Source organism: Lactuca saligna, chromosome 9 (assembly GCF_052625555.1).
Source record: "Lactuca saligna cultivar CGN05327 chromosome 9, ASM5262555v1, whole genome shotgun sequence".
In the NCBI taxonomy this organism is placed as follows: Eukaryota; Viridiplantae; Streptophyta; class Magnoliopsida; order Asterales; family Asteraceae; genus Lactuca; species Lactuca saligna.
The window spans coordinates 26,699-98,787 of NC_136425.1; the positions used below are offsets into that span (position 1 = coordinate 26,699).

At 35.2% G+C, this 72,089-nt stretch overlaps 3 protein-coding genes and 1 long non-coding RNA gene across 6 annotated transcripts; 2 read left to right on the forward strand and 2 right to left on the reverse strand.

The window, feature by feature from the left end:
* Nucleotides 1-1,972: 1,972 nt before the first annotated feature.
* LOC145018138 (Polyketide cyclase / dehydrase and lipid transport protein) lies at nt 1,973-3,545 on the forward strand. Its single transcript, XM_078976051.1, has 3 exons — nt 1,973-2,547; nt 2,889-3,056; nt 3,143-3,545. Exons 1-3 carry the CDS (start codon nt 2,062-2,064, stop codon nt 3,326-3,328), a joined length of 840 nt encoding a protein of 279 aa, XP_078832177.1. The 5' UTR covers nt 1,973-2,061; the 3' UTR covers nt 3,329-3,545.
* Nucleotides 3,546-11,955: 8,410 nt separating this feature from the next.
* LOC145017967 (uncharacterized) lies at nt 11,956-15,019 on the reverse strand. The gene is made up of 3 exons (XR_013666753.1): nt 14,717-15,019; nt 14,016-14,095; nt 11,956-12,895 (listed from the first exon to the last, which is right to left on the reverse strand). It is a non-coding gene; the product is annotated as an uncharacterized LOC145017967 (long non-coding RNA).
* A 13,915-nt stretch (nt 15,020-28,934) lies between these two features.
* Nucleotides 28,935-33,444, forward strand: LOC145014733 (zinc finger BED domain-containing protein RICESLEEPER 2-like). The gene is made up of 6 exons (XM_078973161.1): nt 28,935-28,966; nt 29,078-29,153; nt 30,089-30,337; nt 31,306-32,042; nt 32,088-33,343; nt 33,425-33,444. The coding sequence occupies exons 1-6, from the start codon at nt 28,935-28,937 to the stop codon at nt 33,442-33,444; spliced, it is 2,370 nt and encodes a 789-aa protein (XP_078829287.1).
* A 5,487-nt stretch (nt 33,445-38,931) lies between these two features.
* Nucleotides 38,932-45,978, reverse strand: LOC145017547 (metal ion-binding protein). 3 transcript variants are annotated; one of them, XM_078975560.1, is made up of 17 exons: nt 45,748-45,978; nt 45,334-45,617; nt 45,012-45,143; nt 44,792-44,863; nt 44,589-44,659; nt 44,410-44,509; nt 44,231-44,329; nt 44,019-44,145; nt 43,819-43,952; nt 43,431-43,732; nt 42,913-43,348; nt 41,949-42,833; nt 41,695-41,868; nt 40,456-40,943; nt 40,101-40,352; nt 39,901-40,023; nt 38,932-39,415 (listed from the first exon to the last, which is right to left on the reverse strand). In XM_078975560.1, exons 2-17 carry the CDS (start codon nt 45,481-45,483, stop codon nt 39,280-39,282), a joined length of 3,681 nt encoding a protein of 1,226 aa, XP_078831686.1. In that variant the 5' UTR covers nt 45,484-45,617; nt 45,748-45,978; the 3' UTR covers nt 38,932-39,279. The 3 variants fall into 3 exon arrangements, with proteins under 3 accessions (XP_078831686.1, XP_078831685.1, XP_078831687.1); XM_078975559.1 differs by lacking the exon at nt 45,748-45,978 and having other exon boundaries at nt 45,334-45,741; XM_078975561.1 differs by lacking the exon at nt 45,748-45,978 and having other exon boundaries at nt 45,012-45,258; nt 45,334-45,470.
* Between the last annotated feature and the right edge of the window lie 26,111 nt (nt 45,979-72,089).

The window sequence follows — 72,089 nt, forward strand, 5'->3', positions numbered from 1 at the left end:
ACATTCCTATATTAAAACATAAGCTAAACTAAAGATAGGATAGGTACAGCTCACTTACATCGAGTTTTTCTCGAAAACCGGGCATCACTGGAGCAGCGTTCCTGAGCCGAAAGGCTCTTTTCTCGGAACTCCGGGAGCCTCGGGGCTTCCTTCGGGTGCTAGGGGGTTTACCTAGGCTTTTAGGGGGGTTAGGGGGCTTAGAGAGAGAGTTTAGAGAGAGAAAGAAGAGGGTTGAGGTGTGAAGAGAAGTGAATGTCCGACACCTCTATTTATAGGAGGCCTGACTGGTGGAATCGCCGAGTTGGTCCATGTGGTGGCCTTCTGGTGGTGCCACGTGTCCAATTCTGGTGGTGCCACGTCACCCCCTATCGTGTATCAGCCTTCAAACTTAGAAAAATCATAACATTCGCATACGAGCTCCGTTTTCGACGTTCTTTATATCCAAGCGTAGGTAAAATCAAGATCTACAACTTTCGTTTAGACACCGTCAGCTAATTCTCGACCGATCTCAAATTTAACAGTAGGAGGCGTTTAGACTGTTAAATGACTGCGAAAAATTCATAACTCCTTCATACAGACTCCATTTTCATCTGTCTTTTTACCGTTGAGTTCCTATTAATGAGATCTTCAACTCTCATTTAGGTCGCATAAGCCAAAAACCGCTCGAACTAAAATTCGAGTTTCAAGTCGTGCACTGCTAAGCCGAATCTTAGAAAAATCATAACTTCTTCATACGAAGTCAGATTTGGGCGTTCTTTTTATCGATGTTCTTAGTTTAACATATTCTATAACTTTTGTTTAGATTGCTAAGGCTAAAAAGTCTTCTATCGTAAATTCATTATTTACGTCTCCCGATGCCGTACCGTTTTGCCGTAAAACTTCGGTGGGTCATAACTTCTTTGTTATAGCTCGGATTTCGGCATTCTTTATATGTACGGAAACTTTGAGACATATTCTACAACTTTATGTAGAGATATCGGGATTATCTCACACTTTAATTTTGACGTTCATTTTTATTCTTTATTAATTATATACATTTATACTTAAATAATAAACACATAATCACGTATAAATCACATAATACTCAACTATTTCATCTTTATTACTTCAAAAAGAGTTAAAAGAGTTGACCTAGACTATTACATTGACAAAAATGTTTAGCCCTGAAACCCGGGCGTTACATGGTCGTACCCGATTAAGTGGTCGCAACTCGATGTGGTCGTAATCTAAAAACTTTTCAAAGGGATACCGAGGATGTTTCACGTGTTTCTAATTAATTTGGACACTTGTGAAGTCATAATAAAAGTCTCAATTTAGTTAACCTAATCCAAAATGGTTAACGGAACAATTTAATAAAGCTAGTTTTATTAGCGGAAAAGGATTTACTATGACGGGATAAATTTTAGGTTGTCACACCATGACGATGACGATGACTACGACAAAATCGACAACAACATATGGTAGTTTTTTTTTTTTTTTTTTTTTTTTTTTTTTTTTTTTTTTAATGTTAAACTTTAACTAAAGAGTTTCTAGTCCAACGGTATCTGGTCGTGTCCTCCAACTTTGAGGTTGAGAGTTTAAGCATCGTCGTGGACATAATTGGAATTAAAAAGTAGTTTAAGAGTAGATTAAATTTGCCGTTTTTAAAAGAAAAATGTTAAACTCTAAATTTTTATTTTGAATATTTTTTATTTTTAATTAGACTATTTATTTTTTTTAAAGATTATATTTACTTTAAGTATGTAATTAATTTATTTTTGTTTTGTATAGTTTTAACAATGTAATATTATATTAACAGTAGTAATAATAATAATAATAATAATAATAATAATAATAATAATAATAATAATAATAATAATAATAATAATAAATAATAATAATAATAATAATAATAATAATAATAATAATAATAATAATAATGTGGGGTTGAAGTAAATATTCTGTGAGGAACGATGTAGTGGACTGTACGCATTCCGTTAGTTTATGAGGTTGATTTACATCCAGTCATCCATATGACAATGGAGAAGAGAAAATCGATCCATATGGTTACTATCTGGGGGGATGCAGATACGCGGGTTACCCATTACTTTGGACTGCTGCCATCCAGTGAACGTGGTGGAGGCTGCCGTTACCATTTCCGATGTTGTCTATAGCCCCATTTATGCTGCTGCTTTTTCATCCACCAAAATCAAATACCCTCCAATTTACAGTTACAAACCAATACCCCTTGGAGCGACTTCACGAATTTCAGTACCTTTCGCTGCATCCTGTTCCAAGGGAGATTCCGGCGAGTCATTGAACGATTGCAGCGATACTGATTTGCAACAAGTGTCCGAACCACCTCCCACTGGAGCTGATGATATTGAGGTTGAGATAGAAAAATTAAGCAAAAACCGAAGGAGAATCCGGTCCAAGGTAGCCGTCGAGGCCAGTCTCGAAACCATTTGGGGCATCCTGACCGATTATGATAGGCTGGCCGACTTCATCCCTGGTCTCGCTGTAAGCCAGGTGCTTGATAAAAAAATTAATTTTGCCCGTCTTCTTCAGGTAACTCCAATTTTGGTTTGATCCTGGTATATATTCTTACTCTAATCAAGGCCTTTACGTTGGATTTGATCAAACCATATGTAAACACTAAACCCCAAAATAGGATCATTAGTAGAAAATCTGTTAACAAGGAATATCTTATTACTAAATTAGTCAGCAGGACACACGATGTTGTTGATACTAATAGTCCTAGCCTAGGTAACACATTACGTTTTTTCTTGAGTTGAAGGACTGGTGAGTAACTTTTTAGAATGGTTTTATTTATTATGGCAAATGACAGAATATAGCAACCTACTTTACTCTTTTTACCAATATAAGCAACATACTTTATATCTTCATAGATTGGGGAGCAAAAACTGGCATTTGGTTTGGTTTTCAATGCTAAAGGCATTGTTGATTGTTATGAAAAAGATTTTGAAAGGCTTCCATGTGGTCAAAGGCGTGATATAGAGTTTAAAATGATTGAGGGTGATTTTTCACTCTTTGAAGGGAAGTGGTCTATTGAGCAGGTCAGGCCTTTCCATATATCTTGTTAGTTCCTTTCCTTATGATGGTTTTGATTTTGAAATGAAATGTGTATTTATTAATGGTGCAGTTGACTGATGAAAAGAGGTTTGACCAACAGTATCATACAACTCTTTCATATGCAGTTGATGTGGAGCCCAAAATGTGGTTGCCTGTTCAACTTGTTGAAGGCCGGCTTTGTAGAGAGATAAAAATGAACCTTTTCTCCATCAGAGAAGTAGCACAAAAAGCATCTGATAATATTTCTTCTTTTTAGTGTCTGAAAAATTCTTTTGTCTTGGCTTGTTTTAGCTTTCAATGTAGTTTTGTAAACTTGTTCTATTGTTAGTGAAAGAAATTTTGTTTATGGTGCTTAAATAAAGCAACCGTGTACAAAATTCTACTAATGCCTGCTGTGTAATGATAAATAGATGATTTTAGGCATGTGACTTGACAAATCATCAATTTTATAAGTAGTTACATACTTCACAACCTGTATTCATATTCAAGTATTTAGTGATCAATTCCCTCAAAATGGCTTATCTACATTTGACTTGGGTAGCAATGATGTATTTGTTGCCAGAACTTTTTATTGCTTGTAATGGTAGTTAGCTATGGATGATCTGATCTGCATGTATTACATTGTAACAAGGGAGGTGCTTATGTTACTAGCCTAAATAAAGGACATAGGTTTGAGGTTTGTGCGGGTGAAATGAGTTTTTTGTTAATTATTTTTCCTATATGCCAATTTTAAAGCAACATGATTTACATGTATAGACTCAAAACAAAAGCTTAAAAAACCGTTGACAGTTGTCATCTATAAGCATAGCCAAATTGACAAAAAAAAAAAAAAGTACAAGCTGTTACGGGCCTCTTATAGAAAAAATCTCTAAACTAAAATCGTGATTGGTAAAAAACATACATTAGATTTTACCCTTTTAATTTTATCAAACTCCAGTTGAATCCAGTTGTAAATAAAAGACATACATTAGATTTTACCCTTTTAATTTTATCGAACTCAAGTTGAGTCCAGTTGTAAATCCTATGCTGGTTAAATTCTATTATGTGGATGAAATGGTTACTAATTTATCTATATCAATCATATCATATTATATTATATATGAAGTATTTTTTTCTTTCACCAAGTTCATTTAAAACTCTCATGCATTTTTTCTTTCATCATATTCATTTGAAACTCCCATGACTTTTCATTTTCTTTCTAATAATAATTATAAGTTGGTTAATAAGGTTAAATAAATATCAAATCTAAAGTGTAATCATATATAAACTAAATTTTAATATTAAAATAATATCTTTAATTCTACTTATAAAGTTATGTTTTTTTAACTTTTAATATATTATAGTTAATTTATTAGTTTTAATATATTGTTGGACGTAAACCATTATCATTTTAAAGATATAACTTTGGAACAATTTGTATAAAATACTTCAATTATTAATTTAAGTACCACATTACACGGTCAACTTAAATAAACATTTTAGTTTAACTTAAACAACCCAAAAAATATTTTGTAAATAGTTAAAAGTGATAAATTGTTGTGTTTTTCTAATAATTATTATAAGTTGGTTAATAAGGCTAAATAAATATCAAACCTAAAGTCTAATCATAAATAAACTAAATTTCAATTTTAAAATAATATCTTTACTTCTACTTATAAAGTTATGTCTTTAACTTTTAAAATATTATACTTAATTTATTAGATTTAAAATGTTGTTGTATGTAAATCATTATCAGTTTAAAGTTACAACTTTTAAATAATTTGGACAAAATACTTAAATTGTTAATTTAAAAATAACATTGAAATGTCAACTTAAATATAAATTTTAGCTCCACTTAAAAAACCAAATAATATTTTATAAATAGTTAAATGTGATAAATGCAAAAACTAAATTGTAATCTCAATTTAACTAAAATATTTCCGAAAGATATTTTTATAAGGGATAATGACTTGAAATGGTAACGAACTTTTTATTTTTTTTTCACATTTAGTCACTAAATTTTTTTTCGTTATCTATTTGCCATTGAACTATTGAAACTGTTTACATTTTACCCTTATGACCGGCTGTTACCGGTCATAAATGTGAACAAACTTCCTATTGTATTATGTTTTAGCAAATTATTTATTTTTGTTTAATTGTAGCAACGTTTTTTGATGAAGAAATCTATGAAATAAAAAAACAAAATGTAACATCCGGATTTCCAGGTATCATAATTTAAGTATTTTTCTTTTGAGTTAAGAAGAGAGACTCGACGAGTTGACGCCTCAACTCGTCGAGTAAGGTCGCAACTGATGACTCAGATTAATGAATGGAATCGACAAGTCGGTGAAGCGACTCGACGAATCCGCACTGTTGGCAGAAACCATAAATCTTTGGGCCCGAGCCATACTTAAAGGCACTTATGGCCTTCAACTGTGACTACCTTTCCCATAAGTGAGAACCTTAGCGAGCTTGAGTGTGTAGAGTGAGAGGAAGAGCTATCTTGAGCTTTTTGGTGTGATTTTGCAAGAAAGGAGAAGAGTTCCAGCAAGAGGGACCAAGGAAGGTTATTGTTCTGAGTTATTCAAGCAAGGAGCTTCATTCTGAGGTACAAAAATGAACCCCTTTCCTTCCCTATTGTGTAGATTCCATTTTGGGGTTAGGGCTTGAATCACTTCATCTTTGGGGTTTTGAATGCCTCAAATCCATCTTGCAAGTTTGTGTTATAGATCTGGACCCTTCTAGGTCCAGAGAGCCGAGAATATGAAGCTTTAGTAGAGTAAACCTTGGGGTTTGAAGTTAGGAATCTGGACCCTTCATGGTCCAGAAAGCCGAGAATGTGAAGTTTTAGTAGAGTAAACCTTGAGGTTTGAAGTTACGAAGCATTTATGGGGTTTTTATGGTATATATAGTTACTTTCATCTTACACATAGATATAAAGTATTTTATATAAATTACGTGATATGTGTGCATATTATTTGAATACTTGTTGTCTATGCTGGATGGACGATTTTATACATGTTTTAAAAGATTTAAACGTATATTTATTTTATATCTACAAATATGTTGAGGATGAAACATGGGTAGATGAAATAGTTGGTGTATGATGAAATAAAATGATGAGAGATAGGTGATGATAGAAAGGTGATGATAATTAGGTAAATAGATGATGATGAATAGGTAATGTAGGATGAAAGGAGATACCATAACCTTAACCAACAATGTGGCGATGTAGTCATCTACCAGAGTATAGATGGCGACCACTGACTATTCTAGACAACCCAATGGAAACACCAGCAGACCCATAACCTGTAGGTGATGAATTACGAGTTCAGGCGATGTTGTAACTACGTATTCATGCGATGATACTCTAACCCCTTACTATGAATTACGCGTTCAGACAATGTTGTAACTACGTGTTCATGGGATGTCACAAATTGCGTATGTCAAACCGATGGTCATAATTCACATCAGTGAGAATGGTTCATTTTTTTTTTGTAAAACCAAAATCAGATTGGAAATTTTGATTTTTTATTTTGGAAAATGTCAAACCACTGGTTTTTTATTTCGGTTTCGGTTTCTTGTTTTTTTTAAATATATTTTCAGGGTTTTGTTTTTTTTATTTCATAGATTTCTTCATCAACAAATGTTGCTATAATTTAACAAAAATAAATAATTTGCTAAAACATAATACAAGAGGAAGTTTGTTCACATTTAGTCATTGAACTTTTTAGAGGGAAACGAACTTTCGATTTTGTTCATATTTAGTCACTAAACTTTTTTTCGTTATCTATTTGCCACTAAACTATTGAAATTGTTCACATTTTACCCTTATGATCGGTAACAGCCGGTCATAAGGGTAAAATATAAACAGTTTCAATAGTTCAATGGCAAATAGATAACGAAAAAAAGTTTAGTGACTAAATGTGAAAAAAAATCAAAAGTTCGTTACCCTTTCAAGTCATTATCCCTTTTTATAATCGTTAAAAGTCTTCAAATAAGTAGCTTAAAATAATTTACAATAAGAATAGTTAAAATGACTCTATATAAATGATTATATTGTTACCTTTAAAATCAAAAAACAATGTTTAATGTTTTAAATAATTATAATGATAGAAATTAAAACATTAAGCAAATAAATTTTGAAAAATTAGCTAACAATAACGAAAACTATAAATAACTTTAAACCATATATTATATTTAATTTAATCATGTGTAACTCGCGGGTAGAAGTCATTCAAACGATTAAGATTATGAAGTTATATTATATGTATATATTATCAAATAATTCAAAATAACCAATATATTATATCAATTTAGTATACGAATTATTATATCAAATTTAACAACAACGTTATTGTTATATTTAAAAAAACATATATTTGTAAAGACTTCAACTATATAGGTGTTTATGCGCAATGCGTGAGCATTCGCCTAGTACTATGTTATAAACGAAACATTTTTTCTTTCACCACATCAATTTGAAACTCCCAACTCTTCATATTTCCATCTAACTTACTTAATTTATTAACTTAAATATGTTGTTACTTATAAACATTATCATAAATGAAAGTCATCTTGAATTATCAATATGATATACTAATTTTGTTGACTTCAATATAGTGTTAAATACATAACCTAAATTAATAAATTAAGTAAACTTAAAAATATAGTGTAAAAATTAAAACCTAAACTAAAATATCAAATAAAGTTTTAAAAGTTCAACATATATTTTTCTTAAAATAGTTAAAAGGAAAATATTAGATACGATAAATATACAAATCTTAAATCTAAAAGTCGAATTAACTAAAAGATGTCCAAAAACTAATTTTTATAATTACTAAAATTCAATGAAGTTGTTTTAAAATTAATTTATAATAATAATTAAAAATAACATCATACTATGCTATAAAGGAAATATTTTTCTTTTCACCACATTAATTTGAAACTCTCAACTCTTCATATTTCCATATAATTTACTTAATTTATTAACTTAAATATGTTGCTGCTTATAAACATTATCATAAATGAAAGACATCTTGAATTGTCAACATGATATACTAAGTTTGTTGACTTTAATATAGTTTTAAATACATAACCTAAATTAATATATTAAATAAACTTAAAAATATAGTGTAAAAATTAAAACCTAAACTAAAATATCAAATAAAGTTTTAAAAATTCAATGTATATTTTTTAAAATAATTAAAAGGAAAATATTAGATACTACATTGCAAACAGTGGTTGATAATTTAAATAATCCATGAGGTATTTTGTCATTTACCATATCATTTTGAAACTCCTAACTCTTCCTATTTCTAAATAATATATTTAATTTATTAACTTAAATATGTTGTTAATTATAAATATTATCATAAGTTGAAGATTTCTTGAATTATCAATATGATATACTAAATTCGTTGACTTCAATGCATAACCTAAACTAATATTTCAAACAAACTTAAAAATAAAGTGTAAAGTTTAAAAACTAAAGTAATAAAAATCCAACATATACTTTTAAAATAGTTGAAAGGAAATTACTAAATATGATAAATAGAAAAACTAAAATTGAATTAAGTTGCTTTTAAATTAATTTATAATAATAATAATAGTTAAAGATAACATTAAATTATAAAATTAATTATGTTACATTACAAACAGTGGTTGATAATTTAAATAATATTAATGATGAAATTAAAACATCATCAAAAAAATTTTAAATTTAATAAATTATAACAATAGTTAATTAAAATAGTGAGTACTATACTTTTTTTTTTTCTGGAAAGAGAATTTTCTTAACGAGGGTTCCATGCACGAATAATCCTTCGATGCAAATATAAAGTTATGCATCATGCCCTAGAGTAGTGCAACAATTTAAATATGGGTCAATAATTTATTCTATATATATTTCATATGTCTTACTAAGTCACCACAACTAATTTTATAAATACGTATGACTTACTGTTGAAAAGCTTCAAAATGCAATAAGAATTCCACGCATATGTCTTACTAAGTCACCACAACTAATTTTATAAATATGGCCTTGGGCGTTCTCAATATCTGCCACCCAGCGACGGATGACAATAGGGTCCCTGACCCCGAAGAATTTCAGCGCTCCGCACGCCCTGAACTCCCGGAAGGAGGGAGTTCGGGTCCCAATCTGTCCTGCTGCCAACTCTATCCTAAAAGATCTAAGTCTCTCCTCCATAATCTCCATAATACCCTCCTTGACCGTCCTAAAAATGACTGGGGTCAAGGATGCCCCTGGTAACCTCGGCTGCAATGAGTTCTCGTAGCCTCTCGTCAATGACATCAATAGTGTCTCCCGATCCCGATCCTGACCCTCATGCTCCAAATTGCATCACCACCATGTTAACAAAAATTTCATAAACAACAAAGATCAAGATTTCCATATAAGGGATATTTCCACATAGGTCCTCATCGGGGTTGTCGGATCCATCAGTGCTTTGGGTACAGATCATCTGCTTCCAGTAGTACGGGCCCAATACTACCTTCCATGCCTACTTGTACCTTTCTCTACTGCTCAATCCGATAACTCCAATTCGTCCCATATCTAAACCATACCCCGCATTTACCGCACATCACCATCTCAGACCATCCTAAAAGTTCTTGTACCCATAGCAATCACGTCATCATAACAGGTTGCTCTTATGCATGCAAATTATACACAGAGAAGGGATCAAATAGACTTTCGAATAAAAGATTCTACCTTAAGACCACAACCAAACAAGGAACAGGAAATAATGCCAAATCAATCATTCTGAGACTATAAGCTCCTAACCGTATACAATTTTAAAAACATACACATAGAAAATTCCACATAAGCAACATGGTTCAAAATTAGTATAACATGGCAAGCATATATGGGAACTACTTACTTAGCTCGGATGATCACGCGCGTTGCACTCTCATCTTTTCATTTATAGATTATTATTTTGAAAACATTTCTACCATTCCTTAGTTTGAGTCCCGACACACTCGAGAGTGTGCCTGAATCCCTCAAACCAAGGCTCTGATACCAACTTGTAACAACCGAAATTTTACACAAAAAAATTTTCATTTAATTTAAATGACACATTGACGTAAAACCATGAACCTCACATTTAGTTTAAAACATCATTCATTACATTATATAATTTATCAGAGTGTGCCCCCGAACATATTAGTAAAAAGAGAGATAGATTGAGTGCACGTCGAGCCATCACGCCTTGCCCTTGCCTTTCGACTCCGATGTACCTGAAACAATTCAACAACCTGTAAGCGAAATCCTTAGTGAGTTCCCCAGAGCATACCACACACCACACATACACGTATCCTAGTAGCAAATCAAGCTACAAACATATCACATAGGCCATGCATACATAGAACCAGCAAGAATGCCATGGGCTACCCCACATGGACTTTACCTAGGATTGTCATGGGCTACCCAACATGGTCTTACATCCAATTCCATGGGCTACCCTACATGGTCTTTACCTAGGACTATCATGGGCTACCCCGCATGGTCTTACATCCAATGCCACGAGCTCCCCCCGGGGTCTTCATGCAAACCATACAATTACATTACATATCAAAACATAAAGTGATTGCACATATTCCATAAACACATAATGGGCCAGCCTTGGTGACGTAGACCCATGGGTATGGTGAGAAGACTCACCTCCGTCCGAAGAATACGAATACTTCACTCTTAATGACCCGCAACCTCCCGAACAGAATAATAACAATAATAATATCATCAATGATTGGTCCAAAAATTATCCCAATGGAGGGCCCAACCTTTAAACCCTACCCCAAAGGCCCAATCACCCTTTCATTACAAATGGGCCCAAGATCTAAGTCCAATATCCTTAATGGCCCCCCTTGGCCCAAAAAGGCCCAACCAATAAGTCCAAGGTCCAAATCGATAAAAAGGCCTCTAACTCACAGAATCCAATCAGGCCCAACAACCTAAAAGAGGCCCAAAAGTTCGACAGCCCAATACAAGAACGACCCAAACTGCCCCGCGTACGCGTAGCATACTTGTTTTTTAAGGGTTACATGTAGTGTACTCAGAGTACGCCCGACGTAAGTCTCAGTTAAGCACTTTCCCTATTAAGTGCTTATTATTCCATTCTTTTACATCCAGACTCTAGATCTGAGTCCATTAGCGCCTACTAAGGCATAAAGTTGCTAACTTTATGCCTTTGCATGTCCATTAAAACTCCAAAGTTATCATTAAGACCTTTTCAAAGTCTTTAACTCATGCACAAGGTCAAGACCTCCACCAATCTCCTATTTGTATGCTCCTAAATGGCTTAAGGACCTTAAATATGACCTTATTATCGGATGGGGACGATCTAGCCAACAAATGGGGCCCAAAATCCATCAAAAGGACCAACTACAAAAACCCTAGCTAGATCTAAAGAGCAAAAAGGAAATATGCAAGCTTTTTACCTCTAAGAGCTCTATAAGATAATTATGATGCAAGATCTTGAAGCACCCTCTTGATCCAACCTTGCTTGACCAATTCTTCTCCTTGAAATGAACACTAAAGATCACAAATGCACACTTTTAAAGCTCAAAAATGATTTCTCAAGGCTTTCAGTAATGAAATGACGTTCAAGTGTAATGGAGGCTCTCTAGGGTTTAGTCCCAAGGGCTTAAAGTCGTTTATATAGGCCTCAAGTCCAAAATTAGGGTTTTTGATCCCTAGCGCGTACGCCCCGCGCAATCCATGGTACGCCCAGCATACCTCCAAACATCCACGACCAATAAAGGTCCTATTACGCTAAGTGTACACCTAAGTACGCCTAGCGTACTATGGGACTAATAATGCAATAACTCTAATTTAAAGGGGTTCAAGTCATACCATTTATTTCTAGATGTTATAGTATTAGCATCTGTTGAAAGAATTCCTCATCTAATCCTGCAGAAAGGATAGCCACACTAGCTCACATTTCAATTCGCAAAGATGAAACAAAAAAATTTGTATCAAAAATCAAAATCAACCTAATTATCCCTGAAAAAAACACGAATCACATTAAGGTGTTTAAAATGATCCTAAAAACTATCTGGTTTCCAAGAATAAATGAAGAGACATTGGATATCCGGTGATGACAAAGGCGGTGAGTGAAGAGAGCAGTCCTTTGAGGATGGAGACTTTAAGAACGGGAGGAATAGGTGGTAGAACAGAGAGTCAACCATGTGGTTGATATCAGAAGCAGTTACACTTCTGCAGAACATGTGTGGTGTTGATGGTTTTTCATCAAAACCTCCATCATCGGCTTCTTTAACCTCTGTTTCACCATATCTCTTATCCAGCTGCTAGATTATATAGGTAAATCGAAATGAAATCTCACCTGAACATAAGGAATCATTGAAACTTCCACATACACATCGTCGATTCCTATCTCAACCTGCTTCAACTCTAATCGGTTAATTTTCCAGCAGCATATGAGAGTTAGTGCATGAGAAGGAAGAACAGTAATGGAAACTTTATACCTTGTCTTTAATGGAAGATGGAAGGTTCGGATAGCATACCTAACCCCGAAATTGAAACCAGGGTGGAGACGATCGATTACTGTCACACCCCCGGCCAAGGCGGAACACGCCGGGAGTGGGACTAAGTTCATGGATCACAGATAAACCGAATATATAGCACAAGTACAACGATAAACAAAACTGCATTCGTATTCCATCATTGAGTTTGAATACAAGGTTCTTACAGATAATAATAATACAGCAGTTGCCTTAAACATGTAAGCAAATATCAAAAACAAGCTAGCTAGGTCGTCTGTAATCCACAGCTAATCTTCTATCCGAACGCCTGGCTAATGATCCCCTAAGAATACATGTAATTTTGAAAGTCAACACAAAGGTTGGTGAGTGTCACAGGTTTTTTGCTAACCGCAGTAATACTTTAAAAAGTCCAAAAAGTATTTTCTTTGTATGTATAACAACAGTTAAAACAATGTTTGAAATGAGTCTTTAAAAGCCAAAATGTATAGTTTGTATAACTAAAACCATACGTGAAATTGTGTTTGTAATGAATCTTTGAAAGCCAAAACGTTATGTTCCATAAGTAATTCCATACTTAAAAACCGTTTTGAAAACAACCAAGTCCATGGTTGTACGGGTAACAAATAAAGTTTTCTACCAAGGTTGTAATTAACAACCGCAGATACGGATAAACAGAAATACGGATATACGGATAAAATTATCTGCCAAGGTTGATCTTAACAACTGCAGATACGGATAAATAGATAAACAACAAGTATATTTAGTAAGTGTACACGTAAAGTGTACGATACTTGTTTAAACAGTTGATAAAACTTTGAGTAGAAGCACATAACAAGCCTAAGATACGAGCTCTATAACTCGTATAAATATATAAACTTATATATTTTCATGTATGTATGAGGCATAATTAAACTACCAAGTTGATAACCGGTTATACAGTCATAGCACAAATTTTGTTGGAATGTATATGTTATTTTTATTAGTTGTATTATCTTAACAACATAACATATGAAGCTAATGAGGTTTAAAACGATTTTGTTTACTTAATATGTAAGCGTTTAAACAAATATTTCTAAAACTGGTAAAGTATTTACACAATACAATGATTTTTTTGTTTGTGTGTTTTGTATTATAAATATTACTTAGTACACGTATTACCATACACAGACGAGGACCAGACATGAAACACCGAGGGCATGATCATTTTGGTAATTAAGTTGTTCTGAAATCCAACAACCTGTGCGGCCCTTCAAACCAGATTCCCCGTACCGTAAGTAGTAAATTAATAAATACTATTTTTGTTTGATTTATGTTGCATAAAAAACGATGGTGTTATTTGTTTAAACAAAGTATTTAGAAAATAGAAATATACTAGATATACAAGTACTACATGTATCCTCCCCCCCTACGAAAATATGTAAAAGCGGGGCAGTAACACTCACCTTAATGAGCGGTTATCGAGTCGTTTGAAAATCGGGATGTGTTGTCTTGATATCGTAATCTCCGGGTTTAATCCGATTTCCTACAATTTCGTTATATATTAATATTTGGATGTGATTTGGTATTATAATGCTTCATTGAATAATTTGCTTAGTTTTGCCGATTCAAAATTTATTTAAATAATTAAATAAATTTTATCTGAATAAAGAATATTTATTTTTAATAGTTTGCAAAATTTGTAAATAATTCCAAAATTAATTAATTTTAAAAATATAAAAACTTTAATAATTCGATATTAAAATAGATAACTAAATAAATAGAATATATAAAAACTATAAATAATTTGTTTTTATTAAAATTTGGGTCAATTTGTAAAGGATTTTCCAAATGGAGGTTATTTTTGCACATTTTAATACAAGTTTCATTTACTTAGGGTTAGTTTTGAAAGGGTATTTGGTTTGGGGGTTAAAATAATTAATTCCAAAGGAAGAAATGGCCAAAGTTGTACAAGTTCGAAAGTTGAGGGACTAAAAGTATTTAATTTTTTTTAAAGTTTGGTTTCATTGTGTTTCATAACAGGCACATTGCCTCCTGTTCGTCGTCCCTCGCATGGAAACAGAAAAAAAAATGCAGCGATTGTATTGTGGTTATTTCATGATTGACGAAGGATTACCAATGATTAAAGGGGGTGTTTGGAGATTACCTACAACCGTATGGATGGCTGGAGGTGGCGGAAGTCGGTGGCGCAAGGTAGCAGTGACGATGATGCTGTGAAGATTCATGAGAAAGTTCGGCAGCCTCCTGCTGCTGATTTTTCTTCCCTTTTCCGGCAAGTTCGAAGGTAGAGGGGGCTGAGGAACTTCACAAGCAGTAGTTTGGTAGCAATGGGGTGTTTGATGGTTTTTGGGTGGTGGTAAGTGGTATACCGGGAGAGGGATAGAGAGTGTTTTAGAGATAGACAATGGAGATCTGAGACATGGAGAAGAAAGCTGGAGTTTGAGGTGTGATTCTTTTTATAGCCAAAAATGCCCACACACAACACAAGTAAGCCATACTCTCTTGGCGAAACTTGCACACAATACAAGGGAGGGAAATATCAGATTTTTGGGCTCCTTAAGTCATATGTGGGCCCCACACGGTTTATTCCCTCTTTTAATTGCCCAAAACACTAAAAACCGGGTGCCTCGGGATCCGTGCATTGAGAAAAATTTTCAAGAGTACCGTTAGATAGAGTTTAATTCAAGGATTTTGGAACATCAAACGGATTAATTTTTGGAGTTACGGATCTTCGGGAAATTGCGTTTGAAGTTTTACGTCTAAACGGCTCGCGGTGTCCGTTTTCGCGACTTTTATAAAAATTATTTCGAGTGTGAAATTAAATAATAGACTATAACCTGAGTCCAAAACGCTCTCAGAAATCCCGTCGGCATAGCGTAAGTGCCTCAACGGAGCGATTCGGTTTTACACGATTAAATAAAAACAGTGTTTTACTGTCTATTTTCTTATAATTATCGTATCTTTTGCATGCGAACTCCGTTTTGGACACTCTTTATATTTTCGGAAACAGGGAAACATGTACTTTAATATTTTAATGTTTGTTTTGCTCAAAATTGCTTAATGTAAATTTTCAGTTTTTCTAATGCATTAAGTAGCGTTGTCGTTTAAGCGGTTTAATTCGGTTGACAGTTTACACATTTGGAAGTAAGGTATCATCTGAAATCATGTCATAATTGAAATAAAATTATTTATTTTACTTCAGATTCAATAAAACTCAGTAATTCAGATACACAAGAGATTCACGGATAGATTGTTGGTTATAATAATAGCCCTAACTTTCAGGTTGTCACAATTACATTCATGTTTCTATACGGTGGTGGCGAGCAACGACGTATGGGGCGGTGGTGGTGAGAGAGTTTTGGGTCACAACTATAAAGCACAAACACTGTGATATTAGTATGGTAATTTGGAAGAGAGACGGTGATTTTCATAGTAATTTGGAAGAGAGGCGATGATTTTCATAGGGAGTCGATGGTGGTGGGCGACACTCAGAAAGACTGGATGCGACCCATGCCTTTATCCAAATAGGTGCATATCGGGCTGGAGTCGGTGGTGGTGTGGTGGAGTAATTTAATTCGGGAATAAATACGGTGGAGGACACCATTGTCAAAAAAAAGACAACGCATGTCAAGAAAAAGACAACACATCAGATTCGGAGCAACCGACTCAAAACAAACGAAAATAATGTGGCAAAGTGTAACAAAAAAAAGTAGGGTGCCAAAAATATGAAAAGGACAAACTTTTGTGGCCAATTTTAAAAATGAAAAAGCTTATTGTAGGCAAGGGCCCCCCAAATTAAAGATATATATAATAATGTTTTTTATTTTAATATTTTATTTATTTAAGCTATCCCTACTATTATATATATATATATATATATATATATATATATATATATATATATATATATATATATATATATATATATATAGGTTCATTTGCGACCACCTATATTTTGTGAGACATGAGGATCAAATTTAAGCTTTTAATCAAAACTGATCTTGTGGCTCATAAGAAAACGTGATTAACACTAATTAATCTAAAAGATTAGTTAATTAGGGGTAGATTAGTCACTAGGTTAAATTTTAGATCATCAGATTTGTTATCTTCACGTTATCACAAAACCCAAGTGTTTCAATTCTTTCTACCAATTCATATTAATCGGTCAACATTTCTTAATCTCCGATTCATGCTAATCAATCTTATATTTGCTTCGATTTGAGTGATTGAGGTTTATGTTCATCTATCGACGTCAACAATTCATTACAAGATTGTTATTGATTTTAGCTCTGTGATCATTGATTTCATCCAAGGTAGAAGTTTAAGTGCTCAGTCGATTTCTACTAATCTTCATCTTCAACAATTGCTAACGATCTTTCAAGTTGTAGGCTTTTTACTCTACATCATGATTTCATCAATTGATCAAGGTTTGATTTTGCTTCCCCTGAGTTTTTGATCAACGAATTTTAGCCATTCATCAACTGATATCGATATCTATCGTATTGATGCTTCAATTTTACTCTCAAATAAGGTGTTTTATCAATTTAAATTCATCTTAAATCTATTATCAATTCAAGTATTTGATTTCAACCATCGATTATCAATATCAAGCTTTTGGTTTTTTTCTGTGCATTTGAGCACATATTAAATGAAGATAAGCAAGCAAAAACAATGTATCTTCTTGTTATTTTGTGTTCATTGTATAAAATCAATGAGGTATGTACATAACTATTATTGTTCTTAAGCCAATTCTCTTACATTATACATGCACTCTACCTGTTTAATGAAAGTCCTGAATGAATAAAGAGTCTGATGTAGACTATGATATATCACTCCTTCCTTCCCACCCTTAAACTTTGTTACTATTTAATGATATTAACCCCAAATTCCAAGCTGATTATTCTTAACTTAGTGATGACTGGTGTACTTCTTCTTTTTGTCAGTGACTAAAGGACATACAACTGTCATCGATGCAAATGTTCAGTGCATATGTTGGAAGAAGCATATCATCCATATCTTGCCACCATTAATTAACGATGAGAACTCTAAGAAGCATATTGACATGTTGGTTTCAATGGTGCTTGATCCATAAAGAGTTAAAGTGGTTAAGAAGTTTACGGATGATGAGGACTTGGTTCATCTTTAGAATCGAAATATGTAAAGAGGATGTTTGTTTTAATTTGCTCCCTGCACTCTCTTTATTTCTTTCTTGATGAAATTGTTCCCTACTGTAACGCCCTAAAAATTACCGGTTAAAAATTTCATTTTTAATTTAGGTGAAAACGTAAAACGTCATTACAAACATTCATGATAAAAATCCACGTCTGAAAAACCGGTGACATCATAATCAGAATTCAGAGTACATCCGAGAAAATCTATAATGCGGAAAACAAAAGCGTATGTGTGATATGCTGCTACCGCGCCGGCTCCTTTCCCCTAGCTGAAGAGGTACCTGAAAACAAAACTTCAAACCGTAAGCACAAAGCTTAGTGAGTTCCCCCATAATACCCCATACCATGCAAGCATATAACAAAAAAACATTCAACTATGAGATACGGGCCCTGCCAACACTCGTGAAGATACAGGCCCTGCCCACACTTCGCTTTCTGGGAGATACGGGCCATGCCCACACTTGTGAAGATACGAGCCCTACCCACACTTCGCTATCTGGGACATACAGACCTAGCCCACACTCCACTCTCGGAGAGATACGGGCCTTGCCCACACTCAGCCGCCAACTCATATCATACAAGTATCACACAAACAACAAGTATAGACAACTCTATCATACTAGCATATATCGTAATCAACTCAATTAAGAGATACGGGCTCGGCCCACACTCTAATACTAACGTCTCGTCTATACAGGTCGGCCTTGGTGCCTTAGACCCGTTACTACTGAAAGGAAACTCACCTCGAAATAACTGCTGGTCTATGTGGGAACCGACTGTCTGCTGTTGTTGCTACTCCGGAAATCCTTCGGCTGTAATTCCCACAACATACTCAATCAATCACTATTTACTGTCCTTTGGGTGAAATGACCCTTTTACCCCCGACCATGCCCTAAGTCAAAGTCAGAGTCAACTTCCAGTTGACCCGACTCGCCGAGTTGGCTATCCAACTCGTCGAGTCCATGTCCAAACGACTATCCCGGATTCTGTTTCTACTCGTCGAGTTAGGCGTTGACTCGACGAGTTCTCCATCCAAACCGATGTTCAAGTCCTTCATCCTACTCGCCGAGTGGTATGAACAATTCGGCGAGTTCATCTTCATCTGATGAACACCTATGCTGCGACTCGCCGAGTTGTATGAATAACTCGCCGAGTCTGATCTTGATCTAAGGAGATTGTTTTGAACTCGCCGAGTCAGGGCATCGACTCGCCGAGTTCCATTATGGGTGAGTTTTGGCTTCCAACTCACCGAGTCCCTCCTGGACTCACCTCACGACTCGACATAACAAAAAGGGGGCAAACCCGGAGACTCGGTACATCTCAATATCATAACATCAACCAGTCCGGGCACATCTCAATATCATCACATCATATAAATAAACAAGAAGGAAAATAATCATACCCGTCACCACATCGGGTGCTGCGCGTGCCTCCTCGGTGGTCAGCTGGAATGCTCGGCTCCTCACCACTGGAGCCTCTGCCTTGCCCTGTCGGCCATCTGTGATCCGCAGGGTCATTGGGGCTGGCGCCTTTACCGACGCTGAACCTGTCAACTGGGGGCAATTGGCCTTCTTGTGGCCCCTCTGGTTGCAGTGGAAACACAGTAACTCAGATGTTCGTATCGCCGCAATGGGAGTAGTACAATCCCTGCTAAAGTGCCCTGTCTTGCCGCACTTATAGCAGCCTTCTGATCCCCGCCGACATGCTCCCTCATGTGTCCTGCCGCATTTCCCGCAGCGGCCCGGTCCCCCTTGGCCTTTCGGCCTCCCATCTGATCCCCGGGACTTCTTTCCTGAAGTCCCAATCACCTGACCCACCTCTGCTTTCCTCTTCCGAATGTGCTCTAAATCAATCTCCCTCTCCCTCGCCCTGGCGATCATGGACTCCAGGGTAGGTCAAGCTGAAAAGCTAACATGCTCCCGGATGTCGGCCCGAAGCATATCATGATAACGGGTCCTCCTCATATACTCGTCACCTGCATACTGGGGCACCAACAAGGCCCTCTCCCGGAACTTGGCGGTGATCTCCGCCACAGTCTCAGTCGTCTGCCTCATATCCAAAAACTCCCTGGCCAGCTACTGAAGCTCGACAGCCGGTGCAAACTCTGCCCTGAACCTGGTCACAAAGTCCGACCAGGTCATAGCCTCGATAGCTGAGGCTCCCAACGAGTCACCCACTGACTCCCACCAGTCTCGAGCTCGATCCAGCAAACATGCTGTTGCATACCTCACATTCGACCCCTTGGGGCAGAAGCTAGTCAGCTGTGCAGACTCGATGTCTGCAATCCATCGTCTGGCGGCAATGGGGTCTTTCACCCCGTGGAAATCCGGCGCACCGCTGCCCCTGAAGTCCTTAAAGGATAGTGTGCGAGATCCCGACTAGCCAGATGCCATGTCGCTCCTGAACGCCCTAAGGCGATCCTCCATCAACTCGATGATCCCTTCCTTGATCGACCCGAAGATAATGGGGGTCGATCGAACCCAACCCCTCTCCTGAACTGCCAACCGCTGGCCTCGGGCGTAGTACCACCATTCTGAAATACAAGAAATGACAATTATTAGCGATACTAATACCCCTGGAGGGATCCTACTCACTACAAGTCCCCTGGTCTTATCTTGGCCTTCCTTGGTTCGGGTACGGATCCTCTGCTTTCAGTAGTACGGGCCCATACTACCTTCCACATCTATCTATACCTTCTTCAAGGACTGCCTTAACTCCACCAGGTCCCTTCCACTATCACTAATCACTGCTACTCTTTATCCTGGGCTTGCCCTAGGAAACCCCTGACTTCACCCAACCCAGTCCTCAGCTGTTGAAGGCCTCTTAGTGATGCCAATTAACTATCACCTGAATACAATCACATACGATGAGGCTCGGATAATCCTTCGAGTAAGGGACTCATCCCTACAACGGTTAAGACTCAAACAAGAGCTACGCAATAGGGTCAAATCCAACACTCTGAGTTTATACAACCCTGATCACATGTGACTTTAGCGTATTCACCTAACAGTTAACTCCCATCACTTCAAAGCCCACATAGCACAAAGCAAACAGCATTTGGACATAAGGAAAACAATCTCAAGCAACTCTATCCTCGCAGAGAGCACTAAACTAGCATACAATGCTAAACTCGTACTATTAGGAATAACCTAAACAGGCTACCCTACTGTTGTCTACTCAAACCTAGCATGCAATTCTTTCATATACTTAAGCACATAAAGCAGGCACATAAGGCATCACTCCTAGATCCTTAGTCCTATTCTAGCATGTTGTTCTACAAAAGCTGATAAACATAACATAAACTTGTATGGGTATTTTGGGGAATACTTACTTGAGCTCGGTCGGTTGCGCACATCACACACATTATTATTCCTTAAAACCCTTTTTGAAAACATTTTCTCTTTTCAAAATCTTTTAATCCCTCGATTTGAGTTCAAACCCACCCGAAGGTGTGTCCGAATCCCTCAAACCAGGGCTCTGATACCAACTTGTAACGCCCCAAAAATTACCGGTTAAAAATTTCATTTTTAATTTAGGTGAAAACGTAAAACGTCATTACAAACATTCATGATAAAAATCCACATCTGAAAAACCGGTGACATCATAATCAGAATTCAGAGTACATCCGAGAAAATCTATAATGCGGAAAACAAAAGCGTATGTGTGATATGCTGCTACCGCGCCGGCTCCTTTCCCCTAGCTGAAGAGGTACCTGAAAACAAAACTTCAAACCGTAAGCACAAAGCTTAGTGAGTTCCCCCATAATACCCCATACCATGCAAGCATATAACAAAAAACATTCAACTATGAGATACGGGCCCTGCCAACACTCGTGAAGATACGGGCCCTGCCCACACTTCGCTTTCTGGGAGATACGAGCCATGCCCACACTTGTGAAGATACGAGCCCTGCCCACACTTCGCTATCTGGGACATACGGACCTAGCCCACACTCCACTCTCGGAGAGATACGGGCCTTGCCCACACTCAACCGCCAACTCATATCATAATGGTATCACACAGACAACAAGTATAGACAACTCTATCATACTAGCATATATCGTAATCAACTCAATTAAGAGATACGGGATCGGCCCACACTCTAATACTAACGTCTCGTCTATACGGGCCGGCCTTGGTGCCTTAGACCCGTTACTACTGAAAGGAAACTCACCTCGAAATAGTTGCTGGTCTGTGTGGGAACCGACTGTCTGCTGCTGCTGCTGCTACTCCGGAAATCCTCCGGCTGTAATTCCCACAACATACTCAATTAATCACTATTTACTATCCTTTGGGTGAAATGACCCTTTTACCCCCGACCATGCCCTAAGTCAAAGTCAGAGTCAACTTCCAGTTGACCCGACTCGCCGAGTTGGCTATCCAACTCGTCGAGTCCATGTCCAAACGACTATCCCAGATTCTGTTTCTACTCGTCGAGTTAGGCGTTGACTCGATGAGTTCTCCATCCAAACTGATGTTCAAGTCCTTCATCCTACTCGCCGAGTGGTATGAACAACTCGGCGAGTTCATCTTCATCCGATGAACACCTATGCTGCGACTCGCCGAGTTGTATGAACAACTCGTTGAGTCTGATCTTGATCTAAGGAGATTGCCTTGAACTCGCCGAGTCAGGGCATCGACTCGCTGAGTTCCATTATGGGTGAGTTTTGGCTTCCAACTCACCGAGTCCCTCCTGGACTCACCTCACGACTTGACATAACAAAAAGGGGGCGAACCCGGAGACTCGCGACTGGACTCGCCGAGTCAGATGAGCGACTCGCCGAGTCCGTTCCATGCAAGAGCTAAAAATGCGATTTTGCTCGAATCCAATCCATGTCATTTGTAGATCTGGGCTCCTAGAGCATGAATAACACGTAAAGTTTCCAACTTTACGTGTAAATATCCATCTATGGGGTTTTTAGGGTTTAAAATGCACCAAAAGAGTAGATCTAAGGTTTATATGCAATATGGGCTCATAAAGGTAGTGGATCTGAGCTCCTGGAGCTCAACTATGCTTGGATCAAGAGACCAATCGGCTTATTTCGGAATATTATGCACATACAAGCTTGGGGAATGACTCAAGAATGTCTTAAATGAAGCAATAAGCATAGAAACAGGGGAAAACGGGATATACCTCAATGGAACTGCTGAGAGAACACAATGGTGCTTGGATGGCTTCCCTTCTTCTGGATCTACTTCCCTTTTTCTTCAAAACCTTCAAAAACACACAACAATTGCTTCAACTCTTCAAAGAACAAGCTTAAACGAGGGTTGGGAGCTCTGTGGGGGGGGGGGGGGGAATGGGGGCTGGCTTGGGGCGGATATGTTGCTTAAATAGGGTGCAAACCCCTGAAACTTAGGGTTTCATCTAACAGCGGTGACTCGCCGAGTCCAGGATATAGACTCGCCGAGTCGCCAACTTAAACGTGTCCCGGGTCTCGTCCCTACTTGGCGAGTCGGACCTATGACTCGCTGAGTCCAAGGCTTAAAAGGAAAAAAATACTCAATTAAGATTTACATACCAGGAACTAGGCGTTACACCTACATTTGTGCAACTTTAAACATTCTTATTGCAGCAGATATATATCCTAATACCCATCAAACCCCTTTCAAAGTGTAAAGTGGTACATACAATTATGAAATTAGTTAAAACTTTCATGTTTTTTTTATCATTACAACTTTTTAGGTAAGTCGTGAATGGAACTGTAGAGAATGTGGCTCGATAATAGTTTTCTGAAGTGTCTCATTCAATGTAGTGGGATGTTATAAATTTGCTTATATTTTGTTTGTTTGGTTTCAAGTGATGTATTTGAGGTAATTGAATAAAACGATAACACTATATTCTAAGTTTTTACTTTTACATTGGTATTTACAAATAAGTTGTGCATTATTTTAATTTTCTTACATATATATTGTTATATTCTAGTTCGATATTTGATGTTCATATAACCATTTAGTGTTACATTCTATTTAGAATGTTATACACATACAAGCATCCTATAATATTATTCTATAAGAATATTAAGTTGTAACTTGAATGAAGACAACCTAATTAAATTATTCTGTTAGAATGGTATTTATATTAAGAATATTAAATATAACATTAGAATATTATGTAATATAAGTTCATTTTATATGTTATAACACAATTTAAAATATTACACTTTAATATTAGAATATTTTATACAGTTTCATAATATTACGTATCAAATAACAACATATTATTAAATACTGTAACCTTGTGATATATTTTTTATAATATAAACTTGAAATTTGGTTTTTAGTCTATGAGGTTTTAGAATAGGTTTTAACTTTCAGAGAAAAGTTTGATATTTATCCTAAAAGTATTCACTTCGTTTTATAAATTTATATGTTTCTCACTCGTTTAAAAAGTTTATTAGTCTAGGTTCCTACATATTTTTTTTTCCTACACACTTGAAGGGAATGCTGGTCTGAATTAGAATATTTCATCTTATAATAGAATATTACATCATATTACAATCTTTCAGATTATTACACATTAACATTATAAACTTTTCTTTTCTATAAATCTTTTTTTTCTAGACTATTCTATATATTCCTATAACGCTATAAATTGTAAATTTAGACTATTACATATAATATTAGAATCTTACATAATGTAAGTTAATTAAGAAATATTCTACATATAACTTATAAGAGTATAAAAAGCCTAGTTTTAACTAAAAAATATTCTATTAGAATACTCTACATATAACTTAAAATATCCGATAACTTAAAATATCCGAGAACCTTATTCTATTATAATATTCTACATATAACTTTTGAATAGCGATCATATACAATATTATTATATTAGAATATTTTATATATACACATTATTTACATGTAGTAAATAAATTTATTCAATTAAAAAATATAGAACATTATTATATTAGAATATGTTATGTGCTACATATAACTTAGAATATTCTAGAAATTCTACAGAAGTATAAAAGAACCTAATTTTAATTAAGAAATATTCAATTAAAATACTCTACATATAACTTCAAATATCCGAGAACATTATTCTATCGTAATATTCTACATATAACTTTTGGAAAGAGATCATATACAATATTATTATATTAGAATTCTATATATAAACATTATTTTCATATAATAAATCACCTTATTCAATTGAAAACGTAGAACATTATTCTATTAGAATATTCTACATATAACTTCGAATATTCTAGAAATTCAATAAAAGTATAAAAAAAACTAATTTTAATCAATGAATATTCTATTAGAATATTCTATATATAACTTAAAATATCCGAGAACATTATTCTATCATAATATTCTGCATATAACTTTTGAAAATATGTCATATACAATATTATTATATTAAAGTATTTTATATGTTACATGTAGTAAATCAACTTATTCAATAGAAAACGTAGAACATTATTTTATTAGGATATTGTATATATAACTTAGAATATCCTAGAACATTATTCTATAATCGTATCTAAAAGCCTAATTTTAATAGAATGTTATACATATATAAACTCATGTAATATGAGAAAGATGTTACTTGACATTACATGACATAAACTAAAACATTACAAGTATTATTCTTGTAAATACATAATTGAATATCAACATTATACATCATATATTCTAAAATTACAACTATAATGTCATATGTAATTGTTCATATTCTGTTGACGCGTTTTGATCGGATGACGAGCTATCAGATGAAGTATTATGAAGTATGTTTTTTTTTGTCTTTATCTATTTCCAATGATAGAAATTGTTCAACATTCTTTCCTTTAGGATCAAAAGATCATTTTCCCTTGATTTAGTAGTTTCTTCATTTCAACTGTATCAAAACATAAACCATACTATTATTAAAACAATAAAGCTATGATATAAACAATCAATTTATTATACGAGAATATTCTAACATTCTGCAAATAATTAACAATATTAAAATTGTTTCATAAATAATTTACAATTAGAGAATTTTATTTTATTTTCACATTAAATTTTACACAAATCTAATATAATCAAGGTATTATTCAGAATACACAAAACATAATTTGAGATAAGATAACAAAAAAACATAATTGTCCACATGTTACTAACTCCAAATAAAGTTTATGTTCATTTAATTTCGATTAGTAATATGTAGTATAGTTCAAACAAGAGATTTAATATTATATAAAAACCAAAAGATCAGATAACCTAGTCACCTAATTAGACCTTTATGTTAAAAGAGGTAGTTTTAAATTATATGTTATACAATACTATATTACATTACGTCGTCATTTTTTGAGATAACTATACAGTGAAATATCTTGATTATAATATATCTTCGAAGATACAAAGTGATTTTTGACTAAAATTATACTATTATCAAAACACATAGATTTATAGAATATCTCAGAGATGAATATATTAACTCAAAATCACATATAAAGATAAATAAATGATTTTAATACATTGACTCAAAATCACACACAAATATATAACAATCAAGAAATTATAGTATTATACGTTACATGGAATAACTTTGGATGCTAACTCTAAATCTGATTGTGTAGAATAAACCATTTGTTGGAATAAAAAGCTTCAGTTTCTTTTATTTAGGAATATTTGACGATCCATAACTTGATCTAGTTTCATAATCAAAATCACAATATTGAAAATCCAAATGAGAAGGAATAAGAAATTGTGTTAAATCAGAATGCGTAGAATATTTATGTATTAACCTTATATAAATGAATGTGTAACGCATTATCTATTTTTTTTAATTAATCAACAAAATATCATTAGAACTCAAATTTTACTAATCATAATACTTAGAATATTACATATTTTACATCAGAATATGACACATAATTCCATAATATATCATATTCCTTCATTGTTAATCAAGTATTATCACAATACTTTACAAAAAGGTTCAAAGCAGAGTTGTTTCCAACAAAAGAAGAATGTGTAAAATAAGATATTACACATTATTCAACAAAAAAATTCAAAACAAGTTGTTTCCAAAAAAATCATAATGTTTAAAATCGTAATATGACACATAATTTCATAATATTTCACATTAACTCATCATAAAAGGTTTAAAGAAATTAGTTTCTAACAAAATAACATCTATATAAAAAAAATCAAGATCTAACTTATAAACTAAGAATATGTATAATATCAAGTTATTAGGCACACATTTACTTAACTTCGATTAGTAATATCTAATATAATTAAGACAAAAGATTTAATATTATATAAAATACAAAAGAATAGACCTAATCAGACCTTAGGTTACCAACCACTACCAACCTGAACAAACAATTTCAACTTTAAATGGGTATTAAAAACTAATCATTGCTACAGTAAACAATTTCAAAAAATATTTAACCGAAACTACAATAAACAAGTTCATTCCCAACTCAAGCTATAGTGAATCTGAATCAAATACAAACTATAGCTACAATAAACATTTTAAGAAAAATAATTCACAATTTAGAATAAACAAAATAAAAACTTCCTGAAGGCTATTGCAAGAGACAATTTATAATCTATATTATCTAGAATATGAATCTAAATGTGATATTGTCGGACTAGAAATACAGAAAGATGAATTCCATTATGTCAAAATAGAATAACAAATCCTTAGATTCTCAAAACGTATTATAGTCAGAAGCATAAAACCAATATACTCCATTACAGAGTATCTTAAACTAAAAACCATAATTTCATCAAAACATAATACTAATCTATCAAACCCTAGTTAGCTAATGCAATGTTAGATTATGTGATTAATCAACAAATTAACACAAAAAGTTAAAGAAACTATTAATCGAAGAGTCATTTCATATACTATTAATATATTCAGAGAATATAAGATCTAATTTATCAAAATCTAAAATCACAAAACCGATAATAGAGGTCATTTTCCCATTTGAAGAGGTTTTTGTGTTTGAAACAACCACGATCGATGTTTGATCTGAATAAATCGATGTATTGAAGAAATAAATCTCGTCAATTAGGGATGCGACTATGGATTTTCATTGAATTGATACAGAACCAAAACATAGGTTTTTTGTTGCTAGTTCTCATTGATGGGGCAGATTTCTAGGGTTTTGTGGAATAAGATTGAGAAGATTTAGGTTGATTTCATATTCTAAGGAATTATGCTTGAGAAAAATCCAGATAAAGAAAAGTTTATGGGAGAAAGAAGAAGCAAATCACGACTGTGAAGAAAAGAATCAGCTCTCATATGATTTGAGTGCAAAATGACAGAGGTATCCCTCCTGGTCCATAGTTAATCACAACTAGGGATGAGCAATAGGACCGGGTAACCGACCGGAACCGGTCCCGGAACCGGCACCCGATGGAACCGGTCGGGCCGGGACCTATACTACAAATTTGTGATTATTTGGAACCGGGACCCGGAAAGAACCGGCTATTGGAACCGGCCCAAAACCGGGAACCGGCCCGGATAGAAAACCATGTCACATTGTCACGTAGGGATGACTTGATGAGCACGATCGAATCAGCTGCTGCTTGCGATACACACAAACAAAAAAGACTTCTTCCTCCCATATACTCTCAAATCGCAATCGGTCATTCTCATAACAAAAAAAAAAAAAAAAAAAAAAAAAAAAAAAAAAAAAACGCAATCGTTCTTGGCTTCTTGTGGGATTCCCACCTCCTGCCGGCTGCCACGATCCCAAGTCCCAACTCCAAGTTCACGAATCACGATCGAACCCTACTCTCTTCAACAATCCGCAATCAGCATCACTTCATCATCATTCAATTGATCAATTCTTCATCTCCAAGTTTCCATCGATTACAAGTTTCAATCGATTTTCAATTCTTTATCATCATTCATTGATTTTCATCTTCAATTGCTTCAATGATTCAAACTATGGATGTTCATGAAGATCAAGTAAGAGCATATATTTATATTTCATGTTTTAAGATTATATACTTCAATATTAGCTTCAAATCTTCAATGCTTCAATGATTCACCAAATAATGGCATGCATGCAAGTTTTTTTCTTTGGTTTTGTTGTCTCCATTCCAAATATATGCATTGTTATCCCTACTTAATTAAAAGATCTTGATTCTTGATCATAGTCTCATAGTGGAGTACTTCATATACGGATGAAAGGTTGTACATATAATAGATGTTTCATGTTTTAAGCTCCATTTAACAATGTACTTTGTAGACATACATGCAAATTTTTTGTTAGATTAGTTTATTGTTTATAATATGAATGTAATTATGTAAGATTGTCAAAACTACGAATTTGTATAGTACTTTTGTTATATAATTAATGTGTAAAATTGACATTGTAGGATTTGGATGGGCTACCAAATGTACCATCATCAAGATAACGAAACTCGGATGCTCATGATGCCAATATTGAAGACGGTAATCCGGCTAATTGGATTGGAAAAGACTTTGATGACCAAGTAAGATTAGTATTTAGCTCATTAGCAATATTTATTTCTTTAGCACTCTGTCCAAATATTAAATTGTGCATAACTAGTTCAATTTAACTTCTTTTAACCTGAATCTTTTTCCTACATGTAGATTAGGATTTGTAGTTGAGTTTACACTATAAAAACGCTTGATTTGGTTAAAAATTGAATGAGTTACAAGCCCTGCAAGGAAGGGTGTCAAATCTGAATTTTTTTTTGTAACAGCAATAAAACGTGATGTGATTTTGTTGTTCAAATGTGCATAACTCATTCAATTTAACTTGTTTTGACCTGAATCTTTTTCCTACATGTAGATTAGGATTTTTAGTTGAATTTAGACTATAAAAACGCTTGATTTGGTTAAAAATTGAATGAGTTACAAGCCCCGCAAGGAAGAGTGTCAAATCTGAATTTTTTTTTTGTAACAGCAATAAAACGTGATGTGATTTTGTTGTTCAAATGTGCATAACTCATTCAATTTAACTTGTTTTGATCTGAAGCTTTTTCCTACATGTATATTAGGATTTTTAGTTGAATTTAGACTATAAAAACGCTTGATTTGGTTAAAAACTGAATGAGTTACAAGCCCCGCAAGGAAGGGTATTGAATCTGAATTTTTTTTCTAACAGCAATAAAACGTGATGTGATTTTGTTGTTCAAATATGCATAACTCATTCAATTTAACTTGTTTTGACCTGAATCTTTTTCCTACATGTAGATTAGGATTTTTAGTTGAGTTTACACTATAAAAACTCTTGATTTGGTTAACAATTGAATGAGTTACAAGCCCAGCAAGGAAGGGTGTCAAATCTGATTTTTTTTATATTTATTTTTCAGCATTTAAACATAATATGACTTATTATATGTTTTATTTTGTGAATATAGGATTATGGAGACGATTCAGAAGAAGATTATATAGAAGAAACACCGGCATTGAATGTTATACCAAGTGATGAATCAAACCAAGAAGAGGAGCCACAAGAACAACTAGCCCTGTCAAAAATACCCGTTACCCGAATTACCCTTGTTCTCACTTCGCAGTCCACTCGTCATCGTTCGTCACCGGTCAATCAGCTTCAGGCGAGTCGCCGGTCATCAGTCGGTCGCTGCCTCGCCGGGTCATTGGGTATTCAGGTGCACTTCCGATACAGTACTTGGCTTTAGCTAGTCGTCCTTCTGTCTATACATTTTGCTAATTTTCCCCTGTTTTGTCTATACATTTTTCTATGTATACAATACATGTTTTGCAAATTTTCATATATTATCGTTGGATAATTGCTACTGTTTTTCTCAATTTGGATGATAATTGCTACTGTTTTTCATATATTATCGTTGGATAATTGCTACTGTTTTGCAAACTTTGAATTGAATACTCACAATAATTAATATGAAACAATCGATTAATCATTTCTTTTATGTATGAGGAAAACGAATTAAAAAAACAATATGATAGTCAAAATCTCTTCCTTTTTTTTCATTTGAAGAAGCACAAAATTAAAAACAAGAGTAATATAAATGATATTATGGTGAGAGAGTAAGAAAGAGGCATAAGTTTAGAACAGTGTCAGATGTTGAAGATGAAGTAATTTAGAAGGTAAGGGTAATATGGTCCATTTATTTTGTTTTTTAATTTTAATGATTTTAAATTATGAAAATAAATATAAAATACAAAAAAAAATTGTCAAAAGGACACTAGAGCAAGTTAAATATACACTAACAGAGAGCTAAGGTATTTGTTATTCTAGAAATGATTATTTACAGTTTGTTTCTATTCTTATTTACAGTTTGCTGTCAAAAGTTATTTACAGTTTGTTTCTATTATTTGTTATTGTAGATTCTCATTCGACTTTATTGTTAATTAGTGTTTTAACTCATTGGTAATTAATTAGTGATTGTCATGCCATATTGTTTTATAAATGCCTGTTATATAATTATGCTTTGTTGTTTTATAATTCATAGTTTGTCATGTTATTATCGCATAGACACAATCCCGGAACACTAGCTAGTTTGTCATGTTTCTATTCTTATTTACAGTTTGCTGTCAAAGGTAAGGGTAGTATGGTCCATTTTTATGTTTTTTAACAGTTTTTTTTTTTTTTTAGATGTCAAATACGGATGACTATATTGAAGTGGAAGATGAGACCATTGAAGTTGAAAACCCAACCAATGATCAAGTTCCACAAGAAAAACAGAAAAAAACTAAAGAATTCAACCCACGATCGAAAGTTTGGAAAGAATTTGAAAGGTATAAGGATGAAAATGGTGTACAAAGATGTAAATGCAAGCATTGTGGTGGTGGGAATTACAAGTGCGAATCAAGTGGTTATGGGACAAAAAATCTAGGTTATCATTTAACGAAATGTAAAGCTTACTTGGATAAACTTAGTGGTGGGCAAAAACAACTAATTTTTCAATATGGTGATGAAAACAAATTGTCAACTTGGAAATTTGATCAAAATGAGAGTCGTAAGGCTCTAGCCCACATGTTGGTAGTTGATGAACTTCCTTTTAGCTTTGTAGAAGGTGCGGGTTTTAGGTATTACAATAGTGTTAATCAACCATTGTTTAAAGTTCCATGTCGAAGTACAAGCACAACGGATGTCTACCAATTGTTTGTAGATGAAAAAGAAAAAATTCGTGACTTTATTAAAAAAAACGTTGGTAGAATATGTTTGACCACCGATACGTGGACTTCTAAACAACAATCATGTTATATGTGTCTCACCGCCCACTTTATTGATAACGAATGGAAGTTGAAAAAAAAAGTTTTGTGTTTTTCTTCTCAAGAGAGTCACCGTGGGGTTGATATTGGAAAAATGGTTGAGAAATGTTTAATGGAGTGAGAAATAGAAAATATTTTCACAATTTCTGTTGACAATGCAAGTGCGAATGATGTGGCAATTGACTTCTTGAAAAAAAGTTTTCAAAACTCCAACACGTGTCTTCTAAATGGGAAATGGATGCATATTCGATGTGTTGCCCACATTTTAAATTTAGTGGTGCAAGATGGCATAAAAAAAGTTGATAAGGCGGTTGAGATAGTTCGATGGGCGGTTAAATGGATTAGGCAATCGCCTTCTAGAATTCATAAGTTTACCGATTTTGCTAAGGTTGCTAATCCCGGTATAACAAAACACTTGAAGAGAGATGTGCCAACAAGATGGAACTCTACTTACCATATGTTGGAAATTTCACAAGCTTACGAAAAAACTTTTGAGAGATATGATCTTGAGGAATTTGATTTTCGGTACGAAATTGAAAAGGCCGGTTTGTCGATACCTTCATCAAGCGATTGGGAAAGGGTTAGGAATATATGTCATTTTTTAAAACCTTTTCATGATGTTACTTTGAGGATTTCCGGGACACTTTATGTGACATCAAACACGTGCATTGAAGATATATATTCCATTCGTACGCTCTTGGATGATGCTATTTCTGATTCCACTCTTTGTGATATTGCATTGGCCATGAAAAAAAAGTTTGATAAGTATTTTGGCGATGTAGAAAAAATGAATTTATTGCTCTACTTTGCATTGATTCTTGATCCAAGGAACAAAGTAAAGTATTTGGTTATACTACTTGAGGATCGTTATGGAGAAAATGGGGTGGAGGCCAAAAAGAAATATATCATGGATTCTATGTATGAATTATATAATGATTATATTAGAATTCATTCTCCAATTTCTACTTCAAGTACTGCCGAGTCTACCACTTCATCATCAATATTAGGGAAACACCAAAACCCGGATTTTATGGCACCTAACCCCCCATTGAGAAATAAACTAAGAGAAAAGATGAAGACGAACATAGTTGAATCAATTGGGGAGTTAGAAAAGTATTTGCAAGAAAGTGTTGAAGACGACTTGGAAATGTTTAATATTCTAGATTGGTGGAAAGTGAATAGTCCAAGATTTCCAATTCTATCATTGATGGCAAGAGATGTGTTCGCCATTCCCGTCTCAACGGTGGCTTCAGAATCCGTTTTTAGCACTAGTGGAAGGGTTTTGGATCCGTTTAGGAGTTCTTTGACTCCTAAGATTGTTGAAAGTTTAATTTGTACACAAGATTGGATTCGGGGTAGCATAAGTGACACAATCGATTATGAAAAAGATTGGGAAGAAAATCAACAAATTGACAAAGGTAATTGTTTATTATCTTAATGATTGTAAATTTAATATCTTTTCCTTTTAATACTAACATTATTTAATGTTTTTTATATAGATTTGAGCAAGATGGTGTAGTGAAGGTGCAAGAAGAACGAGTATATTTTTGAATGTCTTTTGGAACTTGACATGTTATTATTTTCATAATATGTAATGGTTTTCTATGTTTTGTAGATTTAAGACTTATGAGTTTTTTGGTAAATGCAAAATACATGCATATACATTGTTATGATGTTATCAAGTAATTTAAATGGTTGACTTTGGTTATTATTATTTCATCAAAATGCGTTCATGTATACTTTTATTTATCGTTCGGTTTTGGCGTATTTATAGTGTTTTAATTTACAAATCTTCCATCTAAAACAACGAGTAATAAATCTAGTCTATATATTAAACTCTTTTTTTATTCTATTATGAGATTCAACATTTAAACTAAGATTTTTAAGTATTTATTTTTTTAACATCTTATTAGATTAGATTAAAATTGTTAAGCCTTGATATTTCAAGTATTATTGATTAAATAACATCAATGTTCAAAGTTTCAACACGACATATTTCTTTTTAGATGCCATTTAAAATTTATTTAAAAAAAAAAAAAAAAAAAAATCGAGTAATACCCGAATTACCCAAACCCGACCCACTACCCGAATTACCCAAACCCGAATTACCCGAATTTAGTTTGGGTAGGGTAACGGGTAATTTTTCTAACATGAAAAACCCGAATTACCCGACCCGAATTACCCGAAACCCGAAAAAATTACCCGTTCAACACCCCTAAGAACAACAACCTTCAAAAAAACGAAAATTTGCAACCACACAAAAACAAAGACAACCAAAAAAACCAACACAAACAAAAAAACCACCACCACCACAAAAACGAACACAAGAAAAATACCCAACAAAACCAAAACCCAAAAACAAAAAAAAGACTCAAAAGGAGTTAAGGGACCGGATTAACCCACCCAGACGAGGTGAGTGTAGAGATAATTGTACCGCTCCTGTTTGGAAATACTTCGAGATCGAATGGATAAAGGAGGACGATGGAATTGAAAGAAAGTGGGCCGAATGTAATTATTGTTTACATTTACTAGCCACAGATCCAAACCGGAATGGTACAACTTCAATAAACAAGCATTTTAATGGGTGCAAGTTAAATCCAGACAACATACCGAAACAAGTTGATGACAAACAACAAAAGTTGTCATTTACGAAAGCTCCTAATGGTGAGGGTCATGTATACACATGGAAACATGATGATACTAGGATCCAAATTGCCTTGCTAGGGCTTTTCACCATCGGGGAACTACCATTTAAATTCATTGAAAATGAGGCATTCATAGAATTTGTAAACGCCCTCAATGGTAGGGTGAAATTGCTTTCAAGGCATAAATTTTCTCGTGATGTTGTGTCATTCTATTTAATGGAGAGGCCGAAGTTGTACAAACATTTGAGCAACCCCAAAACAGCCATCCACTTGACAACCGACACGTGGACATCCTCGGGTCAAAAGATAAATTATATGGTTGTCACGGCCCACTTCATTACCGAAGATTTTGTCATGCACAAAAGGGTAGTCAACTTTAGAGAGGTTGATACTCACAAAGCTGAAGACATGGCCCGGGAGTTGCTAATTTGCATAAACGAGTGGGGGATGAAGAATGTCATGACGATGACCGTTGATAATGCCAAGACAAATGACGCGGCAATCAACATCATTGTGAAAGAACTACCGGGTATTTACGAGAATGGCAAACATTTTCACATTAGGTGTATGGCTCATATCATAAACCTAGTTGTGAAAATGGGGTTGAAACACGAAGTTTATCATGTAAAAAACCTACAAGATGCAGTGAAATACATTAGAGCCTCCCCGCAACGGATCAAGACGTTTAAACAAGCCATGAAGGATGCGGCTGTAGAAAGTCGAAGGTTTTTGTGTGGTGAAACTCCAACAAGGTGGAACTCTACCTTTGAATTGCTAAGATCAGCGTACGATGTGAAAGACGCATTTCTCAAATATAGCCATCAAGGTAAATAAAATCAATTAATCAAATATATTTCAGCACTAAAATTAGCAATATTTATTTCTTTAGCAATCAGTCCAAATATTAAATTGCGCATAACTAGTTCAATTTAACTTGTTTTGACCTGAATCTTTTTCCTACATGTAGATTAGGATTTGTAGTTGAGTTTAGACTATAAAAACACTTCATTTGGTTAAAAATTGAATGAGTTACAAGCCCCACAAGGAAGGGTGTCAAATCTGATTTTTTTTTTTCTAATAGCAATAAAACGTGATGTGCTTTTGTTGTTCAAATGTGCATAACTCATTCAATTTAACTTGTTTTGACCTGAATCTTTTTCCTACATGTAGATTAGGATTAGTAGTTGAATTTAGACTATAAAAACTCTTGATTTTGTTAAAAATTGAATGAGTTACAAGCCCCGCAAGGAAGGGTGTCAAATCTGTTTTTTTTTTTTTTTTTCTAACAACAATAAAACGTAATCTGATTTTGTTGTTCTTTTTTTTGTAGATCCACTGTTTCAGAAAACTGTGGGAAGGGTACCATCACATTCAGATTTTGAGATGATTAAAAAGATGATGGAGTTCCTTGAGAAGTTTAAGAAGAAAACTGAAAAAGTTTCGTGTTCAACAAAGCCTATCTTCCATACGTATACCCGGGAGATTCTAGATATAGAGCAACATCTTAGGAAACTTGAAACCAACCCGGATTTTATGTTTATGGTACCGGATATGAAAGATAAATATGACAAATATTGGGGTGACTATGATACTATAAGTGATTATGTCTTCTTTGCGACATTGTTAGATCCTCAATGCAAGTCAAAGTTTATGAAAGTTGTTTTTACCCAAATGCTTAAAGCCGAAAACAAAGATAAAAAGATGTCTGCTGATGAGATAGAATCCAAATCACGTGCAAAGGTTATTGATATTGAATGCAAATTGGACAAGTTTTTCAAGACATACTTGGAAAGGTCAAACATGACCTCATCGTCTCAACAAGAAACTCCCGAAGAAGTTGTTAATTTTGATGACGAAAACGAATTCTTTGGAAGCTATATGACTTCGGGAAGTTTCCCCTCGACTTCGTCAGAAAGTCAATTGCAACGATACTTAAACGAGGACCCAATCGGATTTGACAAAGGATATGATATCCTCACATGGTGGAAAAATAATGCGGTGCGGTTCCCGATCGTTGCTCGAATGGCAAGAGGTATCGACCTTCTTTTACTCTAATTTAAAATTTTAATTTATAAATTTGTGTCGTGTATTATACACTAATTTGTTTATTAATAGATATTTTGGGGATGCAAATTTCCACCGTAGCATCCGAATCAACATTCAGTAATGGTCGTCGAGTAATTACCGACTACCGTACTAATTTGTCCGTTGTGATTGTGGAGGCATTGATATGCACTCAAGATTGGCTAAGAAAGAGTAGCTTGCCTATATATGACTACGACGAAGTGCACGATGTGTTAGCTGACGATGACCTCGCTATCGGTAATACACTAATACTTGTTACATCTTATTTTTAACTTCTTATTAGTATTTGTTACATTTTAGTAAGTAATAACGTTTTTCCTTTGAATTATATATAGACATTGTGGATGCTATACACAACTTGAAGCTAACGGGGAAGAGATCGGGAAATTAGTCAAAATATCAAAGAAATGTTGGAATCCACATATTAGACTTTTTTTTTGTTGGTGAAACTTGGAAGTATATTTTGAATGTCGAAAGTGTATTTTGAATGTTGAATGTTTGAATGTTGGATACTTAATAATATAACTTTGACGACATCCATGTTTAATTTGCTTGTAATAATTTAAATAAAAGACTCATGGTTAATTTGCTTCAATGTTGAATCGTTTATTAAAATGTTGCTTATTTACTAGTATTTAAACATCCACTTCTTCATAAAAAACCAATAAAACGCAAAGTAAATTAGTCGTTGGAATTACTCGAAAAACCGGCAAAAATCGGACCCGAAAAACCAATAAAACGCAAAGTAATTTAGTCGTTGGGTACATCAAAATTTAGCCGGTTCCATACTCGAAAAAACGGCAAAAACCGGACCCGGAACCGGAACCGGTATAACCGGAACCGGTAGAACCGCCGGGCCGGTTCGGTTCTTCATTTTTGCCGAATCCGGTTCCCCGGTCCGGTTCGGTTCGGGCCGGTTCCGGCCGGTTCGGTTCTTTTGCTCATCCCTAATCACGACCTTTGACGTATTTTCAAAATTGTCACCGTCTACTTTTTATAGTGTTTTTATGTTTTATTCCTAGCCACTAATTATTTGAGATGAGTGATCAAGATTTGGTCCCTTTGTTTGATAAAATTCATTTGTCTCACATGAATCTAACCCTATATATATATATATATATATATATATATATATATATATATATATATATATATATATATATATATATATATATATATATATATATATATATATATATATATATAATAAACATAAATTTAACTATTATAATTAAAATAATATTTTTTTAAATAAAATAAGATAAATCTTCGTACCAAATCTATAAATCATCAACTACAAACAGATTTGATTGAAAAGATTGGGAACTAATTTGGGGAGAAGAAAATAAGCATTAATATTGTAAGATTCGTTTTGTAATTCATGTTTTTTGTAGCATCTTAATATTTAAATAATTAATAAAGTAAAATAAATTTAATGTTTATTATTTTTTTGTTATACTATTTTAATTATAATAATTAAATATATGTTTATTATATATATATATATATATATATATATATATATATATATATATATATATATATATATATACTATAATAAATGAAGGTTTTTTTACCACATGTTATCTTCTTATTCATTTGGACACATGATATTTTCTAAAATTTTTAAATTTTCTATTTTCCACTTATCATTTTATTGTAATTTTCATTTTATTAAATTAAAATTCCACATTTAATGTGTAAGGTAATATATATGTAAAGTATTTATTAGAAAAAGTTTATATATGTAATGTATTCAATACATTAAAGTCTCATTAATTTTAATAATTTAAATTTTTCTCATTTTTCTTATAAATTCAAACTTTTCAAATTGTTAAAATTTTATATTTATTTTTTTAATTAAACTCATGTAATACATGGATCTCACACCTAATATAGTAATAGTTGATGTAGCAGTAGGGACCATTTTTGAAAGATGAATGTTATTGCACTGATGTAAGTAATCATTGCAAAGCTAATGTATCACAATTGAAAGTTTAATGGCATTGCACCGATATGGATGGCCGAGTTCCTTTTTTTAATAAGAAACTCAGAATAGCTTGTGTTTTTCTGCATTTCACTTTGCTTAAATTAATCCCATAATATATTTTTTGCATAGCCCCATTTAACCCTGTAATTAACAAGGACATTAACTGATACATGTAGCATAAGCTGGTGGTATACACTATAGCAGCATGTTGATCAGATTCACATATTGTTGGTTGGAAACATGCATAAAAGAAGCAGATCTGCATTCTAAAAATGGCTCTTACATATGATGAAAATTTTGTAAGCTTTAATTGATATTATAATACAGAATATGAAAGCTAAAGAATATTGAAAACCCAACCAACCATCTATAATCTACTACCTGACCTCATCACAACTTCAGTTGATACCTAGTGATACAATATCATCAGTATATACCATCCCCAATGAATGGTAACATCATTAATATTTGGGCATATGAGTTGACTTGGGTGGAAGAAAAAGAATGAATGGTAGGAGTAGGAGATGCGAGATTAGAAGATATACACAAACAAGAAACAAGACGCAAGGCACAACTACATAGCACGTGGTAGTGCATACATACATTTACATTTACATCTACATCTACATTTACATTATTTATCTATCCTGAGATTATTACAAAGATGACCAAGTTCAGGTCTCCCTGCCATCCAGCTCGTGAATTCCATCTCTGTGCCAGTGCCAGTGCAATACAGATACGATCTAAACATTATCAGTAGAAAGTAACGCCTGCACAACAACATAAATACTTACCATTTAAGTATATGTTCTGACTCATGAAAGAAACTAGGCAGTTGTTTCTTTTTTACTTGATCTCGAAAGAATGACTTAATACGGTGAGGCAACAATCCTGACTTAATGCATTAAGACACTAACACTTTACCTATTTGTCCCTTTTTTCATCCCAATTCCCCTCGTGTTATAATTGATGAATATTGTTAAAACTCATAAATATTGTGAAATTTGTATTTTGGAATGTAGGATAAAAAGGTTATTTAGTCAGTCATTAAGACAGTTTATTCAGTCTAGAAAAGAAACACAACTTATGTATACAATACTTTATCCAGACACACACCATCACCCGTTCAGTCAATTTACCCACACATACATGAGTTAATGAGGAAAAAACAAACCCTAGATGTCTATAACATAAGCAAGCTTTAAAAAACTACAAAGAAAGCAGATTCATTCTCATATAAAAATTTACAACCAACCTCAATGCTTTGATACCCATGTCCATGATGTATGCTTGATGATCATCATCATCCCCTTGAACCTTCTCAAGTTCCTTACTATAGAACAGAATGTCATCTCTAAGATGCCCAGCTCCAGCACACCTTTATAACAACAGAAAATATTACTTATCAAATACATTAGCTTTTTTGGCATCTTTATCCAAAAAAGTGCAGCATACCTCTCTATAACAACATCGACATCTGATTTACTCTCAGGACCATGAACAAGAACTCTAGTAAGACTAAGTATATCGCGATAATCACCCTTTTCACGCGCTTCATTAGAAGATAATAAATCTTGATTACCACTTTTTGTTAGTGGTAATGATGCTAACTTCCCTTCAGATTGAAGTCTTAAACATATAATAGCCATGGCATACGCAACACCCCCAAATCCCGTGTGAGAAACAAACAAGTAGCACCCTGCACAACTGCACAACAACCATATATATCATATACTGGGTCAGATACCCATGTATTACAATACAAGGGCTTAATGTATTGTATTAAGTGGATTAAGAAACAGACACTTACTTGTCCATACAGTACTGAATAGCATCAACATCAGAAGCTAAAGCTTCCCTCTCTCTAGTCAAAGGTATCCTTGTGTAAACTATATCATATCCATCATCTCTCAAACCAGAATACACTTCAGTAGGTGTCTTAACATTTTCCACAAATATATTCTCCCAATATCCTACTACATTTGCCTGATTTAATGATGGGTTATATTCTTCACGGTGTAAAAGCATTCTGCCACCACATTTTTTAATTTCTGATATAATATCCTCCTTTAAGCGAGCCTCCATGTGTTCCACCACTGATCCAGTGATACCCACATGCTTGAGTGTGTCTACAGGTTTATTTAATTCCCTAAGAACAAAAGGCGTCCCATTTATGTAAACAACAGCTTCTTCACGCAAGTCAGTTAACATCACTTTTTGTGGACCTAAATAAGTTAGCATCTCTTTGGCACCTGAAATTGTTGGAGTTGCCATGCAATACACAGGATACCCATCCACCTGAATAAAACAAAATAAGATAAAAAAATTTACATTTAACTTCTCCAATTTCTTTGTTGGTTCAACACATTTTTAAGGGCTTTTCTTTTTGACTTAAAGAGTTAAAGCACTTAATCTGCACTGTGTACAGCTAAATATGACTTTCTTTTTTACTTGATGAGCCTAATAGGCTAAGCAGTTAATCTGAAATGCTATACATAATTGTTTCTTTTTTACTTAATCTGGACAGAATGACTTACAGAGTCAAGCTAAAAAAGCCTGCCTTAATGTATTAAGACATTAACCCTTTACCTATTTGTCCTTAGTCTTCTTTCATCTCAGCTCCTCTCATGTTAAAATTGATGAATATTGTTAAAAATTATTAAAATTTGTGAGTTTTGTTTTTGGAATGTAAGGGTAAAATGGTCATTTAGTCTCATTTAGACAGTTTATTCAGTCCAACAAATATACAGACCTTTTGTATACAGTACTTTATCCACACAAACATCATTACTCATTCAGTCATTTTAACAATAACCCTTCACCTATATACCCTTTTTTTCCTAACAACTCTCATTTTAAAAATGATGAATATTGTGATTTTATTTAAATATAAGAATAAAATGGTCATTTAGTTACGCTAAGGCAGTTTATTCAGTCTAGAAAAGAAACAAACCTTATGTATCAACACTTAATCAAGACAGACATGATTACCAATTCAGCCACTCAAAAGAGAGATTTTTCAAGAAAATGAAACAGCCACTTAGTTTACCTTGAAAACATGTGGAGCACCATGGATTTGTATATGACTAGAAGTTCTTTGACCAGGAAAAAAGTACATCTTTAATATCGACCCCTTCCCTAAAACAGAGCCGTTACGTTTTTTAACAATGGCCTCCATTACCGCATCACCATGTTGAGATTCTTGTGGAGCTCTCAACTCTTCCTACAAACCAAAACACATACAGGTGAGAGTGAGAAAAATAAATAAATATTTTATGAAAATGAAATTTGGAGAAAATATACAGGAACACTAAAGAAGCGTCCGGGTCTCAATCTTATTGACCATTTCATAGCTTGGACTTCCGGTCTTTGATGCAACCAACTTTTGAAGGTGATTTTACATTCCTGCCCTTGCCCTTGTTCATCAAATGCTTCACTTCCAAGATACGCTGCAAAAGCAATTAACCGAAAATAACGTTCCAAATACTCGGCCCCACGGTTCAATGCCACCCGCCTTTCGCGTGGCTCGACATGCTGTTGATTAAATAATTTTCTATACTGCAGTACAGCCTGGCGTATATTTTGCAATGCTGAACATCTATCAATCACCGCATCTAAAGCTTCTCGACATTCCACCCCATTATCAAAAAACCTTGTTATTTTCCACAGCAGAAGGATGTCATTTATACCAAAAGAATGATTCGAATGCACTCTCGGTTTCCCTTCATCGCCACTTGATGTACAGTTGTCCGAGTCGCCACACGCCATGTCATCGAGTAGAATCCTGATGGGTCGTCCGTGGTCAATTCGGAGTTTGACCAGACATGCGATTACAGTCCCGGTAGTTGTCCTCCCTCTGCCCATTTGACAGTTGAATACAAAGACTGTATCTTTTGATGCTGATGAGATATTGAGAGCCAGTGTGTCGAAATCTGAACTTTTTGGAGCTTTTCCATCCGTAATGGGTACACGAGCGTACTTTACAGGAAACCCATCTGCCTCTAAAGATCTGAATACCTCCAGTGGGGTCTGAACCACATCACAACTTACATGCTCCCATGCATCAAATATCTTTCCATCTTCAGTTTCATGAATTACCATAATATCACCTCCATAACGTTCAGATTCTTTGAGAATATCTTCTTTCAATCGAGCTTCCATTCTCTCCACTCTTTCACAGTCAATTCCCTACATTAAACCACTTAGAGACTTGAGTATATTTAAATAATAAACATTAAAAATGTGAGAGAATTATTATTATGTATACCGTGTACTCAAGCATGTTTTTGTAGGGTCTTTCAACCTCACGAAGCACAAAGGGCTTTCCATTAATGTAAATAACAGGTTCTTCTCTCATGTTGTGCCAAAAGACGGGTCTGCCCCCGCCACCTTTAGAGCTACCTATTCTTTGCATAACAGATTTAATTCCTTCCACAGTTGGATTTGCAACACCATAGACTGGAAACCCAGGAATTTCCCTAAAATTAGGTGCGCCCTCTACTCTCTCGGGCAAATTCGGTTGTTGACAGCCTGGACAATGATCACTTTTTAAAACAGTTTGACTTCCTAAGACCTCGCCAGTTCTTGACACTGCAACTATTCCCATCTCACAAGGGTGACCATCATTATTAGGTTTGCTTATTTTGTTTAATGGTTTTATATTTGCATAACCAAGTGCACCCATTGGGTCCCTTCTCAACAACCTGCAATAGCAAGATACAACTTTTTTAGAACATGAAACTTTATATATATAATCAAACATGGAAGTGTGTTACTGTTATGTACCTGCGAATAATGGTATAGAGCTCAGGTCTTGCTTTCATCCAATCATAGAAATTAAGATTGTGATTGTGAGGGGATTTAGGAATATGAACTGCTCTTTCTGTATGGAGATATACAGCAAAGCATATAAGGTAGTAATATCTTTCAAGGTACTCAACAAAAAACGAAAGCAACGCCTCCCTCTTCATCTCATCAGGTTGCCTCAAAATACTATTTCTATATGTTGCAATTGCCTCACGTAAATTCTGCATGGAGGCACACTTGTCAATTACTTTGTCCACCTGTCGTTTGCCTTCAACACCGCCCTAAAACCATGTCAATCAAAAAGAAGTTACTCAAGTCAAGAATGTTGCAATGGGAAATTTGTAAGCAAAAAGGTTCATTTGCATACCTCTAAGACACGGATTAAGCTTCTTATGACGGTGTATTCCCCTCTAAGAAGTGCCTCTTCTGTGTTTAGCATGTTGTCAGTAGCATTTGAGCCACAGACAGAAATTGTTCCAATTGAATTTGTTCTTGGGATACCTAATAATAAGATATTGTAAAAGCATGCAATCATATGACATAAAGTTGACAGAAAAAAAAAAGTACCAGAAGCTCCTATTCGGTTGAAATAGATCAATGTGGCAATGACCATCCCTGTGGTGGTGCGTCCGCGTCCCATTTGGCAATTAAAGATTATTTCTGTCTTGAGGTCGGCTCTTGAAATTCTATCAACCTATAAAGATTATAAACACAAATCATATATAAAAGTATAAGCTAGGTTAAATATTTTCATTTTGTTAAATGAAAATAGCACTCACCAACGTATCAAAATCCTGTTCCTTGGGTGATTTTTCATCTGTTACTGGAATGCGTTCGTAGTCAACAAGGAATTTTCTTGTTTGTAGTTCTAAATAGACCTACAATGGAGAAAGGAATTATGAAATAGATCTTCAAATGAACATTAAATTTCATAGAAAACGATATTAGTATGATGAACCTGTAGTGGTGTTTTGACAGAGTCGGGTGTGACTGGCTCCCATTGATCCACCATTTGACCATCTGGTAGTTCATCAGTTACTAGGATCTTATTTCCATACCTGTTATCCAGACAGGTATTGAGATGATAAGAAAAATGGGTATCCGTATCATACGCAGAAACATGTAAAAAAGAATAACCTTGCAGCTTCTAGTAATATGTCTTCCTTCAACCGGTCTTCCATTTGCTCTACCCTTGCCCTATTGATACCCTATTAATAACATCAAAGTTTAGATATAAAATGGGATAAATCATCATGTTTATCAACAGAAAAAAAAGTATAACAATATATTGTAAATCTGAAGTGGAAGTTGTGATTTGAGCAGAAAAAATAAGCACACACCGTGTATTCAAGATTGGAGAAGGGTCTCTCAACCTCGCGCAAAACAAATGGTCGTCCATTGATATAAACCACCTGTTCCAAGAAAGAGTTTTACCACTGTTATTCAGAACATCGAATCCTAAAGTTATTGCCATAACAAGTGGAAGCATGAAAAAAAAAAAAATCATTTGCCAATTCTAAGAAATTATAAGCAATAAAGAAAGGGTATAAGACAATGTACTGGTTCCTCGCGTAGGTTGATCCAAAGAACATTTGCTTGCTTCCCATCAATTTGAGCCCCAATATATGTAAGAACGTTCCTAATCCCATCAATAGTTGGGATTGCAACACCATGTACACGCAATGATTCGGCCTGATGATTTCATGAAGCAAATGAACCGGACTTTCGATGGTCAAATCGAGGAAAAAATGATGTAAAAAAAGGAGGAATACATAAGTTCCCGCATGCTTTCTGGAGAAATTAAGCACTACAAGAAAAGAGGGGTGTATCTATGAAGTATAAGAAAGAGGGTGAAACAATAAAATTGAAAGAACAGGATCACCTGGCGAAAATTTGGGGCGCCGTCGATTTGAGGAGACAGTCGCTTGTTCTGACATCCAGGAAAATGGTCGCTCTTAAGAATGGTCTTTTTCCCAAGCACAGATCCATCTCTTTGCTTCATCACCTGCTCCGGCTCCTTTGGTATTGACATGGTCCGATCGATTCCTAACTATCCGAGTATCTGACCTAAGTCTGCGTATTATTTCAATGAGGACGACGATGTATGTTCTTCAAAAATCCAAACTGGCAATACTGAATCGGCACCTGTAACATAAACTTGCACGACTGCGTTTAATCACCCCCACAAGATACAACATACCACAGCAAAAGGTGAAACAGTCGATGCAAACCAAAGTATTAGATGGAAGACTGAGGCAAAGAAAAGACGGGTAGGACTGGGATTCATAAAACATACAATACAATACAGGGGATTCGACGGCGGTATTGGTATTAACGACAATGAATGAAAAAGACACTACTCGCTCGCTGAATTGGAATATGGGATTTGGATAATTTGCTAGTGGTGTAGATTTTTCGTGGAAGGGCATTTCCAATCAGCCAAGACGTGCAAAGTAGTGCAAACCATTCGGGATTCTTTTGTTCTTTGAGCCTCCAGGGCATATCCAAAATTTGTTTTCAACGTCTTTTGTTCACGGATTGTTTCGAACGGATTTGGAATTGGTCACATGAATTGGAATCTAGGATTTTGGGTCATTTGTTGTAAATTACAAATTTGCCCTAAGAAACCAGTACACTAAAACAACAATTTTCTTTGAACACAACATCTTAAAGAACTCTTAATGGATCCAAGAAAAACTCACATGGCTTTTTTTTTTTAGTTTTTTTTTCATTTTCTTATTTTTCACTTGTTATTTTTTAAGGGTTTTCATTCTTACATTAAATTTCAAGAATTTATGGTTATATATATGGAGGGTTCTCATTTTATTAATGTAAAGTTATCATTTTATTAATTTGAGAATAAATTCACATAAATGTTACAAACTCATTGATTTACTTTCTTTTTTCAATTACTTTATAAAATATTTAATGTTTACATATTGATATTAAATTTTTTATGTTTTATAAACTCTTATAGTACATAGGTCATACACCCAGTGAATTATCATAATATATCATAAACATTATATGTACTTTGTAATGCCAAGTTTCTGGTATGTTCATTTAAGAAATTCATATTTAAAGTTTGGAATTTTTTGTGGTCACGACGTGGGGAATGAGCTCCCACAGTGCGACCATGGTCTGAGGACGCGCACATCTTTAATAGGTGCCACGACGTGGCAGTATTGTGGTCACGACATGATAACTGTTTAATGACAACCCTGGTTTTTGGGGTTTGCACCCCTATTTAAGGGATGTGATGGTTAGGGCTTTCACACACTCAGCCTCCATCACCTCCCTTCACCCCTCACTGAAACCTTAGCTCTATTTTTTTTTTTTTTTTTGAAATCTTTGAGTATTTTGGGTGATTCCTAGCCAAGAATAAGAAGAGAATAAGTCTTAGGCCTCGTAAGGTTCGCAAAATGTTTTTGAAATGAATGGGATTTGTCAAAGGAATTGAAATTTGGAGGAATTGGAATATAAAAGAAATAGAAACTAATATGTGTTTAGTTGACATGGAATGGAATCTATTTTCTGTTTGGTTTGTTGAATTGTCAAAGAAATTGGAATATGAATTATGTAATATGACCAAAATACATTTTTAGAGGTTTTTGTAACTTTTTTAAATAAACATAACAAAATTACATTTAATTACAAAGTTTATTCATTATACTCTTTTACAATATATAGAAACTAGATAAAAAACATGTAATACGATGAAACCAAACAAATCATAAAAACTTTTTTAATTAAAATTAAAATTAACCATATATGAATATGTAAACCAACGTTAACCACATATGAATATGTAAACCAACGTCTAGGTACCTAGTTTATGCTCGTATCACTCTTCCAATATAAAACTTCACAAAATCCTCCCGATCTTGTTCTTCCAGTTTCCGAAAAATTAGCACAGTTCCAGGATCACGCATTATTTTTCGACTTGCTTTGAACCTATCCAAAGCGCTCAGTGACTGGATTTTTGAAATTTCATAAATTACCATGGAAGCTTTCTTTTGTACTTATGTTTCTCATAGTATTGCTTGATTCATGTTGTTCACTACTTTTTCAAGTTTTTTCTCCAAGCACATTTGTTGCAATAGTTATTCCCTGAACAATATGATCAATTTTACTTTTTTTCTTCTGTGAACATACGCTTGCTAATTCTTCACTTTCTGTTACTTGTTCTTCAAAATCATCTTCTATTTGTTTGGTTTGTTCTTCAGCATTTGCATCTTCTTCCATTTGGGTGAAATCATTGGCTTTATTCCCTTGAACTCTATCATTTCCAAAAATAATACACAAATCCTCGTAATGAGGAAATATCTTATTTCTCCATTTGCCCACTTCTTTATGAACCTATTATGTATCAAGGTAGTTAATAAGTAATACAATAAATAATAGTTTACACATTGAACCTGTATGTAAACATCCCAAATTGATGCTTCAACAGGTATAGAATGAGTGGAGCTATCGTAACCAAAATCACTTGTGTTCGTACCATTTATCATATCATAAACAACTTGTCAATCTTTTTTCATGGTTTTGATCCTTGACTCAATGTGGGTTTACCCACTATACCAGATCCAAGGATTTTTTTTCTCCTTTAATGCAATTTCTAGATGTTGTAAATATCTTGATTTAATTCCATTATCGGCTTTAAATCTTCCCATGTTCACCATAGTGACCAATGCTTCCACAAGCTTGACATTTTCGATAATAGTCCAATTGCGATAGCTTCTGCTTTTTTTTCATAATGTCTATTGTTTCAATCATAAACTTTAGATAAAACAATACATGAAATAAAAAAAGTTACACGACCATATATATATATATATATATATATATATATATATATATATATATATATATATATATATATATATATATATATATATATATATATATATATATAATTAGTAAAAATAAATCAAACTTAATTATTAGAAATAATAAACGTAGCACAAGTTTATTCACAGTTAATAACGAACATAACAAAAAAGAAACATATTAATGTGTAGCATTCCAAGAATCAAACATAGTTTGTGCTAGATTGTTTCGAAATGTATTCCACTCCATTGATACACCAACATACGTGATATTATCATTATCTTCGCCGCCGACATCTCTGATCCCCTCATCTAGTTCAAAGAGATTCTCAAATGGGTCAATTGACATTTCTTGTCTGATATAATTATGAAGAAGGCAACACGCCATTATGAACTTATTTTTTAGATCAATAGGATAATATGAATTGTCTTTTAAAATTTTCCATTTTGCCTTCAAAATACCAAAACATCTTTCTATGACATTTCTTGCAGATGAATGTCTCATGTTGAACAATTCTTTAGGTTTAGTTGTTTGGTTTCCGGTACGCCAATCATTCAAATGATATCTTTGACTTCTATATGGGGCTAAAAAACCCTTCTCCATTTGTATAACCATCATCTCCCAAATAATAACCTAAATATGCACAATAGTTAGTATACCTAATAACTAATACATATACAATATACTGTTAACATATACCCGACCTTGGAACCTTCAATCCATGTGGCCTAAGTAGGGCATCTCGAAACACCTATACCGTCAGCACATGAGCCCTCCCATCCCGATAAGGTTGGATTAGTGTCTAAGTCCATAACTATTTTGGTATGTACTTTACCCGATTATGAGCATGGTCATTTTGGGTTGCCTTCACCATAGCACTATGTAGGATGAATTAAGGAGAGAAAGTTTTAATTATTATTTATTACTATATTATAAAAATAATATATTAAAGGAGAAATCATATTGTTTAATTAATATTAGTCAAGAATTAATTAAGCATTAATTTTGTGGCTAAAAGAGATTAATTAAACTTAAGGGACTTATTGTGTAATTATAAGATAATTACAAAGATGGGCCTATGGACTCCATAGAAGGTGGAGTGGACGAATTTTATGGGGAAACCCATTAGAAATCATCCAAGGCTTCTAAAGAAGGAGTCCATGGGCTGCTTAGGGCTTAAGCAGTCAAATTAGGGTTTCCTAACTTGATAGCCCTAATAGCCTAAGAATATAAGGAGCCCTTAGGCACCAAAAACGTGGCTAACACTTCCTGTTAGGGTTTCCAGCCGTTTTTGGTGCCTCCCTTCTATTCCCTTTTTATCCAAGTTGCTTAGTGGTGTTTGTGACTCCATTAGAGGTGCAACACTTGAGGCACTAAGCTTTCTGAAGCCAAGGATTGATTGTTATTACTATATACCAATCAAAGGTAAAACCCTAATTTCAGTTATAATTTATTAGATCTAGGGTTTATGGCGTTGGATAATCAATTGTATGTTCATTAGACAAACTAGATCCAAAGCTATTATGGTTTGCATGTACACCATAGGATTGATGTATTGCTCAAAACCCAACAATGGTATCAGAGCCTATGGCTATTTGTTAGTGAATTTGATGCTTATTTGATCAAAAATTGACTAAAAAACGTATTTTTTGGGGGGTTTTCGACTGGACTCGCCGAGTCAACTAGGTGACTCGCCGAGTCCATAGTGGACTCGACGAGTCAGCGGGTCTGACAGCTTATTTTCGCGATTTTCTTGCCTATTTTGATGTGGATAATTTCCTAAAACGTTTTTTATTAATAAAATCTGGATTTTATCAAATCAAAATAGAAGATAATTGTCAAATTTTAGATAATCTTTTGTTTTATTATATCAATATTGATTATTTGTAATTTAGATTTTAATTATCTTGTGAAAAAGTTTCAATTTCCCCCTTTAGGTTTTATAGTTTAAATTTGAACTTAAAAGTTTTGTTTTGAAATTTAAATAAGTTAAACCCTAATGTTTTGAAAAACTTTCAAAACTTGTCCTCAAGTTTTGGAAATTTAAATTTTTGATTAAAAAGTTAATTTTGAAATATTTAAATTCTAAACCCTAAGTTTGAAATTTTTTCAAAACTTGACCTCAAGTTTTGGATTTTAAAATTTCAAATTAAAAGTCTTAATTTGAAATTTTAAAATTCTAAAACCCTAGTAATTTGAAAAGTTCAAATCACACCCTTATGGTTTAATTAATTAATTAAAGTGTATAATTAAAAAAGATTTAATAAACCCATAAAGTTTTGGTTTACATTTAATTAAATTAAAAGTATAATTTACTAAATTAAACCACCTAGTATTTTAAAAAGTGTAAAATACACCCTATACTATATATAACATTAAAAGTCTAATATTATATATATATATATATATATATATATATATATAAGGGGTGTTTAATTAATTAATTAAACAATCAGTCTTACCGTTAATAGGCCTCATTCACGAAGCTGATCTATAAGGGGTGTTTAAGGAAATTGTCTATAAAATGGCGATTGAATGGGTATCCACTCTTACCCACCGCACTTTTGACTAGTGGAGGGTTGTTAGCCGAACAGGTAGGATAGGACAAAACTTTCCATTATAAGTATAATGAAGTCCAAAGTAACCATATGCTTTTTCAAATTCCCAAATCATAGTTACTTTAGGCAAAATGTGAAATTGTATGCTAATTCATGGAATTACACTTTGTACCCTTGCCGAGACGTTAGTGGAGCGTGTGTGGTTAACCGGCACACTAATTTGGGTTTGGCATTGGTGGCAAAGGGTGGCTCGATGTTTGTTATAGATCAATGGAGCGTGTGTGGCTAACCGGCACATTGATTAGGTGATAGTAGCATTGACTGCACCACGTAGATTCGTATGGTTATTCACACCTTGTTTGTGATCCTCGGCATCCCAACCGCAAATTTGAAGGGCATAATCGAGATTAAACATGCCATTGAAAAGTTCAATGAATCTCAAAAGATCTAGGAGTTTCAATTCATTTAAAACTTAAAGTTCATTTTCGTTTTTCATGGTGGAAATTGGTAAATCATCATTTACCTACCTTCAAATATTTTGCAACTAGATTACGGCATCCCTCTTATTGGTTGTAGAATATTGTGTTGGATCCTAGCTTTGATGTTTCATTTTGGATGTTACATCAAGGATTCTTATCAACTGACTTGAATTTTCTCTCGTTTTGTAGATGTCTGAATCTTACAATGGTCTTCCCAAATCCTTTGGAACAAGCTTTCAAAGGATCAAGCTTTCCAAATGAAGATGACGTTCCAATATACGATCAAGGAAATGAGAGTCATACTTCACTTCCTCCACCTCCTCCAATTTTTCTCCCTGACCCACAAGTTCAAAGGCTTGAAAAGTTCAAGCTCACTTAAGCCCTTTTGACAAGTAAACACGAAGATGGGAAACCTGTGTGTACACACGTCTTAGAGATAAAGTCACACATTGATAGGTTAAGGATGTTGGGTGTCGAGATTTCAAGTGAGTTGGCTATTGATTGGGTTCTTCAGTCACTTCCTAAATCATATAGTGAGTTCGTAAGAGAGTACTATATGATGGAACACGACGTGACCCTAATTGATCTCACTTGTTTGCTTATAGCTGCTGAATCAGCAATGATTTGGCGTGCTGGTCAAGCAAATTTGTCTGGTGAGTCAAACTCCCAAGATTCAATAGACACTGGAAACATTGGAAGTCCAGAAAGGACTGAGCATGAGATTATCCCATGTAATGTGCCAAAGGAGTCTATTTGCTTTTATTGCCAAGAGAAGGGGCATTGTAGACAAAGTTGCCCTGTTTACCTGAGAGATCTAAGAGATGGGAGAGTCAAGACGTATGGATCTACTTCAGGTAAAATCCATTAACTAACTCTATAAGCTCCTATTTTTTGGTTCTTAATACATGATGTGATAAGATTACATTTTGATGTTTTGCAGGATCGAAGAAAAGAAAGGAAGCTTAAGGAAGAAGCATGTTGAATCTGATCACGAAGAAATGGATTTCGATCACATGGATTCAAAGATCGGATGTTTGAGCTGCTACTTTAGAGTTAGGGTAGATTGCTAAGAAATATGTAATAGCATAGTTTTTCAGTTGAATTGCGTTGTAAGGACATTTTTTTCCGCAATAAAATAAATGTTGAGTTTTATCTTATTTATTTATCCTTAATAATGGTGTGTATGAAAATTAATGTTTGTGTATTTCTATTATTAGCAAAATGGATTTGATTCTTAATTGGGTTATTTGTGGAAGTGTTAAGAGTTTACTAAATAGGGAGAGTTTCTCAGCGCCCACGTTTCAAGTGGATAGAAACTTGGAATCATGCAACGTGTAGTGTATGATGAATGAAAAAACTTTCACATTTGGGAAATTTAGGCTAATTCGTTGACAAAGTGTCAAATTCAAGGACTAGGAGATCGAGTACACTGGGTCGTACGTTGATCAAGTCTACCACAAGAGTGACAAATATATTTGTCATGATTTACTAAAGTTTAGTAAATATGGTTATACTTAAGATTTAGTATAATTCTGAGTTGATTGAAGGAGTTTCAATCAATAGCAGAACGAATAGGAAGAATCTAGTAGGCAGAAAGATAAAAGCTTCTCTATTCTAAGAAGCAGGGAGAGTAACTTTTATTGTGTTTTTATGATAAGTCTTAATGATTAAGAACCATGTATGAATTGATCCTCTAAGCGAGTCTTAGTGCAATTGCATGCTTGAGAAAAGGAATCGAGAATTGTAGAAATGGTTAAATCAAGAAGTCAATCATACTTCGTTCCAATATCAAGTCTTAGAGTCAAGATTGTGACTTGAGTGAAAGGTCTTAAGTAGGTTTGTGTGACATCCCCAATTTCATGGCCAGAAAAGACTGATTTGTTTATGCTTTGTTTTTAAAATCAGAGTAATCTTTTAAAGAAAACAGTTGCGGAATTTGTTCCCAAAACAAAATATGATAAGAATTTATCAAAACATTTCTTTAAAGAAATGTATTTTCGTTATATAACAAAATCTCGGGATGTCATGTTCAATACAGACCAAAAGCATAAATACAACAAAAATAGACCTTACAACAGTTATTCATAACTACTAGCCTATAATCCAAAATATCTCATTATGTAAGCCAACATATGCTCTCGTACCATAACCTGTACTACAAAGAAAATTGAGAGGATCAGGCTTGGGAGCCTGGTGAGCATATAGGGTTTTCAACCCACAATAATATAATTATTATATTCAATTACCAAACAATCAATCCAATTACCCACCCCATTATCTCCATTTATTTCTTAAAGATTTATCCTAAGAACCGATTACCCTTCTCTCATTCATTCCTAAGGATTGGCCTTAGGAACTGGCACAAAGTCTAGTGCTGCCAAGGTTCTTAGATTACCTCTGGTGAACATGCAATTCACAATGATTAATGAACACCTAGTTCAAGAACACCTAATGAACACTTAGTTCCAATATTACCCAATGAACACCTAGTTCACAAACACTTAATGAACACTTAGTTCAAAAATCTGTGATGAACACTAAGTTCAAATATCTAATGAACACTTAGTTCGAATATCCCTGGTGAACCCAACCACCTAAGGAACACAGAGTACGAAAGTTCTTAGTTCAAACAATGTGATAATAAAGTATATCTCGATCATGCAAAACCACTAATATTATAAACACATATAAATCATATTTCTAAAACAATATATCCCATCCCGTCGATCCCCACATACTGGCCCTATACAATGATCTTACGAGATCTAGCCTAAGGAATCGATATAAACCACAAACTGAAGAAGTTGCTTCGGAAATTCCCTGGAAGCAAATGAGGATCAATAAAGACATCAAATAAGGGGAATGGAATAAGTTTCACCACGAACCTTCATTCGTAAAAGAAAGAACCAAAAGACAATTAAGTCAGGGGTAGTTATCTAGATAACAATGCCTAGGCGTGGTCCGAATATCGTGAGGTATTATACCCCCAGACTCTCCCTATCCAGCATCAAACTTTTCCTAGCAGTGGCCTGAATACATGAGGTATTTCACCCCCCAGGCGCACCCTATCCAGGAATATAACACCAGGCATACCTAGCAGTGGTCTATTATCGACACACTTTATTAGGCAGTCTACGAAGTTCCCTTAATTACTTCGTGAAAGAAAACGCTGACATATGAAGCTCGGTCGATCATCTCATAAAAGAAACGCTGATTCCAAAGCTCTCTCAAAATAAAAGTATGGGGAAATAGTACTACTAGAGTACTCCCGTACGCTCCCATAACCGACACACAAAATTGTCAAAAATACTTTGTACATGATAGTACTTCTGGCACATTATAGTACTCTGGTATGCAAAATGATGGGTTTTGGTCATAAGACATCCTATGTGCTCATACAAACCCTAATGCTTGGATCTAGGTTTCTCTATTGTACATGCTTTGAATCCAAGACTATAAAACCTAATTCTAGCATTCAAATAATCATATTAACATGAGAATAAGTTTATAATGTTACCTTGATTGTTATGTAGCAATAACAATCCCAAATCTCCTTGTGTTGACTTTTGAATGCTTAAAGTCACAAGTGTCACTCCTCTAATGGCTTACAAACACCAAGAGCAAATGGAGAAGGTATAAAGAGAGAGGAGAGAGGTTAGAATTCTTCCTTAGGACTCCTTGGGAAGGGATACACGAATTCATGAGCTTTGGGGTCTTTATATAGGTGTAGAGATAGGGTTTCGGTCATTATCATTATCTAGTTGTTTATCCACCAAGCAACCCATAAGATAATCCTTGAATCCTTATCATCGTCGAATTCTAAGGCCTTATCACCTCAAATTCGTCCAACCTAATAATAAGATAATCCTTACCTTATTTTGTAACTATCACATAATTACAAATCAGCCCCTCTAGTTTAATTAATTACACTTGATCACAAAATTAATTCCTAATTAATTATTGACCAATATTAATTAAACAAATATGATTTCTCCTTTAATATATTATTCTTATAACATATTAATAAATCATAATAACCTTTCTCTCTTTATTTATTTCTCCAATCAAGTTGCTTTGGTGAAGGCAACCCAAAAGGACCATGCACCATCTGGTCAAGTACATACCAAAATAGTTATGGACTTAGACACTAATCCAACAGTCTCCCACTTGGATAAGTCTAACAACTATTCTGCGTATGACTTCAGATCCTGATCTGCAATCGTAGCTTTCCAAAGCCGCTGTCAACTCTGACCCTATCAGATACGCGTGTCCTTAGATAAGGGATCATATATTCCTCCATTCTAGATATCGTATGAGATATGATTTTTAATCATTCTCTTTGTAATATTTCTCGATTCCCGATTTATGACGACTGACTAATTGAACAAATCAAATTAGCCCTAGCCCGGCCGAGCATTTACGTTTGTCATCACTAAACCATCGAGGGGCCCAAAGATATCGCTTTTATTCTACTTTGGATAAAAGGAACGGATAAACTTTGATACAATGCTTGCTTGCACTCACCCACCGAATTACACACAACAATATGTTTTATAACACCAAGTTACTGGTGCATTTACATATTATCAATGTGCAACCGATTCGTAAGATACAACTCACACATCTCGGTTTCAAGAATATAAGATGTTATCGTCTCACCAATCACTCGTGATACAATTCATGGAGTGATCCAAGTGAGCGTGGGCTTAATCCAATGCTCAAATCATATTCATAAGCACTCATGAACGTTGCAACAAACATTCATATCTACTTCCAACATATGAACGATTGTGGCCCGTTCGAATAATTCGATTATTCTTAATAAACTCAATTATTCTGGAAGTCAAAACATGCAAAGTGAAACACAAGAATAATACTAATCCCATATGGCCTCAAACCTTTGAGTGTGAATAAAACATCTTTTATTTATCACCATATCAATTACTCATTATTTGTCGTTTCGGGTAATCAACTTCTTACTTGAATTATTACACTTGTCCCATGCTCCTAGCATGCACACAATGTTTACCTATGGTTCTTACTTTGTGAAATAGATCACATTGAACACATTTCCAATCATTCTAATTCCACAACTCCAAATCCTTTTTCATAAGTGAAAGAATATCAAGTTCTTGCTACTTATAGAATATGCTAGATTCTAACATTCTATGCAATAGTTCTTTAGTAATGTCATTGCACTAAAGTCACAAAGACTATTGCCAATGAAAATACAAAGTCCTCTATCGGAGATTGTTACAAGACAATTCCTTAGACATGATGTCTCTCACTCAAAGTACATTCCTTTGAACATCCTTTTGCATAAAAGTTTCTAATCTAGACATAGATTTTCAATATTCAATTCCCAATATGGACACGCTTCCATATTTTCCATATGACAACTTATTCTTAATAGAATCTTATCTATTCATAATAATGTCGATATGGTCCATTCAATACCATGCTTCCAACTACTCACAAGCAACCAATCCTCGTCGAACTTTGGATTGTCCTTTGATAGTTGTTTAATTCTTTTAGTCAAAACCTATACTAGTCCTTTTCCCTCTAAATGCGCTAGACATTTTGAAAATCTTAGAATGGTCAAACATTAAAGCATTTTCAATCGATCCTATACCCGAAGCGTATGGGACACGATGCACAATGTTTTATTTGCTATGTTCTCAAAATTCGAATTGTGAAAAGGAATTCCGTAATCATAATCGAAATTTTAAGAACACACTATGTACCTTTGACTAAATTTATTAACATTTCTCAACCTAAGCCTTTAGATTTGAAATGAAGCATAATATTCTCTCCCTTAATTATAGCAAAACAACTATTCCATCCTTACAACTTTGCAAAGAATGGCTCTTGTTTTCTATAATTAATATTGCCAACTTGCAATACTTTCCTTAATAATCATACAATCATAACATTTATGCTCCCACTATTATGATGATTACTATAAAACATAACACTTATGCTCCCACTAGCTTCGACATGTATTCATAAACATCTTAACTTTCAGAAAACAATACCTATTGAATTTCTTAAGTCAATGTTTCTAATACTTAGTACCTTGATAATCCTTTATCAAAACTCCTTGAACTTATACACCTTTGCCTTAGATAGTTCATATGTGTGTCTAAACAATTAAGACTATTTGCCAAACCTCACAATTCAAATTATGGAAAGGGATACCATAACCATAATCAAATTCGAAAATGCAATTTTACAATCACTATCTTCTTAATATCTTTCTTAGTGAAAGCATTTCCTCACAATCATTTTCATGAAGGAGGAAATCTTATGACACTTAGATTTAAAGCGGTGTATTTGTTCCTATCCATGTGAATTTGTTAAAACCAGAGTTTACGACAAATTCAAGCTCATATGGATCGAACTTTCTTAATCTTGATTTCTTGCCTTATGGTAGCACAGCTTCCCACCACGTCTTCCAAGTAGTTAAGCAGATCACCTTTTCCTATCAATGTACCTTCCATTGATTAAGGTGCTTTGCCTTTTATGCATTCAAAATGAGAACTCATAGGACTCACATGCATAATTAACTCAATTGGAACAACACATAATCAAAATATTGTCAACACGATAAGTTGTAAACCTCAACTCGTGTGCTAGTGATGATCAATAAGGTTTATTTGACTTGTTCTTGAAACCTTTCAAGACCATTAAGGCTCCCACTGAATCCTTGACATATAAGATTCTTTTGTCAATAACCATTTCTTGACAAACAAATATTCAAGAGTTAGTGTAGTTTTTATCAAAACACTTCATAAATTGGTCCTAGTCGGTCTTTGTCTTATTCAAGACAACTTTCCACATTTGATGAATGTTTAAACCTTTAATACTTTTCACTCATTGTCACAATCTTAACTTTAAGACTTGTTATTGGAACGAAGTATGATAGACTTCTTGATTTAACCATTTCTTCAATCCTTGATTCCTCTTCTTAAACATACAATTATACTAAGACTCACTTAGAGGATCAATTGAGATATGGTTCTTAATCATTAAGATCTATCATAAAGCATAAAAGCTACTCTCCCTTCTTCTTAGAATGGAGAAACTTTTATTTTTTCTGCCTACTTGATTCTTCTTATTCGTTCTACTATTGATCTAAACCCTTTAATCAATTCAAAATTACACTTAATCCTGTAAGTATAATCATATTTACTAAACCTTTAGTAAATCATGACGAATATCTTTGTTACTCTTATGGTGAACTTGATCAACACACAACTTTGTGTACTCGATCTCCTAGTCCTTCACTTGACACTTTGTCAACGAATTTGTCTAATTTCCAAATATGAAATTTCTCATTCATCATGCAACCAAGTTGCGTGATTCCAAATTTCAGTCCAATTGAAATTTGGGCGATGGGAAACTCTCCCTATTTGGTAAATTCTCGACATTTCCATAAATAACATAACTAAGAATCATATCCATTCGTTGTAGAAATATGCAAACATCAATTTTCATAACGATTTCATTGCAAGGAAGTAAACAAATAAATAAATAATTCAAACAAAATTTATTTTATTTATAAAAGCAGCGGAAAAACATTTGTCCTTACAATGCAAAATCTATTGAAAACTATGTAAAAGGAAAATTTCTAACAACTCTATCATAACTATCTAAGCTCAAAATCCAATCTTCAAGTCCATGCGATCGAGATCCATCTCTTGTGATTAGATTCATCTTGCTCTCTTATCAAGCTTCCTTTCTTTTCACCGATCCTACAAAACATTCAAATGCAATCTTATCACATCATGTATTAAGAATCAATGAATAGGAACTTAGCAGAGTTAGATAGTGGATTTTACCTGAAGCGTAGTCATACTTTTGACTCTCCCATCTCTTAGATCTCTTAGGTAAATAGGGCAACTTCGTCTCCAATGCCCCTTCTCTTGGCAATAAAAGCAAATTGACTCTTTTGGAACAACACATGGAACTACTTCAGACATCGCCTTTCTCTTATGATCAAACTTTTCGATCATTGCATATCTTTCATTGCCATTGTCTATATCCATAGAGGTCTTAAAGGCAGATTCACCAATCAACTTTGCTTTTCTATTGCGCCAAACCATTGCTGATTCAGCAGCAATAAACATATAGGTGAGATCAATAAGGGTCACGTCGTGGTTCATCATATAGTACTCTCTTACGAACTCACTATACGAGTTAGGAAGTGACTGAAGAACCCAATCAACAGCCATCTCTTCACCGACAACGGATCCCATCATTCTTAACGTATCAATGTGTGACTTCATCCCTAAGACGTGTGCACACACCGACTTTCCTTCTTTATGTTTATTTGCCAAAAGGGCTTGAGTGATATTGAACCTTTCAATTTTACAATCGTGTGGGTTAGGGAGAATAATTGGAGGAGGAGGAGGAAGTGAAGCATGATTTCTTGTTCCTCGATCGAATCGTGGAATATCATCTTCATGTGGAATGCTTGTTCCACGAGATTTGGGAAGACCATAGTTGTCGAACTTTGACATCTACAAAACGGGAGAAAAACGAATTCAAGTTAGTTGATAGATTGATTGAGTCCTTAGTAAATCACCCAAATGAGATACTAAGGCTAGGACCCAACACAATACGCTACAACCTAGAAAAGGGATGTTGTAATCTAGTTGCAAAATATTTGAAGGTAAGTGAATGACGATTCACCAATTTCCACCATGAAAAACAAAAAGAAAATTAAGTTTTAAATCTATGAAAACTCCTAGATCCTTTGAGATTCATTGAACATTTCAATGGCATGTTTAAATCTCGATATGCCCCTCTTGTTTATGACTGAGATGCCGAGGATCAAAAAGCGGGTGTGAATAACCATGCAAACTTACATGGTGCCCTCACATGTTACAGTCATCTATTCGATGTGCCGGTAAACCACACATGTTCCACCGAACTATGACAAACATTGAGTCACCCTTTGCTACCTTTGCTTAGAACTATTTAGTGTGCCGGTAAACCACACACGCTCCACTAACGTCTTCGCAAGGGCACAAAGTGTAATTTCATGGAATTGCATCAATTCACTTTTGCCTAAGTAACTAAGATTGGGGATTTGAAAAACATTTAGTTACTTTGTATTTCATAATACTTATAATGGAAGGTTTCATCCTATCCTACCCGTTCGGCTAACGACTCTCCACTAGTCAAGAGTGCGGTGGGTAAGAGTGGATACCCATTCAATCGCCATTTTATAGGCAATTTCCTTAAACACCCCTTATAGACCAGCTTCGTGAATGAGGCCTACTAACGGTAAGACTGACTTTTAGTCATACATATATATAATGTTAGACTTTTAATGTTATATATATAGTATAGGGTGCATTTTATACTTTTTAAATACTATGTGGTTAACTTTAACAATTACACTTTTAATTCAATTAAATGGTTAACCTAAACTTTTATGGATTTATTAAATCTCTTTTAATTATACACCTTAATTAATTAATAAAACCATAAGGGTGTAAATTGAACTTTTCAAAACATTACTAGGGTTTTAGAATTTAACATTCCTAATTAACTTTTAATCAACTTTTAAATTCCAAAACTTGAGGGCAAGTTTTGAAACCTTTTTCAAAACATTAGGGTTTTAACTATTTAAATTTCAAAACTTCAAAACTTTTGGGTTCAAATTTAAACTATAAAACCTAATGGGGAAAATATGAAACTTTTCATAACAACAACGATCAAATAACAAATAATTTTAAATTAACATTTAATCACATAATTATCCATATTTGATTTATTTAATGATTTCTTGCAAAACAATTTATCAATTTACTCAAAATAATTAATCAATTATCTTATAAGGAAACAATTATCTTATTAATCGATAAATATCTTCATTTAGATCAAAAATATAGTCAAATATATCATATAATCGGATTAATATTGATCTAACATGATAAGGTAACTATCCATATGCAAAAACAGAAAGAAATCCCGAGATAAACATTATCTGACGAGTTGACTCGTCGAGTCAAGCCTGGACTCGGCGAGTTCAACTATAGACTCAGCGAGTCCAGCCTCTAGAACACCAAAAATCGAATTTTTTAGATATACAATGCATCAATACAATTGAAACCATCCTAGGCTCTGATACCACTGATGGGTTTTGGTCATAAGACATCCTATGTGCTCATACAAACCCTAATGCTTGGATCTAGGTTTCTCTATTGTACATGCTTTAAATCCAAGACTATAAAACCTAATTCTAGAATTCAAATAATCATATTAACATGAGAATAAGTTTATAATGTTACCTTGATTGTTATGTAGCAATAACAATCCCTAATCTCCTTGTATTGACTTTGGAATGCTTAGAGTCACAAGTGTCACTCCTCTAATGGCTTACAAACACCAAGAGCAAATGGAGAAGGTATAAAGAGAGAGGAGAGAGGTTAGAATTCGTCCTTAGGACTCCTTGGGAAGGGATACATGAATTCATGAGCCTTGGGGTCTTTATATAGGTGTAGAGATAGGGTTTCAGTCATTATCCTTATCTAGTTGTTTATCCACCAAGCAACCCATAAGATAATCCTTGAATCCTTATCATAGTCGAATTCTAAGGCCTTATCACCTCAAATTCGTCCAACCTAATAATAAGATAATCCTTACCTTATTTTGTAACTATCACATAATTACAAATCAGCCCCTCTAGTTTAATTAATTACACTTGATCACAAAATTAATTCCTAATTAATTATTGACCAATATTAATTAAACAAATATGATTTCTCCTTTAATATATTATTCTTATAACATATTAATAAATCATACTAACCTTTCTCTCTTTATTTATTTCTCCAATCAAGTTGCTTTGGTGAAGGCAAGCTAAAAGGACCATGCACCATCGGGTCAAGTACATACCAAAATAGTTATGGACTTAGACACTAATCCAACACAAAAGACTCGTACCCGAGAACATAATAGTACCCTGGCACAAGCAGCACCCAAGACACAGAGCTTTGAAAAAGACTTTCGTACATAAAATGTACTTATGAACGTAGAACGTACTCCACCAATCATTAATCTCACAACATACGTACTCTTAATAAGAGGCTACCCAATGTCCAAACTTAATGGAACTAAACATCCCTATTTAAGTCTTAACCCAGCACTAGGCAAGCCTACAATGCCTATAATCAATTTTTGATACTATCTCTATTTAGGAAACGCTAACTAGTGTATACTTAACACAAAGTTTTAAGTAATAATATCATATATACACATCTTAACACATATTGGACCATAACTGGTTCGCATGTTCTATATCATCAATTATACATATAACACATGTTTTGAGCAATAGCAAATATTTCACACACATATATATTTCGTACTTAAATCAATATTCATATTAAAATCCCATTCATAAAAAGGACTATACATATGATACCTTATCGAATGAACACATAGTTCAAAAATACATAATCTGTACTCCTGGATCTAAAATTTACCTCATTACCTAATCCATATTCTCGGATCTAAAAATAACCTTCTGATCTGATTCATACTCCCAGATCTAAAACAAGTTTATCTCTTTACCCTTTTATCCTGTACCAACAATCTCATCTACCCGTGTTCTACCCAACATATTTGTAGATATAAAATACATATACAGTTTAACTCATTAATACCTATATAATTCATCCATTCCACAATTATCTCAAATAAACAACAATATATACACACATAACACGTATTTCATAGCAAATACTTAATATTTATGTGTAAGAAGAAAGTGACTATACACTCACTTTATCAGAAGATGATCGGACAACACTACTGCTTTGTAGAAGTAGTACTCTTTGGTGAAACTGGAAGATCTTCACACACCGGGCTTCTCGCAGGCAAAGCTTTGGCTCGGAAACTCTTTTCTTCTCAGGATATTCGGGCTTCGGGATTTGCTTCGTGTCTCGGGATGATACCGGGGATTTGGGGGGTTAAAATAGGGCTTAGAGAGATTATCGGGAGCAGGAGAGAAGAGATTGAGCAATCAAACTCGGTTGCCCCTTGAATTCTATTTATAGGGCTGATTTTATGGATTCACGTCGTGAGTTCATTCGTCACTGCATGCATCATCGTAAGTTGGTCTGTCAGGCTCCAGAAGTCATAAATACTGAATTCACGTCGTGAACACTGTATTCACGTCGTGAACTCTGACAGTTTTGGGGTTTCGCGCCCCGAACTTCAGAAATTCATAACTTTCGCATACGAACTTCGTTTTCGACGCTCTTTATATTTACGCTTAGGTAAAAACAAGATATACAACTTTCATTTAAACTTCGTCAGCTAATTTTGACTTTAATTTTAATATATTATTAATATATTATTTTTAGTAGGCCAGGTCAGGAAAACTTCGTTCGAAATTCATAACCCCTTCATCTGAACTCCGTTTTCATCTGTCTTTTTTATCTTTGGACTACTATTGATGAGATCTTCAATTCTTATTTAGAAAGTTTTCGCTAAATATCACTCGACCTCAATCTCGAGTTTCGGGCTGCATAGTGTTAATGCTGAAACTTCGAAAAATCATAACTTCCTCATATGAAGTCAGATTTAGACGTTCTTTTTATGCACGCTATCGGTTTAATGTATTCTACAACTTTCATTTAGATCTCTAAGGCCAAATATCACTCTAACATAAATTCACTATTTACGTCGCTCTGTGTCGTGGCGGTTCTGTCGCGAAACTTCGACAAGTCATAACTGCTTCGTTATAACTCGAATATCGACGTTCTTTATATGTACGAAATCCTTGTAACATATACTACAACTTAGTTAAGATTAACCCTTCTAAATAATCTTCCATCAAAAAGTAATTTTTTATGCTTATTGTCTCTAAATTAAATAGCTCGGATCTACGAGCGTTACAGTTTGTAACACTTATCAAATGTAGAATATGAAAGTTTCTTATTTATGTACATTTGAAATTGGTAAGTTGTGATGTCTTGGATAAGACAAAGACCAACTAGGACCATTTGAGTGAAGTGTTAAACTTGATAAGAAGCTACACTAACTCTTGAATATTTTTTTTGTCAAGAAATGTTTCTTGACAAGAGAACCTTATATGTCAAGGAGTCAGTGGGAGTCTTAAATGTTCTGAAAAGTTTCAAGAACAAATTCAAGAATGAACCTAGTTAATCATCACTAGCACATGACTTGAGGTTTACAACCTATCATGTTGACATAATTATGTTTCTGTGCCATTCCAGTTGAATTAATTATGTATATGAGTTCTATGAGTTCTCATTTGAATGCATAAAGGCAAGCACCTTGATCAATGGAAAGTACATTGATAGGTAAGGGTGAGCTGCTTAACAACCTGGAAGCAATGGTGGGCACTTGTGTTGCCATGAGGCAAGAAATTAAGATTGAACAAGTTTAGTCCATATGAGTTGGATTTGTCACAAACATTGTCTTATGATTGTTGTTATGAAAAATTTACATGGATAGGAACACATACGCTATAAAATCTAAGTGTCATAAGATTTTTCTCCTTCACGAAAATGATTGTGAGGAAATGTTTTCACTAAGAGAAATTTTAAGCAGATAGCAGTTGTGTAAATTGTATTCTCAAATTCGATTATGATTACGACATCCCTCTTCATAGTTCGAATTATGAGATTTGGCAATTAGTCTTAACATTTGAGACTTAGTAACATGAGTTCTAAAATTGTTTACACACACATAAGCTATCTAAGAAAAGCTGTTTTCTGAATACATGTCAAAGCTAATGGGAGCATAAGTGTTATGACAATAAGGAAATAATCATCATGTTAGCGGGAGCATGATTATTATGGTAAGTGTTGCAAGTTAGCAATATTAATTATAGAAAACAATAGTTATACTTTGCAAAGTCGCAAGGGTTGAAAAGTTGTTTTGCTATAATTAAGGGAGAGAATATTATACTTCATTTCAAATCTAAAGGCTTAGATTGTGGAATTTTAATCAAATTTAGTCATATATATATATATATATATATATATATATATATATATATATATATATATATATATATATATATATATATATATATATATATATATATATATATATATATATATGAATGTTGTGTTGGAATGGTTCAACATGAGGAAATTCTATATATGGAAAGGATAATTGCATTCTCAAATTTTGGTTATGATTACGGCATCCCTTTTCATAATCAAAATTGTGAGAACATGGCAATTAGAAATATTATAACAAAAGACTAGTAAAAGTATCACATCTTTATGTAAGACATTATGAATCGTGTCCCATACGCTTCGGGTATAGGATCGATTGCATATGCTATAATGTTTGATCGTTCTAAAATTTTCCAAATGCTTAGCGCATTAAGAGGGGAAAGGGACTAGAACGGTTTTTTTGACTTAAATAATTAAACAACTATCAAAGGACGATATAATGTCCGCCAAGGATTTGTAGCTTGTGAGTAGTTGGAAGTATAGTGTTGGATGGACCATATCGACATTATTATGAATATATAAGATTCTTGTAATGTCCCAAAAATACAAGCCAAAAATTTCATTTTTAAAACACATACTTAGGAAAACATTAGAAATAAAACATTCACCGATCATATCATTTTATAAAAGATGTGTGTGTCTGGAAAACAGTTTATAAAAACATAACAATGTCAGAGTACAAATCCTCAGCAAGATCTCAAAGTGCGGAATAGAAAGCGTGTGTGTGATGTGCCGCTACCGCGCCAGCTCCTTCCCCTTCGAAGAAGAGGTACCTGAAACCAAAACTGAAAACTGTAAGCACGAAGCTTAGTGAGCTCCCCCATCATGCCACATACCATACAATCACATATCATACATACTGCCGGGCAATTTTGGGGTGCCCGACTTACCCGGTACGGCCATTCTGGGGTGCCGACCTACCCGTGTCAAGCCGTTATGGGGTGCTGACTACCCATGTCAAGCCATTTTGGGGTGCTGACTACCCATCGGCCTTAACAACCGATCCTTGGGGACTATTTCACCCCTACTGCTACTATCACATATATCATAAGATAACATATTATCAGACATATCTGAGGTGCCTGAACTACCCTTCGGTCCTATCAACCGAACTCGGGGACTGGTCCCCTCCTACTACCTCTATCGCATATAACATAACAAGCCAGCATGCAAACATATCATCACATACTGTCAGACGTATCCGAGGTGTCTGACTACCCTTCGGTCCTAACAACCGAACTCTACTACTATCACATACAACATATCATGCTAGCATATAACATATCAGGTAGTAGCAAACCTAGATGATATCACAAATACAATCATCTATCATATGTCTCCTACTGGTGGGCCGACATTGTGGCCTTAGACCCACCGCTACTAGAAGGTAACTCACCTCGCAGTAGTTGCTGATTTGCGTGGGAACGGTCTGTCTGCTGCTGCTGTTCCGGAAATCCTCCGGCTGCAACTCCCACCAAACACTCAGTCAAATATTGCTAACCGACCTCAGGGTAAAATGACCATTTACCCCTAACCAAACCAAGAGTCAAAGTCAAAGTCAACTTCTAGTTGACCCGACTCACCGAGTTGGCTCGCCAACTCGTCGAGTCCCTATCCATTCGATTGACCATAATCTCGTCTCTACTCGTCGAGTTAGGCATTGACTCGAAGAATTTTCCTTCTAAACCGATTTCTAATAGTCCTTCATCCTACTCGTCGGGTTGTATGAACAACTCGTCGAGTTCATCTTCATCCGAAGAACATTCTATGCTGAGACTCACCGAGTTGTATGAACAACTCACCGAGTCTGTTCTTGAGGCAAAAAGATTGCCTTGAACTCGCCGAGTCAGGGCATTGACTCGCCGAGTTCCTTCATCAGTAAGTCTGGCTTCCGACCCACTGAGTCACATCCCATGACACACTACTCCACCCAACAAACACGAAAAGGGGGAAAACTCGGGGACTCGCGACTCGACTCGTCGAGTCCGATAAATGACTCGCTGAGTCTTTCTCATGCAAATACTATAAACTCGATTTTGCTTGAAACCAACTCATGTCATTCATAGATCTGGGTTCTTAGGGTTTGATTAGCACGTAAAGTTTCCAACTTTACGTGTAAATAAACACCAATGAAGGTTTTAGGACTCAAAATGCACTAAAAGAGTATATCTAGGGCTTTCATGCAATATGGCTCCATAAAGGCAGTAGATCTGAGCTCGTGGAGCTCAATCATGCCTAGATCTAAGGGTTAATCAACTTATTACAAACCCTAACACAAAAACAAGCTTGGAAATGGCTCAAAAAGGACTTTAATGGAGCTACAAAGGAATATAAGCATGAAAACAGAGGGAAACTGAATTATACCTTAAGGAAATCACTGAAATAACACCAAGATGTCTGGCCTCCTTCTTCTCTTCTTGATCTACTCTCTTTTTCTCTCAAAATATTCAAGAAAACACACCAAAGCACTTCAATCTCACAAGGAACAAGGGTTGGATGAGATAGGGAGCTTCGAGGGTGAAGGGGGCGAGCTTGGGGCGCATAAGGTTGGTTTAAATAGGGTGCAAACTTTTGGAATTAAGGTTTTACCAGACAGAGGGGACTCGCCGAGTCCAGGATATGGACTCGCCGAGTCTAGGATATGGACTCGCCAAGTCGCCAACTTAAACGTGTTCCATATCCCGTCTCTACTCGGCGAGTCGGGCCTACAACTCGCCGAGTACAAGGCTAAAATTGCAAATACTTAGATAAATTTTACGTACCAGGAACCAGGTGCTAAAAATCTCCCCAACTTATTTTAGACTTCGTCCTCGAAGTCTGCTGCTCGATCCTGAAACAGCTCGGGGTAATGCTGTTGGATAAGGTGTCTAAGTCCATAACTTATTTGGTATATACTTGAGCCGACCGGCATGGTCCATTTGGGTTGCATCTCATCCAAACTATTATGGATAATTTTATGAGAGTTATACACATATGTTTATTAATATATTATGAGTTATAATATATTAATATGAAGTTACGTTATTTAATTAGTTTTAGTCTTAAATTAATTATGAATTAATTTAGAGATTAAAAGGAATACTAATTAAATTATGGGCTATTTGTTTTATATAGTGTGGGCTAATACTCATTTGTTAATGGGCTAGGCTTATGTGGAAGTCCATGGATGATCCATGGAGCTTTTAACCCATGGATCCTTGGAAAAGGAAAAGACATGGGTTATTAGGGTTTCACCCTAACCATGCACACTATATAAGCATGCTTATGGAGCATGAAATGGAGCCTAAGAGAAAACTAGTGAACTAGTGTGTGTGTGCATGTGTGTGGCCGATTTTATACAAGGTGTATACTCTCTCAAAGTTTTCCAAGAGTTTGTGGTGTTTGTGATTCCATTTGAGGCATTCACACTATTGGTGCTTGGCCCTCAAACTCCTTAGAACCAAACTCACCAAAAGGTATGTAATCTCTTCTAACTCTTTTATGTTGAAATGTTCCCCATGCCATGTTAGATAGGTTATAAACCTTGGAAAATTATTATTTTGCATGTATTTAGACAAACATAGATCCAAGGTTTATTAGGGTTGCATGCACACTTAGGAAGTGTTAGATTGCTCAAAACCCAACAAATGCTCCATCATTTCTTCATCCGGCTCCCAAGTCCACTCTGAACCGTTTTGGTGCCGCCATTGCACCTTCACTAATTCCACCCTCTTGTTCCTCAGATCCTTCGACTTCTGGTCGAGGATTGCAACTGGGCGCTCAATGTAATTCAGACTGTCATCAACCTGTATATCCTCTAACGGCACCACTGCAGAATCATCCACTAGGCACTTCCGCAGCTGGGAGACATGGAAGGTGTTGTGGATCTAGCTGAGTTCGGCTGGCAAATCCAGCCGGTATGCCACCTTGCCCACCCGGGCTACAACCCTGAACGAACCAATGTATATCAGCCCCAAGTTGCCCCACTTCCTGAATCGAATGACGCCCTTCCAAGGCAACACTTTCAGGACCCGACCTGGAACTCCATGTCTGATCGGCGCTTGTCGGCGTAACTTTTCTGCCGACTCTGCGCAGTCTGAAGCCTACTTTGAACCTGCTGGATTCTCTTGGTCGTCTTGAGCACCACCTATGTGCTCCCCATGACCCTCTGGCCAACTTCACCGCAACATATCGGGGTCATGCACCTTCGTCCGTATAACATCTCGAAAGGAGGGAAGTTGATACTCGCGTAGTTGCTGTTGTTGTACGAGAACTCAGCCAAGGGAAGATAGGTATCCCATCTACCACCAAAGTCTAGCACGCACGCCTACAACATATCCTCCAAAGTCTGGATGGTCCGCTCGCTCTGACCATCCGTCTGCGAGTGGAAGGTGGTGCTAAAATGCAGACGAGTGCCCAACTCATCATGAAACTTCTTCCAAAACCTGGAAGTGAAACACACATCTCTATCTGATATTACTGACACCGGCACCGCATGCCGCGCCACTATCTCCCGCATATAGATATTGGCCAACTTTTCGGCCGAGATGCTCTCCTGGATCGGAATAAAATGGGTGCTCTTGGTCAACCGATCCACAATGACCCAAATCGAATCTACTCCACACGCAGTCCTGGGAAGCTTTGTGATAAAATCCATCGTAGTATCTTCCCATTTCCATAACGGGATATCCAACAGATGCATCTTGCCGTGCGGTCTCTGATGCTCGGCCTTGACCTTTCTGCAGGTCAAGCATTGCTCGACGTACCAAGCCACATCCCGCTTCATGCAGGGCCACCGATAGTCTTGACGAAGATCCCTATACATCTTCGTCGCCCCTGGATGAATGGAGAATCGGGATTTGTGTGCCTCCTCCATCAAGATCTGGCGCACTCCTCCGTGATACGGCACCCACACCCTACGATGTAGTGTCGATAATCCTCGGCTTGACCCACTATTCGCTCTCTCTTCCAATGCTCCTCATTCATAGCCTCCTGCTGAGCTTCCTGAATATGCTGTAACAGTGGAGTCACCACCGTCATCCTCATACACACATCCCTGATCGGTGCCGCCTTACGGCTAAGTGCATCGGCCACCACATTGGCCTTCCCCGGGTGATAAAGGATTTCGCAATCATAATCCTTCACCACGTCCAACCACCGATGCTGTCTCATGTTTAGATTCGGCTGATCCATGAGGTACCTCAAACTCTTGTGGTCCATGTAAATGGTACACCGAACTCCATAGAGGTAATGTCGCCAAATCTTCAGGGCGAAGACCACCTTTCCCAACTCTAAATCATGTGTCGGGTAGTTCGCCTCGTGAGGCTTCAGCTGCCTCGAAGCGTAGGCGATGGCATGCCCTCTCTGCATCAATACCGCGCCTAAACCTGAGGTAGACACATCACAGTAAACCACAAAATCCTCTACGCCCTCGGGCAGGGATAAGATTGGGGCCTCGCACAATCTCCGCCTCAAAATCTCGAACGCTGCCTACTGCTCAGGCCCCCATCGAAAGACCATGGCTTTCCTAGTCAACCGTGTCAGGGGTACGACTATCTTGGAGAAATCCTGAATGAATCTCCGATAGTAGCCTGCTAATCCTAGGAAACTCTGAATCTCGGATGGAGACTTCGGAACCTCTCATCTCATCACGGCCTTTCCTTGGCCGGGTCTACTGAAATCCCATTTTGGTTGACGAGGTGCCCAAGAAACTGCACCTCGCGCAACCAAAACTCACATTCGGAGAACATGGCGTACAAGCTCTCCCTCCTCAAGGTCTCCAAAACCTCTCTCAGATGCTCCTCGTGCTCCTCCTGCGTCTTGGAATAAACCAAGATGTCATCAATGAAAATTATCACAAACCGATCCAGCATCGGTCTACACACGCGGTTCATGAGGTCCATGAACGTGGCAGGAGCATTGGTGAGCCCAAACGACATCACCACGAACTCATAATGGCCATATCGCGTTCCAAACGCGGTCTTCTGTACATCCTCCTCTCTGAGCCTCATTTGATGATAAGCTGAACGCAAATTATCTTGGAGAACCAAGATGCTCCCTGTAACTGATCAAAAAGGTCATCAATCCTTGGGAGTGGGTAACGGTTCTTCACCGTTACCTTATTCAGCTCCCGCTAATCTATACACATCCGATGCGACCCGTCCTTCTTCTTCACAAATAGGATCGGGGTTCCCCAAGGTGAACTGCTCGGTCGAATAAATCCCTTGTCTAGCAGCTCCTGCATCTCGGGAGGAGCCAACCAATAGGGTGCCCTGGCTATCGGAGCCACACCAGGAACTAGGTCGATCCTGAACTCTACCTGACGCTCCGGAGGTATTCCAGGAAGCTCCTCCGGGAACACATCAGCATAGTCTCGCACCACTGGCACCTCGCTCACCGTCGTCTTACCCGTCTCCCGGGTATCCATCACGTACGCGACATATCCCGTGCAACCCTACTGAAGGTAGCGCCTAGCTCTCGCTGCTGAACATACTGTGGGTCCACGTTGTGGCCTCTCGCCGTGGATCACCAACTCTCCCCCACTTGGGGTCCTGATCTGCACTAGCTGCTGTGCGCAATCTATCACCGCCCCATTAGGGCTCAACCAATCCATACCTATAATCACCTTGTTCCCCCACAATGGGATGGGAACCAAATCCACCAAATAGCGCTCCTCAAATAACCTTAGAACACAATTCCTGAAATACTGCTGATGCTCGCACCGATCGATCATCGGCAATCTCTACCTCTAAAGGGCAATCCAACATGCCTGAAGACTCAGTA

Coding starts and splice junctions, on each gene's coding strand:
- LOC145017547 (XM_078975560.1), bottom strand. CDS start 45,483: ATGTCAATACCAAAGGAGCCGGAGCAGGTGATGAAGCAAAGAGATGGA. Junction 41,869..41,948: donor GACGCTTCTTTAGTGTTCCT/GTATATTTTCTC, acceptor TTTGGTTTGTAG/GAAGAGTTGAGAGCTCCACA. Junction 39,416..39,900: donor ATGGGTATCAAAGCATTGAG/GTTGGTTGTAAA, acceptor GTTGTTGTGCAG/GCGTTACTTTCTACTGATAA.
- LOC145018138 (XM_078976051.1), top strand. CDS start 2,062: ATGCAGATACGCGGGTTACCCATTACTTTGGACTGCTGCCATCCAGTG. Junction 2,548..2,888: donor ATTTTGCCCGTCTTCTTCAG/GTAACTCCAATT, acceptor ATATCTTCATAG/ATTGGGGAGCAAAAACTGGC. Junction 3,057..3,142: donor GGAAGTGGTCTATTGAGCAG/GTCAGGCCTTTC, acceptor TTAATGGTGCAG/TTGACTGATGAAAAGAGGTT.
- LOC145014733 (XM_078973161.1), top strand. CDS start 28,935: ATGTACTTTGTAGACATACATGCAAATTTTTT. Junction 28,967..29,077: donor GACATACATGCAAATTTTTT/GTTAGATTAGTT, acceptor TTGACATTGTAG/GATTTGGATGGGCTACCAAA. Junction 32,043..32,087: donor GTTGAGAAATGTTTAATGGA/GTGAGAAATAGA, acceptor TGACAATGCAAG/TGCGAATGATGTGGCAATTG.